The sequence below is a fragment of the Carcharodon carcharias genome, chromosome 3, assembly GCF_017639515.1.
Source record: "Carcharodon carcharias isolate sCarCar2 chromosome 3, sCarCar2.pri, whole genome shotgun sequence".
NCBI classification, from domain to species: domain Eukaryota; kingdom Metazoa; phylum Chordata; class Chondrichthyes; order Lamniformes; family Lamnidae; genus Carcharodon; species Carcharodon carcharias.
The window spans coordinates 8,694,489-8,766,577 of record NC_054469.1 but is presented as its reverse complement, the minus strand read 5'-3'; the positions used below and the strand labels follow the sequence as shown (position 1 = coordinate 8,766,577).

Sequence of the window (72,089 nt, the reverse complement as noted above, 5' to 3'; positions counted from 1 at the left end):
ACTCCCTGTCCTGTCACCCACTCCCTTTCATGTCACCCACTCCCTGTCCTGTCACCCACTCCCTGTCCTGTCACCCACTCCCTTTCATGTCACCCACTCCCTGTCCTGTCACCCACTCCCTCGTCACTCACACCCTGTCCTGTCACCCGCTCCCTGTCCTGTCACCCATCCTCGTCCTGTCACCCACTCCCTGTCCTGTCACCCACTCCCTGTCCCGTCACCCACTTCCTGTCCTGTCACCCACTCCCTGTCCTGTCACCCACTCCCTGTCCTGACACCCACTCCCTCGTCACTCACTCCCTGTCCTGTCACCCACTCCCTGTCCTGTCACCCGCTCCCTGTCCTGTCACCCACTCCCTGTCCTGTCACCCACTTCCTGTCCTGTCACCCAATCCCCGTCCTGTTACCCACTCCCTCGTCACCCACTCCCTGTCCCACCACCCACTCCCTGTCCTGTCACCCACTCCATGTCCTGTCACCCATTCCCTGTCCTGTCACCCACCCCCTGTGCTGTCACCCACTCCCTCGTCACACACTCCCTGTCCTGTCACCCACTCCCTTGTCATCCACCCCCTGTCCTGTCACCCACTCCCTGTCACGTCACCCACTCCCTGTCGCATCACCCACTCCCTGTCCTGTCACCCACTCCCTCTCCTGTCACCCACTCCCTGTCCTGCCACCCACTCCCTCGTCACCCACTCCCTGTCCTGTCACCCAATCGCTCTCCTGTCACCCACTCCCTCTCCTGTCACCCACTCCCCTTCCTGTCACCCACTCCCTCTCCCATCACACACTCCCTGTCCTGTCGCCCACTCCCTGTCCTGTCACCCACTCCCTGTCCTGTCAACCACTCCCTTTCCTGTCACCCACTCCCTCTCCCATCACCCACTCCCTGTCCTGTCACCCGCTCCCTGTCCTGTCACCCACTCCCTTTCCTGTCACCCACTCCCTGTCCTGTCACCCACTCCCTGTACTGTCACCCACTTCCTGTCCTGTCACCCACTCCCTGTCCTGTCACCCACTCCCTGTCCTGTCACCCACTCCCTCTCCTGTCACCCACCCCCTGTCCTGTCACCCACTCCCCTCTCCTGTCACCCACTCCCTCTCCTGTCACCCACTTCCTGTCCTGTCACCCACTCCCTCTCCTGTCACCCACTCCCTGTCCTGTCACCCACTCCCTCGTCACCCACTCCCTGTCCTGTCACCCACTCCCTCCTCACCCGCTCCCTGTCCTGTCACCCACTCCCTGTCCTGTCACCCACTCCCTGTCCTGTCACCCACTCCCTCTCCTGTCACCCACTTCCTGTCCTGTCACCCACTCCCTCGTCACCCGCTCCCTGTCCTGTCACCCACTCCCTGTCCTGTCACCCACTCCCTGTGCTGTCACCCACTCCCTCTCCTGTCACCCACTCCCTGTCCTGTCACCCACTCCCTGTCCTGTCACCCATCCTCGTCCTGTCACCCACTCCCTGTCCTGTCACCCACTCCCTGTCCTGTCACCCACTCCCTCGTCACTCACTCCCTGTCCTGTCACCCGCTCCCTGTCCTGTCACCCACTCCCTGTCCTGTCAACCACTCCCTGTCGCATCACCCACTCCCTGTCCTGTCACCCACTCCCTGTCCTGTCACCCACTCCCTGTCCTGTCACCCACTCCCCATCTCGTCACCCACTCCCTGTTCTGTCACCCACTCCCTGTCATGTCACCCACTCCTCGTCCTGTCACCCACTCCCTGTTCTGTCACCCACTCCCTGTCCTGTCACCCACTCCCTCGTCACCCACTCCCTCTCCTGTCACCCACTCCCTCGTCACCCACTCCCTCTCCTGTCACCCACTCCCTCGTCACCCACTCCCTGTCCTGTCACCCACTCCCTCGTCACCCACTCCCTCTCCTGTCACCCACTCCCTCGTCACCCACTCCCTGTCCTGTCACCCACTCCCTGTCCCTTCACCCACTCCCCTCTCCTGTCACCCACCCCCTGTCCTGTCACCCACTCCCTTGTCACCCACCCCCTGTCCTTTCACCCACTCCCTTGTCACCCACTCCCTGTCCCTTCAACCAATCCCCTCTCTTTTCACCCACACCCTCGACACCCACTCCCTGTCCTGTCACCCACTCCCTTGTCACCCACCCCCTGTCACGTCACCCACTCCCCTCTCCTGTCACCCAATCCCTGTCCTGTCACCCACTGCGTGTCGCATCACCCACTCCCTGTCCTGTCACCCACTCCCTCTCCTGTCACCCACTCCCTGTCCTGCCACCCACTCCCTCGTCACCCACTCCCTGTCCTGTCACCCACTTCCTCGTCACCCACTCCCTGTCCAGTCACCCAATCGCTCTCCTGTCACCCACTCCCTATCCCATCACCCACTCCCTGTCCTGTCGCCCACTCCCTGTCCTGTCACCCACTCCCTGTCCTGTCACCCACTCCCTTTCCTGTCACCCACTCCCTCTCCCATCACCCACCCGCTGACCCGTCACCCACTCCCTGTCCTGTCACCCACTCCCTGTCCTGTCACCCACTCACTCTCCTGTCACCCACTCCCTCTCCTGTCACCCACTCCCTGTCCTGTCACCCACTCCCTGTCCTGTCACCCACTTCCTGTCCTGTCACCCACTCCCTCTCCTGTCACCCACTCCCTCTCCTGTCACCCACCCCCTGTCCTGTCACCCACTCCCCTCTCCTGTCACCCACTCCTTGTCCTGTCACCCACTCCTCGTCCTGTCACCCACTCCCTGTTCTGTCACCCACTCCCTGTCCTGTCACCCACTCCCTCGTCACCCACTCCCTCTCCTGTCACCCACTCCCTCGTCACCCACCCCCTGTCCTGTCACCCACTCCCTCATCACCCACTCCCTCTCCTTCACCCACTCCCTCGTCACCCACTCCCTGTCCCGTCACGCACTCCCTTTCCTGTCGCCCACTCGCTGTCCCTTCACCCACTCCCTCTCCTGTCACCCAATCCCCGTCCTGTTACCCACTCCCAGTCCTGCCACCCACTCCCTCTCCTGTCACCCACTCCCCTTCCTGTCACCCACTCCCTCTCCCGTCACCCACTCCCTGTCCTGTCGCCCACTCCCTGTCCTGTCAGCCACTCCCTGTCCTGTCACCCACTCCCTTTCCTGTCACCCACTCCCTCTCCCATCACCCACTCCCTGTCCTGTCGCCCACTTCCTGTCCTGACACCCGCTCCCTGTCCTGTCACCCACTCCCTTTCCTGTCACCCACTCCCTGTCCTGTCACCCACTCCCTGTCCTGTCCCCCAACTCCCTGTACTGTCACCCACTTCCTGTCCTGTCACCCACTCCCTGTGCTGTCACCCACTCCCTGTCCTGTCACCCACTCCCTCTCCTGTCACCCACCCCCTGTCCTGTCACCCACTCCCCTCTCCTGTCACCCACTCCCTCTCCTGTCACCCACTTCCTGTCCTGTCACCCACGCCCTCTCCTGTCACCCACTCCCTGTCCTGTCACCCACTCCCTCGTCACCCACTCCCTGTCCTGTCACCATCTCCCTCGTCACCCGCTCCCTGTCCTGTCACCCACTCCCTGTCCTGTCACCCACTCCCTCGTCAATCACTCCCTGTCCTGTCACCCACTCCCTCTCCTGTCACCCATCCTCGTCCTGTCACCCGCTCCCTGTCCTGTCACCCACTCCCTGTCCCGTCACCCACTCCCTGTCCTGTCACCCACTCCCTGTCCTGTCACCCACTCCCTGTCCTGTCACCCACTCCCTCGTCACTCGCTCCCTGTCCTGTCACCCACTCCCTGTCCTGTCACCCGCTCCCTGTCCTGTCACCCACTCCCTGTCCTGTCACCCACTTCCTGTCCTGTCACCCACTGCCTGTCCTGTCACCCACTCCCTCTCCTGTCACCCACTCCCTGTCCCGTCACCCACTCCCTGTCCTGTCACCCACTCCCTGTCCTGTCACCCACTCCCTCATCACTCACTCCCTGTCCTGTCACCCACTCCCTGTCCTGTCACCCACTCCCTCGTCACCCGCTCCCTGTCCTGTCACCCACTCCCTGTCCTGTCACCCACTCCCTGTCCTGTCACCCATCCTCGTCCTGTCACCCACTCCCTGTCCTGTCACCCACTCCCTGTCCTGTCACCCACTCCCTCGTCACTCACTCCCTGTCCTGTCACCCGCTCCCTGTCCTGTCACCCACTCCCTCTCCTGTCACCCACTCCCTGTCCCGTCACCCACTCCCTGTCCTGTCACCCACTCCCCATCTCGTCACCCACTCCCTGTTCTGTCACCCACTCCCTGTCATGTCACCCACTCCTCGTCCTGTCACCCACTCCCTGTTCTGTCACCCACTCCCTGTCCTGTCACCCACTCCCTCGTCACCCACTCCCTCTCCTGTCACCCACTCCCTCGTCACCCACTCCCTGTCCTGTCACCCACTCCCTCGCCACCCACTCCCTCTCCTGTCACCCACTCCCTCGTCACCCACTCCCTGTCCTGTCACCCACTCCCTGTCCCTTCACCCACTCCCTCTCCTGTCACCCAATCCCCGTCCTGTTACCCACTCCCTCGTCACCCACTCCCTGTCCCACCATCCACTCCCTGTCCTGTCACCCACCCCCTGTCCTGTCACCCACTCCCTTGTCACCCACCCCCTGTCCTGTCACCCACTCCCTTGTCACCCACTCCCTGTCCCTTCAACCAATCCCCTCTCTTTTCACCCACACCCTCGACACCCACTCCCTGTCCTGTCACCCACTCCCTTGTCACCCACCCCCTGTCCTGTCACCCACTCCCCTCTCCTGTCACCCACCCCCTGTCCTGTCACCCACTCCCTTGTCACCCACCCCCTGTCCTTTCACCCACTCCCTTGTCACCCACTCCCTGTCCCTTCAACCAATCCCCTCTCTTTTCACCCACACCCTCGACACCCACTCCCTGTCCTGTCACCCACTCCCTTGTCACCCACCCCCTGTCACGTCACCCACTCCCCTCTCCTGTCACCCACTCCCTGTCCTGTCACCCACTGCGTGTCGCATCACCCACTCCCTGTCCTGTCACCCACTCCCTCTCCTGTCACCCACTCCCTGTCCTGCCACCCACTCCCTCGTCACCCACTCCCTGTCCTGTCACCCACTTCCTCGTCACCCACTCCCTGTCCAGTCACCCAATCGCTCTCCTGTCACCCACTCCCTCTCCCATCACCCACTCCCTGTCCTGTTGCCCACTCCCTGTCCTGTCACCCACTCCCTGTCCTGTCACCCACTCCCTTTCCTGTCACCCACTCCCTCTCCCATCACCCACCCGCTGTCCCGTTACCCACTCCCTGTCCTGTCACCCACTCCCTGTCCTGTCACCCACTCACTCTCCTGTCACCCACTCCCTCTCCTGTCACCCACTCCCTCTCCTGTCACCCACTCCCTGTCCTGTCACCCACTTCCTGTCCTGTCACCCACTCCCTCTCCTGTCACCCACTCCCTCTCCTGTCACCCACTCCCTCGTCACCCACTCCCTGTCCCGTCACGCACTCCCTTTCCTGTCACCCACTCGCTGTCCCTTCACCCACTCCCTCTCCTGTCATCCAATCCCCGTCCTGTTACCCACTCCCTCGTCACCCACTCCCTGTCCCACCATCCACTCCCTGTCCTGTCACCCACCCCCTGTCCTGTCACCCACTCCCTTGTCACCCACCCCCTGTCCTGTCACCCACTCCCTTGTCACCCACTCCCTGTCCCTTCAACCAATCCCCTCTCTTTTCACCCACACCCTCGACACCCACTCCCTGTCCTGTCACCCACTCCCTTGTCACCCACCCCCTGTCCTGTCACCCACTCCCCTCTCCTGTCACCCACCCCCTGTCCTGTCACCCACTCCCTTGTCACCCACCCCCTGTCCTTTCACCCACTCCCTTGTCACCCACTCCCTGTCCCTTCAACCAATCCCCTCTCTTTTCACCCACACCCTCGACACCCACTCCCTGTCCTGTCACCCACTCCCTTGTCACCCACCCCCTGTCACGTCACCCACTCCCCTCTCCTGTCACCCACTCCCTGTCCTGTCACCCACTGCGTGTCGCATCACCCACTCCCTGTCCTGTCACCCACTCCCTCTCCTGTCACCCACTCCCTGTCCTGCCACCCACTCCCTCGTCACCCACTCCCTGTCCTGTCACCCACTTCCTCGTCACCCACTCCCTGTCCAGTCACCCAATCGCTCTCCTGTCACCCACTCCCTCTCCCATCACCCACTCCCTGTCCTGTTGCCCACTCCCTGTCCTGTCACCCACTCCCTGTCCTGTCACCCACTCCCTTTCCTGTCACCCACTCCCTCTCCCATCACCCACCCGCTGTCCCGTTACCCACTCCCTGTCCTGTCACCCACTCCCTGTCCTGTCACCCACTCACTCTCCTGTCACCCACTCCCTCTCCTGTCACCCACTCCCTCTCCTGTCACCCACTCCCTGTCCTGTCACCCACTTCCTGTCCTGTCACCCACTCCCTCTCCTGTCACCCACTCCCTCTCCTGTCACCCACTCCCTCGTCACCCACTCCCTGTCCCGTCACGCACTCCCTTTCCTGTCACCCACTCGCTGTCCCTTCACCCACTCCCTCTCCTGTCATCCAATCCCCGTCCTGTTACCCACTCTCTCGTCACCCACTCCCTGTCCCACCACCCACTCCCTGTCCTGTCACCCACTCCCTGTCCTGTCACCCATTCCCTGTCCTGTCACCCACCCCCTGTCCTGTCACCCACACCCTCGTCACCCACTCCCTGTCCTGTCACCCACTCCCTTGTCACCCACCCCCTGTCCTGTCACCCACTCCCTCTCCTGTCACCCAATCCCCGTCCTGTTACCCACTCCCTGTCCTGCCACCCACTCCCTCTCCTGTCACCCACTCCCTGTCCTGCCACCCACTCCCTCGTCACCCACTCCCTGTCCTGTCACCCAATCGCTCTCCTGTCACCCACTCCCTCTCCTGTCACCCACTCCCCTTCCTGTCACCCACTCCCTCTCCCGTCACCCACTCCCTGTCCTGTCGCCCACTCCCTGTCCTGTCACCCACTCCCTGTCCTGTCACCCACTCCCTTTCCTGTCACCCACTCCCTCTCCCATCACCCACTCCCTGTACTGTCACCCACTTCCTGTCCTGTCACCCACTCCCTGTCCTGTCACCCACTCCCTGTCCTGTCACCCACTCCCTCTCCTGTCACCCACCCCCTGTCCTGTCACCCACTCCCCTCTCCTGTCACCCACTCCCTCTCCTGTCCCCCACTTCCTGTCCTGTCACCCACGCCCTCTCCTGTCACCCACTCCCTGTCCTGTCACCCACTCCCTCGTCAACCACTCCCTGTCCTGTCACCATCTCCGTCGTCACCCACTCCCTGTCCTGTCACCCACTCCCTGTCCTGTCACCCACTCCCTCGTCAATCACTCCCTGTCCTGTCACCCACTCCCTCTCCTGTCACCCATCCTCGTCCTGTCACCCGCTCCCTGTCCTGTCACCCACTCCCTGTCCCGTCACCCACTCCCTGTCCTGTCACCCACTCCCTGTCCTGTCACCCACTCCCTGTCCTGTCACCCACTCCCTCGTCACTCTCTCCCTGTCCTGTCACCCACTCCCTGTCCTGTCACCCGCTCCCTGTCCTGTCACCCACTCCCTGTCCTGTCACCCACTTCCTGTCCTGTCACCCACTGCCTGTCCTGTCACCCACTCCCTCTCCTGTCACCCACTCCCTGTCCCGTCACCCACTCCCTGTCCTGTCACCCACTCCCTGTCCTGTCACCCACTCCCTCGTCACTCACTCCCTGTCCTGTCACCCACTCCCTGTCCTGTCACCCACTCCCTCGTCACCCGCTCCCTGTCCTGTCACCCACTCCCTGTCCTGTCACCCACTCCCTGTCCTGTCACCCACTTCCTGTCCTGTCACCCAATCCCCGTCCTGTTACCCACGCCCTCGTCACCCACTCCCTGTCCCACCACCCACTCCCTGTCCTGTCACCCACTCCCTGTCCTGTCACCCATTCCCTGTCCTGTCACCCACCCCCTGTCCCGTCACCCACTCCCCATCTCGTCACCCACTCCCTGTCATGTCACCCACTCCTCGTCCTGTCACCCACTCCCTGTTCTGTCACCCACTCCCTGTCCTGTCACCCACTCCCTCGTCACCCACTCCCTCTCCTGTCACTCACTCCCTCGTCACCCACTCCCTGTCCTGTCACCCACTCCCTCGTCACCCACTCCCTCTCCTGTCACCCACTCCCTCGTCACCCACTCCCTGTCCCGTCACCCACTCCCTTTCCTGTCACCCACTCGCTGTCCCTTCACCATCTCCCTCTCCTGTCACCCAATCCCCGTCCTGTTACCCATTCCCTCGTCACCCACTCACTGTCCCACTACCCAATCCCTGTCCTGTCACCCACTCCATGTCCTGTCACACATTCCCTGTCCTGTCACCCACCCCCTGTCCTGTCACCCACTCCCTCGTCACCCACTCCCTGTCCTGTCAGCCACTCCCTTGTCACCCACCCCCTGTCCTGTCACCCACTCCCTGTCACGTCACCCACTCCCTGTCGCATCACCCAGTCCCTGTCCTGTCACCCACTCCCTCTCCTGTCACCCACTCCCTGTCCTGCCACCCACTCCCTCGTCACCCACTCCCTGTCCTGTCACCCAATCGCTCTCCTGTCACCCACTCCCTCTCCTGTCACCCACTCCCCTTCCTGTCACCCACTCCCTCTCCCATCACCTACTCCCTGTCCTGTCGCCCACTCCCTGTCCTGTCACCCACTCCCTGTCCTGTCACCCACTCCCTTTCCTGTCACCCACTCCCTGTCCTGTCGCCCACTCCCTGTCCTGTCACCCGCTCTCTGTCCTGTCACCCACTCCCTTTCCTGTCACCCACTCCCTGTCCTGTCACCCACTCCCTGTTCTGTCACCCACTCCCTGTACTGTCACCCACTTCCTGTCCTGTCACCCACTCCCTGTCCTGTCACCCACTCCCTGTCCTGTCACCCACTCCCTCTCCTGTCACCCACCCCCTGTCCTGTCACCCACTCCCCTCTCCTGTCACCCACTCCCTCTCCTGTCACCCACTTCCTGTCCTGTCACCCACTCCCTGTCCTGTCACCCACTCCCTGTCCTGTCACCCACTCCCTCGTCACCCACTCCGTGTCCTGTCACCATCTCCCTCGTCACCCACTCCCTGTCCTGTCACCCACTCCCTGTCCTGTCACCCACTCCCTCGTCATTCACTCCCTGTCCTGTCACCCACTCCCTGTCCTGTCACCCATCCTCGTCCTGTCACCCACTCCCTCTCCTGTCACCCACTCCCTGTCCCGTCACCCACTCCCTGTCCTGTCACCCACTCCCTGTCCTGTCACCCGCTCCCTGTCCTGTCACCCACTCCCTGTCCTGTCACCCACTTCCTGTCCTGTCACCCAATCCCCGTCCTGTTACCCACTCCCTAGTCACCCACTCCCTGTCCCACCACCCAATCCCTGTCCTGTCACCCACTCCCTGACCTGTCACCCATTCCCTGTCCTGTCACCCACCCACTGTCCTGTCACCCACTCCCTCGTTACCCACTCCCTGTCCTGTCACCCACTCCCTCGTCACTCGCTCCCTGTCCTGTCACCCACTCCCTGTCCTGTCACCCGCTCCCTGTCCTGTCACCCACTCCCTGTCCTGTCACCCACTTCCTGTCCTGTCACCCAATCCCCGTCCTGTTACCCACTCCCTAGTCACCCACTCCCTGTCCCACCACCCAATCCCTGTCCTGTCACCCACTCCCTGTCCTGTCACCCATTCCCTGTCCTGTCACCCACCCACTGTCCTGTCACCCACTCCCTCGTTACCCACTCCCTGTCCTGTCACCCACTCCCTTGTCACCCACCCCCTCTCCTGTCACCCACTCCCTTTAACGTCACCCACTCCCTGTCGCATCACCCACTCCCTGTCCTGTCACCCACTCCCTGTCCTGTCACCCACTCCCTGTCCTGTCACCCACTCCCTCGTCACCCACTCCCTGTCCTGTCACCATCTCCCTCGTCACCCACTCCCTGTCCTGTCACCCACTCCCTGTCCTGTCACCCACTCCCTGTCCTGTCACCCACTCCCTGTCCTGTCACCCACTCCCTTTCCTGTCACCCACTCCCTGTCCTGTCGCCCACTCCCTGTCCTGTCACCCGCTCTCTGTCCTGTCACCCACTCCCTTTCCTGTCACCCACTCCCTGTCCTGTCACCCACTCCCTGTACTGTCACCCACTCCCTGTCCTGTCACCCACTCCCTGTCCTGTCACCCACTCCCTCTCCTGTCACCCACCCCCTGTCCTGTCACCCACTCCCCTCTCCTGTCACCCACTCCCTCTCCTGTCACCCACTCCCTGTCCTGTCACCCACTCCCTGTCCTGTCACCCACTCCCTCGTCACCCACTCCCTGTCCTGTCACCCACTCCCTCTCCTGTCACCCACCCCCTGTCCTGTCACCCACTCCCCTCTCCTGTCACCCACTCCCTCTCCTGTCACCCACTCCCTGTCCTGTCACCCACTCCCTGTCCTGTCACCCACTCCCTCGTCACCCACTCCCTGTCCTGTCACCATCTCCCTCGTCACCCACTCCCTGTCCTGTCACCCACTCCCTGTCCTGTCACCCACTCCCTCGTCATTCACTCCCTGTCCTGTCACCCACTCCCTGTCCTGTCACCCATCCTCGTCCTGTCACCCACTCCCTCTCCTGTCACCCACTCCCTGTCCCGTCACCCACTCCCTGTCCTGTCACCCACTCCCTGTCCTGTCACCCACTCCCTCTCCTGTCACCCACTCCCTCGTCACCCACTCCCTCTCCTGTCACTCACTCCCTCGTCACCCACTCCCTGTCCTGTCACCCACTCCCTCGTCACCCACTCCCTCTCCTGTCACCCACTCCCTCGTCACCCACTCCCTGTCCCGTCACCCACTCCCTTTCCTGTCACCCACTCGCTGTCCCTTCACCATCTCCCTCTCCTGTCACCCAATCCCCGTCCTGTTACCCATTCCCTCGTCACCCACTCACTGTCCCACTACCCAATCCCTGTCCTGTCACCCACTCCATGTCCTGTCACACATTCCCTGTCCTGTCACCCACCCCCTGTCCTGTCACCCACTCCCTCGTCACCCACTCCCTGTCCTGTCAGCCACTCCCTTGTCACCCACCCCCTGTCCTGTCACCCACTCCCTGTCACGTCACCCACTCCCTGTCGCATCACCCAGTCCCTGTCCTGTCACCCACTCCCTCTCCTGTCACCCACTCCCTGTCCTGCCACCCACTCCCTCGTCACCCACTCCCTGTCCTGTCACCCAATCGCTCTCCTGTCACCCACTCCCTCTCCTGTCACCCACTCCCCTTCCTGTCACCCACTCCCTCTCCCATCACCTACTCCCTGTCCTGTCGCCCACTCCCTGTCCTGTCACCCACTCCCTGTCCTGTCACCCACTCCCTTTCCTGTCACCCACTCCCTGTCCTGTCGCCCACTCCCTGTCCTGTCACCCGCTCTCTGTCCTGTCACCCACTCCCTTTCCTGTCACCCACTCCCTGTCCTGTCACCCACTCCCTGTTCTGTCACCCACTCCCTGTACTGTCACCCACTTCCTGTCCTGTCACCCACTCCCTGTCCTGTCACCCACTCCCTGTCCTGTCACCCACTCCCTCTCCTGTCACCCACCCCCTGTCCTGTCACCCACTCCCCTCTCCTGTCACCCACTCCCTCTCCTGTCACCCACTTCCTGTCCTGTCACCCACTCCCTGTCCTGTCACCCACTCCCTGTCCTGTCACCCACTCCCTCGTCACCCACTCCGTGTCCTGTCACCATCTCCCTCGTCACCCACTCCCTGTCCTGTCACCCACTCCCTGTCCTGTCACCCACTCCCTCGTCATTCACTCCCTGTCCTGTCACCCACTCCCTGTCCTGTCACCCATCCTCGTCCTGTCACCCACTCCCTCTCCTGTCACCCACTCCCTGTCCCGTCACCCACTCCCTGTCCTGTCACCCACTCCCTGTCCTGTCACCCGCTCCCTGTCCTGTCACCCACTCCCTGTCCTGTCACCCACTTCCTGTCCTGTCACCCAATCCCCGTCCTGTTACCCACTCCCTAGTCACCCACTCCCTGTCCCACCACCCAATCCCTGTCCTGTCACCCACTCCCTGACCTGTCACCCATTCCCTGTCCTGTCACCCACCCACTGTCCTGTCACCCACTCCCTCGTTACCCACTCCCTGTCCTGTCACCCACTCCCTCGTCACTCGCTCCCTGTCCTGTCACCCACTCCCTGTCCTGTCACCCGCTCCCTGTCCTGTCACCCACTCCCTGTCCTGTCACCCACTTCCTGTCCTGTCACCCAATCCACGTCCTGTTACCCACTCCCTAGTCACCCACTCCCTGTCCCACCACCCAATCCCTGTCCTGTCACCCACTCCCTGTCCTGTCACCCATTCCCTGTCCTGTCACCCACCCACTGTCCTGTCACCCACTCCCTCGTTACCCACTCCCTGTCCTGTCACCCACTCCCTTGTCACCCACCCCCTCTCCTGTCACCCACTCCCTTTAACGTCACCCACTCCCTGTCGCATCACCCACTCCCTGTCCTGTCACCCACTCCCTGTCCTGTCACCCACTCCCTGTCCTGTCACCCACTCCCTCGTCACCCACTCCCTGTCCTGTCACCATCTCCCTCGTCACCCACTCCCTGTCCTGTCACCCACTCCCTGTCCTGTCACCCACTCCCTGTCCTGTCACCCACTCCCTGTCCTGTCACCCACTCCCTTTCCTGTCACCCACTCCCTGTCCTGTCGCCCACTCCCTGTCCTGTCACCCGCTCTCTGTCCTGTCACCCACTCCCTTTCCTGTCACCCACTCCCTGTCCTGTCACCCACTCCCTGTACTGTCACCCACTTCCTGTCCTGTCACCCACTCCCTGTCCTGTCACCCACTCCCTGTCCTGTCACCCACTCCCTCTCCTGTCACCCACCCCCTGTCCTGTCACCCACTCCCCTCTCCTGTCACCCACTCCCTCTCCTGTCACCCACTCCCTGTCCTGTCACCCACTCCCTGTCCTGTCACCCACTCCCTCGTCACCCACTCCCTGTCCTGTCACCCACTCCCTCTCCTGTCACCCACCCCCTGTCCTGTCACCCACTCCCCTCTCCTGTCACCCACTCCCTCTCCTGTCACCCACTCCCTGTCCTGTCACCCACTCCCTGTCCTGTCACCCACTCCCTCGTCACCCACTCCCTGTCCTGTCACCATCTCCCTCGTCACCCACTCCCTGTCCTGTCACCCACTCCCTGTCCTGTCACCCACTCCCTCGTCATTCACTCCCTGTCCTGTCACCCACTCCCTGTCCTGTCACCCATCCTCGTCCTGTCACCCACTCCCTCTCCTGTCACCCACTCCCTGTCCCGTCACCCACTCCCTGTCCTGTCACCCACTCCCTGTCCTGTCACCCACTCCCTCTCCTGTCACCCACTTCCTGTCCTGTCACCCACTCCCTGTCCTGTCACCCACTCCCTGTCCTGTCACCCACTCCCTCGTCATCCACTCCCTGTCCTGTCACCATCTCCCTCGTCACCCGCTCCCTGTCCTGTCACCCACTCCCTGTCCTGTCACCCACTCCCTGTCCTGTCACCCATCCTCGTCCTGTCACCCACTCCCTGTCCTGTCACCCACTCCCTGTCCTGTCACCCACTCCCTGTCCTGTCACCCATCCTCGTCCTGTCACCCACTCCCTGTCCTGTCACCCACTCCCTGTCCCGTCACCCACTTCCTGTCCTGTCACCCACTCCCTGTCCTGTCACCCACTCCCTCGTCACTCGCTCCCTGTCCTGTCACCCACTCCCTGTCCTGTCACCCGCTCCCTGTCCTGTCACCCATTCCCTGTCCTGTCACCCACCCCCTGTCCTGTCACCCACTCCCTCGTCACCCACTCCCTGTCCTGTCACCCACTCCCTTGTCATCCACCCCCTGTCCTGTCACCCACTCCCTGTCACGTCACCCACTCCCTGTCGCATCACCCACTCCCTGTCCTGTCACCCACTCCCTCTCCTGTCACCCACTCCCTGTCCTGCCACCCACTCCCTCGGCACCCACTCCCTGTCCTGTCACCCAATCGCTCTCCTGTCACCCAATCCCTCTCCTGTCACCCACTCCCCTTCCTGTCATCCACTCCCTCTCCCATCACACACTCCCTGTCCTGTCGCCCACTCCCTGTCCTGTCACCCACTCCCTGTCCTGTCACCCACTCCCTTTCCTGTCACCCACTCCCTTTCCTGTCACCCACTCCCTCTCCCATCACCCACTCCCTGTCCTGTCGACCAATCCCTGTCCTGTCACCCGCTCCCTGTCCTGTCACCCACTCCCTTTCCTGTCACCCACTCCCTGTCCTGTCACCCACTCCCTGTCCTGTTACCCACTCCCTGTCCTGCCACCCACTCCCTGTCCTGTCACCCACTCCCTGTCCTGTCACCCACACCCTCTCCTGTCACCCACCCCCTGTCCTGTCACCCACTCCCCTCTCCTGTCACCCACTCCCTCTCCTGTCACCCACTTCCTGTCCTGTCACCCACTCCCTGTCCTGTCACCCACTCCCTGTCCTGTCACCCACTCCCTCGTCACCCACTCCCTGTCCTGTCACCATCTCCCTCGTCAGCCGCTCCCTGTCCTGTCACCCACTCCCTGTCCTGTCACCCACTCCCTGTCCTGTCACCCACTCCCTCGTCACTCACTCCCTGTCCTGTCACCCACTCCCTGTCCTGTCACCCATCCTCATCCTGTCACCCGCTCCCTGTACTGTCACCCTCTCCCTGTCCCGTCACCCACTCCCTGTCCTGTCACCCACTCCCTTTCATGTCACCCACTCCCTGTCCTGTCACCCACTCCCTCGTCACTCACACCCTGTCCTGTCACCCGCTCCCTGTCCTGTCACCCATCCTCGTCCTGTCACCCACTCCCTGTCCTGTCACCCACTCCCTGTCCCGTCACCCACTTCCTGTCCTGTCACCCACTCCCTGTCCTGTCACCCACTCCCTGTCCTGACACCCACTCCCTCGTCACTCGCTCCCTGTCCTGTCACCCACTCCCTGTCCTGTCACCCGCTCCCTGTCCTGTCACCCACTCCCTGTCCTGTCACCCACTTCCTGTCCTGTCACCCAATCCCCGTCCTGTTACCCACTCCCTCGTCACCCACTCCCTGTCCCACCACCCACTCCCTGTCCTGTCACCCACTCCATGTCCTGTCACCCATTCCCTGTCCTGTCACCCACCCCCTGTGCTGTCACCCACTCCCTCGTCACACACTCCCTGTCCTGTCACCCACTCCCTTGTCATCCACCCCCTGTCCTGTCACCCACTCCCTGTCACGTCACCCACTCCCTGTCGCATCACCCACTCCCTGTCCTGTCACCCACTCCCTCTCCTGTCACCCACTCCCTGTCCTGCCACCCACTCCCTCGTCACCCACTCCCTGTCCTGTCACCCAATCGCTCTCCTGTCACCCACTCCCTCTCCTGTCACCCACTCCCCTTCCTGTCACCCACTCCCTCTCCCATCACACACTCCCTGTCCTGTCGCCCACTCCCTGTCCTGTCACCCACTCCCTGTCCTGTCAACCACTCCCTTTCCTGTCACCCACTCCCTCTCCCATCACCCACTCCCTGTCCTGTCACCCGCTCCCTGTCCTGTCACCCACTCCCTTTCCTGTCACCCACTCCCTGTCCTGTCACCCACTCCCTGTACTGTCACCCACTTCCTGTCCTGTCACCCACTCCCTGTCCTGTCACCCACTCCCTCTCCTGTCACCCACTCCCTCTCCTGTCACCCACACCCTGTCCTGTCACCCACTCCCTGTACTGTCACCCACTTCCTGTCCTGTCACCCACTCCCTGTCCTGTCACCCACTCCCTGTCCTGTCACCCACTCCCTCTCCTGTCACCCACCCCCTGTCCTGTCACCCACTCCCTCTCCTGTCACCCACTCCCTCTCCTGTCACCCACTTCCTGTCCTGTCACCCACTCCCTCTCCTGTCACCCACTCCCTGTCCTGTCACCCACTCCCTCGTCACCCACTCCCTGTCCTGTCACCCACTCCCTCGTCACCCGCTCCCTGTCCTGTCACCCACTCCCTGTCCTGTCACCCACTCCCTGTCCTGTCACCCACTCCCTGTCCTGTCACCCACTCCCTCTCCTGTCACCCACCCCCTGTCCTGTCACCCACTCCTCTCTCCTGTCACCCACTCCCTCTCCTGTCACCCACTTCCTGTCCTGTCACCCACTCCCTGTCCTGTCACCCACTCCCTGTCCTGTCACCCACTCCCTGTCCTGTCACCATCTCCCTCGTCACCCACTCCCTGTCCTGTCACCATCTCCCTCGTCAGCCGCTCCCTGTCCTCTCACCCACTCCCTGTCCTGTCACCCACTCCCTGTCCTGTCACCCATCCTCGTCCTGTCACCCACTCCCTGTCCTGTCACCCACTCCCTGTCCTGTCACCCACTCCCTCTCCTGTCACCCACTCCCTGTCCTGTCACCCACTCCCTCGTCACCCGCTCCCTGTCCTGTCACCCACTCCCTGTCCTGTCACCCACTCCCTGTCCTGTCACCCACTCCCTCTCCTGTCACCCACTCCCTGTCCTGTCACCCACTCCCTGTCCTGTCACCCATCCTCGTCCTGTCACCCACTCCCTGTCCTGTCACCCACTCCCTGTCCTGTCACCCACTCCCTGTCCTGTCACCCACTCCCTGTCGCATCACCCACTCCCTGTCCTGTCACCCACTCCCTGTCCTGTCACCCACTCCCTGTCCTGTCACCCACTCCCCATCTCGTCACCCACTCCCTGTTCTGTCACCCACTCCCTGTCATGTCACCCACTCCTCGTCCTGTCACCCACTCCCTGTTCTGTCACCCACTCCCTGTCCTGTCACCCACTCCCTCGTCACCCACTCCCTCTCCTGTCACCCACTCCCTCGTCACCCACTCCCTCTCCTGTCACCCACTCCCTCGTCACCCACTCCCTGTCCTGTCACCCACTCCCTGTCCCTTCACCCACTCCCTCTCCTGTCACCCACTCCCTATCCCATCACCCACTCCCTGTCCTGTCGCCCACTCCCTGTCCTGTCACCCACTCCCTGTCCTGTCACCCACTCCCTTTCCTGTCACCCACTCCCTCTCCCATCACCCACCCGCTGACCCGTCACCCACTCCCTGTCCTGTCACCCACTCCCTGTCCTGTCACCCACTCACTCTCCTGTCACCCACTCCCTCTCCTGTCACCCACTCCCTGTCCTGTCACCCACTCCCTGTCGTGTCACCCACTTCCTGTCCTGTCACCCACTCCCTCTCCTGTCACCCACTCCCTCTCCTGTCACCCACCCCCTGTCCTGTCACCCACTCCCCTCTCCTGTCACCCACTCCTTGTCCTGTCACCCACTCCTCGTCCTGTCACCCACTCCCTGTTCTGTCACGCACTCCCTGTCCTGTCACCCACTCCCTCGTCACCCACTCCCTCTCCTGTCACCCACTCCCTCGTCACCCACCCCCTGTCCTGTCACCCACTCCCTCGTCACCCACTCCCTCTCCTTCACCCACTCCCTCGTCACCCACTCCCTGACCCGTCACGCACTTCCTTTCCTGTCGCCCACTCGCTGTCCCTTCACCCACTCCCTCTCCTGTCACCCAATCCCCGTCCTGTTACCCACTCCCTGTCCTGCCACCCACTCCCTCTCCTGTCACCCACTCCCCTTCCTGTCACCCACTCCCTCTCCCGTCACCCACTCCCTGTCCTGTCGCCCACTCCCTGTCCTGTCAGCCACTCCCTGTCCTGTCACCCACTCCCTTTCCTGTCACCCACTCCCTCTCCCATCACCCACTCCCTGTCCTGTCGCCCACTTCCTGTCCTGTCACCCGCTCCCTGTCCTGTCACCCACTCCCTTTCCTGTCACCCACTCCCTGTCCTGTCACCCACTCCCTGTCCTGTCACCCACTCCCTGTACTGTCACCCACTTCCTGTCCTGTCACCCACTCCCTGTCCTGTCACCCACTCCCTGTCCTGTCACCCACTCCCTCTCCTGTCACCCACCCCCTGTCCTGTCACCCACTCCCCTCTCCTGTCACCCACTCCCTCTCCTGTCACCCACTTCCTGTCCTGTCACCCACGCCCTCTCCTGTCACCCACTCCCTGTCCTGTCACCCACTCCCTCGTCACCCACTCCCTGTCCTGTCACCATCTCCCTCGTCCCCCGCTCCCTGTCCTGTCACCCACTCCCTGTCCTGTCACCCACTCCCTGTCCTGTCACCCACTCCCTCGTCAATCACTCCCTGTCCTGTCACCCACTCCCTCTCCTGTCACCCATCCTCGTCCTGTCACCCGCTCCCTGTCCTGTCACCCACTCCCTGTCCCGTCACCCACTCCCTGTCCTGTCACCCACTCCCTGTCCTGTCACCCACTCCCTGTCCTGTCACCCACTCCCTCGTCACTCGCTCCCTGTCCTGTCACCCACTCCCTGTCCTGTCACCCGCTCCCTGTCCTGTCACCCACTCCCTGTCCTGTCACCCACTTCCTGTCCTGTCACCCACTGCCTGTCCTGTCACCCACTCCCTCTCCTGTCACCCACTCCCTGTCCCGTCACCCACTCCCTGTCCTGTCACCCACTCCCTGTCCTGTCACCCACTCCCTCATCACTCACTCCCTGTCCTGTCACCCACTCCCTGTCCTGTCACCCACTCCCTCGTCACCCGCTCCCTGTCCTGTCACCCACTCCCTGTCCTGTCACCCACTCCCTGTCCTGTCACCCATCCTCGTCCTGTCACCCACTCCCTGTCCTGTCACCCACTCCCTGTCCTGTCACCCACTCCCTCGTCACTCACTCCCTGTCCTGTCACCCGCTCCCTGTCCTGTCACCCACTCCCTGTCCTGTCAACCACTCCCTGTCGCATCACCCACTCCCTGTCCTGTCACCCACTCCCTGTCCTGTCACCCACTCCCTCTCCTGTCACCCACTCCCTGTTTTGTCACCCACTCCCTGTCCTGTCGCCCACTTCCTGTCCTGTCACCCACTCCCTGTCCTGTCACCCACTCCCTCTCCTGTCACCCACTCCCTGTCCCGTCACCCACTCCCTGTCCTGTCACCCACTCCCCATCTCGTCACCCACTCCCTGTTCTGTCACCCACTCCCTGTCATGTCACCCACTCCTCGTCCTGTCACCCACTCCCTGTTCTGTCACCACTCCCTGTCCTGTCACCCACTCCCTCGTCACCCACTCCCTCTCCTGTCACCCACTCCCTCGTCACCCACTCCCTGTCCTGTCACCCACTCCCTCGCCACCCACTCCCTCTCCTGTCACCCACTCCCTCGTCACCCACTCCCTGTCCTGTCACCCACTCCCTGTCCCTTCACCCACTCCCTCTCCTGTCACCCAATCCCCGTCCTGTTACCCACTCCCTCGTCACCCACTCCCTGTCCCACCATCCACTCCCTGTCCTGTCACCCACCCCCTGTCCTGTCACCCACTCCCTTGTCACCCACCCCCTGTCCTGTCACCCACTCCCTTGTCACCCACTCCCTGTCCCTTCAACCAATCCCCTCTCTTTTCACCCACACCCTCGACACCCACTCCCTGTCCTGTCACCCACTCCCTTGTCACCCACCCCTTGTCCTGTCACCCACTCCCCTCTCCTGTCACCCACCCCCTGTCCTGTCACCCACTCCCTTGTCACCCACCCCCTGTCCTTTCACCCACTCCCTTGTCACCCACTCCCTGTCCCTTCAACCAATCCCCTCTCTTTTCACCCACACCCTCGACACCCACTCCCTGTCCTGTCACCCACTCCCTTGTCACCCACCCCCTGTCACGTCACCCACTCCCCTCTCCTGTCACCCACTCCCTGTCCTGTCACCCACTGCGTGTCGCATCACCCACTCCCTGTCCTGTCACCCACTCCCTCTCCTGTCACCCACTCCCTGTCCTGCCACCCACTCCCTCGTCACCCACTCCCTGTCCTGTCACCCACTTCCTCGTCACCCACTCCCTGTCCAGTCACCCAATCGCTCTCCTGTCACCCACTCCCTCTCCCATCACCCACTCCCTGTCCTGTTGCCCACTCCCTGTCCTGTCACCCACTCCCTGTCCTGTCACCCACTCCCTTTCCTGTCACCCACTCCCTCTCCCATCACCCACCCGCTGTCCCGTTACCCACTCCCTGTCCTGTCACCCACTCCCTGTCCTGTCACCCACTCACTCTCCTGTCACCCACTCCCTCTCCTGTCACCCACTCCCTCTCCTGTCACCCACTCCCTGTCCTGTCACCCACTTCCTGTCCTGTCACCCACTCCCTCTCCTGTCACCCACTCCCTCTCCTGTCACCCACTCCCTCGTCACCCACTCCCTGTCCCGTCACGCACTCCCTTTCCTGTCACCCACTCGCTGTCCCTTCACCCACTCCCTCTCCTGTCATCCAATCCCCGTCCTGTTACCCACTCTCTCGTCACCCACTCCCTGTCCCACCACCCACTCCCTGTCCTGTCACCCACTCCCTGTCCTGTCACCCATTCCCTGTCCTGTCACCCACCCCCTGTCCTGTCACCCACACCCTCGTCACCCACTCCCTGTCCTGTCACCCACTCCCTTGTCACCCACCCCCTGTCCTGTCACCCACTCCCTCTCCTGTCACCCAATCCCCGTCCTGTTACCCACTCCCTGTCCTGCCACCCACTCCCTCTCCTGTCACCCACTCCCTGTCCTGCCACCCACTCCCTCGTCACCCACTCCCTGTCCTGTCACCCAATCGCTCTCCTGTCACCCACTCCCTCTCCTGTCACCCACTCCCCTTCCTGTCACCCACTCCCTCTCCCGTCACCCACTCCCTGTCCTGTCGCCCACTCCCTGTCCTGTCACCCACTCCCTGTCCTGTCACCCACTCCCTTTCCTGTCACCCACTCCCTCTCCCATCACCCACTCCCTGTACTGTCACCCACTTCCTGTCCTGTCACCCACTCCCTGTCCTGTCACCCACTCCCTGTCCTGTCACCCACTCCCTCTCCTGTCACCCACCCACTGTCCTGTCACCCACTCCCCTCTCCTGTCACCCACTCCCTCTCCTGTCCCCCACTTCCTGTCCTGTCACCCACGCCCTCTCCTGTCACCCACTCCCTGTCCTGTCACCCACTCCCTCGTCACCCACTCCCTGTCCTGTCACCCACGCCCTCTCCTGTCACCCACTCCCTGTCCTGTCACCCACTCCCTCGTCAACCACTCCCTGTCCTGTCACCATCTCCCTCGTCACCCACTCCCTGTCCTGTCACCCACTCCCTGTCCTGTCACCCACTCCCTCGTCAATCACTCCCTGTCCTGTCACCCACTCCCTCTCCTGTCACCCATCCTCGTCCTGTCACCCGCTCCCTGTCCTGTCACCCACTCCCTGTCCCGTCACCCACTCCCTGTCCTGTCACCCACTCCCTGTCCTGTCACCCACTCCCTGTCCTGTCACCCACTCCCTCGTCACTCTCTCCCTGTCCTGTCACCCACTCCCTGTCCTGTCACCCGCTCCCTGTCCTGTCACCCACTCCCTGTCCTGTCACCCACTTCCTGTCCTGTCACCCACTGCCTGTCCTGTCACCCACTCCCTCTCCTGTCACCCACTCCCTGTCCCGTCACCCACTCCCTGTCCTGTCACCCACTCCCTGTCCTGTCACCCACTCCCTCGTCACTCACTCCCTGTCCTGTCACCCACTCCCTGTCCTGTCACCCACTCCCTCGTCACCCGCTCCCTGTCCTGTCACCCACTCCCTGTCCTGTCACCCACTCCCTGTCCTGTCACCCATCCTCGTCCTGTCACCCACTCCCTGTTCTGTCACCCACTCCCTGTCCTGTCACCCACTCCCTCGTCACTCACTCCCTGTCCTCTCACCCGCTCCCTGTCCTGTCACCCACTCCCTGTCCTGTCACCCACTCCCTGTCCTGCCACCCACTCCCTCGTCACCCACTCCCTGTCCTGTCACCCACTTCCTCGTCACCCACTCCCTGTCCAGTCACCCAATCGCTCTCCTGTCACCCACTCCCTCTCCCATCACCCACTCCCTGTCCTGTTGCCCACTCCCTGTCCTGTCACCCACTCCCTGTCCTGTCACCCACTCCCTTTCCTGTCACCCACTCCCTCTCCTATCACCCACCCGCTGTCCCGTTACCCACTCCCTGTCCTGTCACCCACTCCCTGTCCTGTCACCCTCTCCCTGTCCTGTCACCCACTCCCTGTCCTGTCACCCACTCCCTCTCCTGTCACCCACTCCCTGTCCCGTCACCCACTCCCTGTTCTGTCACCCACTCCCTGTCCTGTCACCCACTCCCTCGTCACCCACTCCCTCTCCTGTCACCCACTCCCTCGTCACCCACTCCCTGTCCTGTCACCCACTCCCTGTCCCTTCACCCACTCCCTCTCCTGTCACCCAATCCCCGTCCTGTTACCCACTCCCTCGTCACCCACTCCCTGTCCCACCATCCACTCCCTGTCCTGTCACCCACCCCCTGTCCTGTCACCCACTCCCTTGTCACCCACCCCCTGTCCTTTCACCCACTCCCTTGTCACCCACTCCCTGTCCCTTCAACCAATCCCCTCTCTTTTCACCCACACCCTCGACACCCACTCCCTGTCCTGTCACCCACTCCCTTGTCACCCACCCCCTGTCACGTCACCCACTCCCCTCTCCTGTCACCCACTCCCTGTCCTGTCACCCACTGCGTGTCGCATCACCCACTCCCTGTCCTGTCACCCACTCCCTCTCCTGTCACCCACTCCCTGTCCTGCCACCCACTCCCTCGTCACCCACTCCCTGTCCTGTCACCCACTTCCTCGTCACCCACTCCCTGTCCAGTCACCCAATCGCTCTCCTGTCACCCACTCCCTCTCCCATCACCCACTCCCTGTCCTGTTGCCCACTCCCTGTCCTGTCACCCACTCCCTGTCCTGTCACCCACTCCCTTTCCTGTCACCCACTCCCTCTCCCATCACCCACCCGCTGTCCCGTTACCCACTCCCTGTCCTGTCACCCACTCCCTGTCCTGTCACCCACTCACTCTCCTGTCACCCACTCCCTCTCCTGTCACCCACTCCCTGTCCTGTCACCCACTTCCTGTCCTGTCACCCACTCCCTCTCCTGTCACCCACCCCCTGTCCTGTCACCCACTCCCCTCTCCTGTCACCCACTCCTTGTCCTGTCACCCACGCCTCGTCCTGTCACCCACTCCCTGTTCTGTCACCCACTCCCTGTCCTGTCACCCACTCCCTCGTCACCCACTCCCTCTCCTGTCACCCACTCCCTCGTCACCCACCCCCTGTCCTGTCACCCACTCCCTCATCACCCACTCCCTCTCCTGTCACCCACTCCCTCGTCACCCACTCCCTGTCCCGTCACGCACTCCCTTTCCTGTCACCCACTCGCTGTCCCTTCACCCACTCCCTCTCCTGTCACCCAATCCCCGTCCTGTTACCCACTCTCTCGTCACCCACTCCCTGTCCCACCACCTACTCCCTGTCCTGTCACCCACACACTCGTCACCCACTCCCTGTCCTGTCACCCACTCCCTTGTCACCCACCCCCTGTCCTGTCACCCACTCCCTGTCACGTCACCCACTCCCTGTCGCATCACCCACTCCCTGTCCTGTCACCCACTCCCTCTCCTGTCACCCACTCCCTGTCCTGTCACCCACTGCGTGTCGCATCACCCACTCCCTGTCCTGTCACCCACTCCCTCTCCTGTCACCCACTCCATGTCCTGTCACCCACTCCCTTTCCTGTCACCCACTCCCTCTCCCATCACCCACTCCCTGTCCTGTCGCCCACTCCCTGTCCTGTCACCCTCTCCCTGTCCTGTCACCCACTCCCTTTTCTGTCACCCACTCCCTGTCCTGTCACCCACTCCCGCTCCTGTCACCCAATTCCTGTCCTGTCACCCACTCCCTGTCCTGTCACCCACTCCCTCTCCTGTCACCCACTCCCCTTCCTGTCACCCACTCCCTCTCCCATCACACACTCCCTGTCCTGTCGCCCACTCCCTGTCCTGTCACCCACTCCCTGTCCTGTCAACCACTCCCTTTCCTGTCACCCACTCCCTCTCCCATCACCCACTCCCTGTCCTGTCACCCGCTCCCTGTCCTGTCACCCACTCCCTTTCCTGTCACCCACTCCCTGTCCTGTCACCCACTCCCTGTACTGTCACCCACTTCCTGTCCTGTCACCCACTCCCTGTCCTGACACCCACTCCCTGTCCTGTCACCCACTCCCTCTCCTGTCACCCACTCCCTCGTCACCCACCCCCTGTCCTGTCACCCACTCCCTCATCACCCACTCCCTCTCCTGTCACCCACTCCCTCGTCACCCACTCCCTGTCCCGTCACGCACTCCCTTTCCTGTCACCCACTCCCTGTCCCACCACCTACTCCCTGTCCTGTCACCCACACACTCGTCACCCACTCCCTGTCCTGTCACCCACTCCCTTGTCACCCACCCCCTGTCCTGTCACCCACTCCCTGTCACGTCACCCACTCCCTGTCGCATCACCCACTCCCTGTCCTGTCACCCACTCCCTCTCCTGTCACCCACTCCCTGTCCTGTCACCCACTGCGTGTCGCATCACCCACTCCCTGTCCTGTCACCCACTCCCTCTCCTGTCACCCACTCCATGTCCTGTCACCCACTCCCTTTCCTGTCACCCACTCCCTCTCCCATCACCCACTCCCTGTCCTGTCGCCCACTCCCTGTCCTGTCACCCGCTCCCTGTCCTGTCACCCACTCCCTTTTCTGTCACCCACTCCCTGTCCTGTCACCCACTCCCGCTCCTGTCACCCAATTCCTGTCCTGTCACCCACTCCCTGTCCTGTCACCCACTCCCTCTCCTGTCACCCACTCCCCTTCCTGTCACCCACTCCCTCTCCCATCACACACTCCCTGTCCTGTCGCCCACTCCCTGTCCTGTCACCCACTCCCTGTCCTGTCAACCACTCCCTTTCCTGTCACCCACTCCCTCTCCCATCACCCACTCCCTGTCCTGTCACCCGCTCCCTGTCCTGTCACCCACTCCCTTTCCTGTCACCCACTCCCTGTCCTGTCACCCACTCCCTGTACTGTCACCCACTTCCTGTCCTGTCACCCACTCCCTGTCCTGTCACCCACTCCCTGTCCTGTCACCCACTCCCTCTCCTGTCACCCACCCCCTGTCCTGTCACCCACTCCCCTCTCCTGTCACCCACTCCCTCTCCTGTCACCCACTTCCTGTCCTGTCACCCACTCCCTCTCCTGTCACCCACTCCCTGTCCTGTCACCCACTCCCTCGTCACCCACTCCCTGTCCTGTCACCCACTCCCTCGTCACCCGCTCCCTGTCCTGTCACCCACTCCCTGTCCTGTCACAAACTCCCTGTCCTGTCACCCACTCCCTCTCCTGTCACCCACTCCCTGTCCTGTCACCCACTCCCTCGTCACCCGCTCCCTGTCCTGTCACCCACTCCCTGTCCTGTCACCCACTCCCTGTCCTGTCACCCACTCCCTCTCCTGTCACCCACTCCCTGTCCTGTCACCCACTCCCTGTCCTGTCACCCATCCTCGTCCTGTCACCCACTCCCTGTCCTGTCACCCACTCCCTGTCCTGTCACCCACTCCCTCGTCACTCACTCCCTGTCCTGTCACCCGCTCCCTGTCCTGTCACCCACTCCCTGTCCTGTCAACCACTCCCTGTCGCATCACCCACTCCCTGTCCTGTCACCCTCTCCCTGTCCTGTCACCCACTCCCTGTCCTGTCACCCACTCCCCATCTCGTCACCCACTCCCTGTTCTGTCACCCACTCCCTGTCATGTCACCCACTCCTCGTCCTGTCACCCACTCCCTGTTCTGTCACCCACTCCCTGTCCTGTCACCCACTCCCTCGTCACCCACTCCCTCTCCTGTCACCCACTCCCTCGTCACCCACTCCCTCTCCTGTCACCCACTCCCTCGTCACCCACTCCCTGTCCTGTCACCCACTCCCTCGTCACCCACTCCCTCTCCTGTCACCCACTCCCTCGTCACCCACTCCCTGTCCTGTCACCCACTCCCTGTCCCTTCACCCACTCCCTCTCCTGTCACCCACTCCCTGTCCTGTCACCCACTCCCTTGTCACCCACCCCCTGTCCTGTCACCCACTCCCCTCTCCTGTCACCCACCTCCTGTCCTGTCACCCACTCCCTTGTCACCCACCCCCTGTCCTTTCACCCACTCCCTTGTCACCCACTCCCTGTCCCTTCAACCAATCCCCTCTCTTTTCACCCACACCCTCGACACCCACTCCCTGTCCTGTCACCCACTCCCTTGTCACCCACCCCCTGTCACGTCACCCACTCCCCTCTCCTGTCACCCACTCCCTGTCCTGTCACCCACTGCCTGTCGCATCACCCACTCAATGTCCTGTCACCCACTCCCTGTCCTGCCACCCACTCCCTCGTCACCCACTCCCTGTCCTGTCACCCACTTCCTCGTCACCCACTCCCTGTCCAGTCACCCAATCGCTCTCCTGTCACCCACTCCCTATCCCATCACCCACTCCCTGTCCTGTCGCCCACTCCCTGTCCTGTCACCCACTCCCTGTCCTGTCACCCACTCCCTTTCCTGTCACCCACTCCCTCTCCCATCACCCACCCGCTGACCCGTCACCCACTCCCTGTCCTGTCACCCACTCCCTGTCCTGTCACCCACTCACTCTCCTGTCACCCACTCCCTCTCCTGTCACCCACTCCCTGTCCTGTCACCCACTCCCTGTCCTGTCACCCACTTCCTGTCCTGTCACCCACTCCCTCTCCTGTCACCCACTCCCTCTCCTGTCACCCACCCCCTGTCCTGTCACCCACTCCCATCTCCTGTCACCCACTCCTTGTCCTGTCACCCACTCCTCGTCCTGTCGCCCACTCCCTGTTCTGTCACCCACTCCCTGTCCTGTCACCCACTCCCTCGTCACCCACTCCCTCTCCTGTCACCCACTCCCTCGTCACCCACCCCCTGTCCTGTCACCCACTCCCTCGTCACCCACTCCCTCTCCTTCACCCACTCCCTCGTCACCCACTCCCTGTCCCGTCACGCACTCCCTTTCCTGTCGCCCACTCGCTGTCCCTTCACCAACTCCCTCTCCTGTCACCCAATCCCCGTCCTGTTACCCACTCCCTGTCCTGCCACCCACTCCCTCTCCTGTCACCCACTCCCCTTCCTGTCACCCACTCCCTCTCCCGTCACCCACTCCCTGTCCTGTCGCCCACTTCCTGTCCTGTCACCCGCTCCCTGTCCTGTCACCCACTCCCTTTCCTGTCACCCACTCCCTGTCCTGTCACCCACTCCCTGTCCTGTCACCCACTCCCTGTACTGTCACCCACTTCCTGTCCTTTCACCCACTCCCTGTCCTGTCACCCACTCCCTGTCCTGTCACCCACTCCCTCTCCTGTCACCCACCCCCTGTCCTGTCACCCACTCCCCTCTCCTGTCACCCACACCCTCTCCTGTCACCCACTTCCTGTCCTGTCACCCACGCCCTCTCCTGTCACCCACTCCCTGTCCTGTCACCCACTCCCTCGTCACCCACTCCCTGTCCTGTCACCATCTCCCTCGTCACCCGCACCCTGTCCTGTCACCCACTCCCTGTCCTGTCACCCACTCCCTCGTCAATCACTCCCTGTCCTGTCACCCACTCCCTCTCCTGTCACCCATCCTCGTCCTGTCACCCGCTCCCTGTCCTGTCACCCACTCCCTGTCCCGTCACCCACTCCCTGTCCTGTCACCCACTCCCTGTCCTGTCACCCACTCCCTGTCCTGTCACCCACTCCCTCGTCACTCGCTCCCTGTCCTGTCACCACTCCCTGTCCTGTCACCCGCTCCCTGTCCTGTCACCCACTCCCTGTCCTGTCACCCACTTCCTGTCCTGTCACCCACTGCCTGTCCTGTCACCCACTCCCTCTCCTGTCACCCACTCCCTGCCCCGTCACCCACTCCCTGTCCTGTCACCCACTCCCTGTCCTGTCACCCACTCCCTCATCACTCACTCCCTGTCCTGTCACCCACTCCCTGTCCTGTCACCCACTCCCTCGTCACCCGCTCCCTGTCCTGTCACCCACTCCCTGTCCTGTCACCCACTCCCTGTCCTGTCACCCACTCCCTCGTCACTCACTCCCTGTCCTGTCACCCGCTCCCTGTCCTGTCACCCACTCCCTGTCCTGTCAACCACTCCCTGTCGCATCACCCACTCCCTGTCCTGTCACCCACTCCCTGTCCTGTCACCCACTCCCTCTCCTGTCACCCACTCCCTGTCCCGTCACCCACTCCCTGTCCTGTCACCCACTCCCCATCTCGTCACCCACTCCCTGTTCTGTCACCCACTCCCTGTCATGTCACCCACTCCTCGTCCTGTCACCCACTCCCTGTTCTGTCACCCACTCCCTGTCCTGTCACCCACTCCCTCGTCACCCACTCCCTCTCCTGTCACCCACTCCCTCGTCACCCACTCCCTGTCCTGTCACCCACTCCCTCGCCACCCACTCCCTCTCCTGTCACCCACTCCCTCGTCACCCACTCCCTGTCCTGTCACCCACTCCCTGTCCCTTCACCCACTCCCTCTCCTGTCACCCAATCCCCGTCCTGTTACCCACTCCCTCGTCACCCACTCCCTGTCCCACCATCCACTCCCTGTCCTGTCACCCACCCCCTGTCCTGTCACCCACTCCCTTGTCACCCACCCCCTGTCCTGTCACCCACTCCCTTGTCACCCACTCCCTGTCCCTTCAACCAATCCCCTCTCTTTTCACCCACACCCTCGACACCCACTCCCTGTCCTGTCACCCACTCCCTTGTCACCCACCCCCTGTCCTGTCACCCACTCCCCTCTCCTGTCACCCACCCCCTGTCCTGTCACCCACTCCCTTGTCACCCACCTCCTGTCCTTTCACCCACACCCTTGTCACCCACTCCCTGTCCCTTCAACCAATCCCCTCTCTTTTCACCCACACCCTCGACACCCACTCCCTGTCCTGTCACCCACTCCCTTGTCACCCACCCCCTGTCACGTCACCCACTCCCCTCTCCTGTCACCCACTCCCTGTCCTGTCACCCACTGCGTGTCGCATCACCCACTCCCTGTCCTGTCACCCACTCCCTCTCCTGTCACCCACTCCCTGTCCTGCCACCCACTCCCTCGTCACCCACTCCCTGTCCTGTCACCCACTTCCTCGTCACCCACTCCCTGTCCAGTCACCCAATCGCTCTCCTGTCACCCACTCCCTCTCCCATCACCCACTCCCTGTCCTGTTGCCCACTCCCTGTCCTGTCACCCACTCCCTGTCCTGTCACTCACTCCCTTTCCTGTCACCCACTCCCTCTCCCATCACCCACCCGCTGTCCCGTTACCCACTCCCTGTCCTGTCACCCACTCCCTGTCCTGTCACCCACTCACTCTCCTGTCACCCACTCCCTCTCCTGTCACCCACTCCCTCTCCTGTCACCCACTCCCTGTCCTGTCACCCACTTCCTGTCCTGTCACCCACTCCCTCTCCTGTCACCCACTCCCTCTCCTGTCACCCACTCCCTCGTCACCCACTCCCTGTCCCGTCACGCACTCCCTTTCCTGTCACCCACTCGCTGTCCCTTCACCCACTCCCTCTCCTGTCATCCAATCCCCGTCCTGTTACCCACTCTCTCGTCACCCACTCCCTGTCCCACCACCCACTCCCTGTCCTGTCACCCACTCCCTGTCCTGTCACCCATTCCCTGTCCTGTCACCCACCCCCTGTCCTGTCACCCACACCCTCGTCACCCACTCCCTGTCCTGTCACCCACTCCCTTGTCACCCACCCCCTGTCCTGTCACCCACTCCCTCTCCTGTCACCCAATCCCCGTCCTGTTACCCACTCCCTGTCCTGCCACCCACTCCCTCTCCTGTCACCCACTCCCTGTCCTGCCACCCACTCCCTCGTCACCCACTCCCTGTCCTGTCACCCAATCGCTCTCCTGTCACCCACTCCCTCTCCTGTCACCCACTCCCCTTCCTGTCACCCACTCCCTCTCCCGTCACCCACTCCCTGTCCTGTCGCCCACTCCCTGTCCTGTCACCCACTCCCTGTCCTGTCACCCACTCCCTTTCCTGTCACCCACTCCCTCTCCCATCACCCACTCCCTGTCCTGTCGCCCACTTCCTGTCCTGTCACCCGCTCCCTGTCCTGTCACCCACTCCCTTTCCTGTCACCCACTCCCTGTCCTGTCACCCACTCCCTGTCCTGTCACCCACTCCCTGTACTGTCACCCACTTCCTGTCCTGTCACCCACTCCCTGTCCTGTCACCCACTCCCTGTCCTGTCACCCACTCCCTTCCTGTCACCCACCCCCTGTCCTGTCACCCACTCCCCTCTCCTGTCACCCACTCCCTCTCCTGTCCCCCACTTCCTGTCCTGTCACCCACGCCCTCTCCTGTCACCCACTCCCTGTCCTGTCACCCACTCCCTCGTCAACCACTCCCTGTCCTGTCACCATCTCCCTCGTCACCCGCTCCCTGTCCTGTCACCCACTCCCTGTCCTGTCACCCACTCCCTGTCCTGTCACCCACTCCCTCGTCAATCACTCCCTGTCCTGTCACCCACTCCCTCTCCTGTCACCCATCCTCGTCCTGTCACCCGCTCCCTGTCCTGTCACCCACTCCCTGTCCCATCACCCACTCCCTGTCCTGTCACCCACTCCCTGTCCTGTCACCCACTCCCTGTCCTGTCACCCACTCCCTCGTCACTCTCTCCCTGTCCTGTCACCCACTCCCTGTCCTGTCACCCGCTCCCTGTCCTGTCACCCACTCCCTGTCCTGTCACCCACTTCCTGTCCTGTCACCCACTGCCTGTCCTGTCACTCACTCCCTGTCCTGTCACCCACTCCCTGTCCTGTCACCCACTCCCTCGTCACCCGCTCCCTGTCCTGTCACCCACTCCCTGTCCTGTCACCCACTCCCTGTCCTGTCACCCATCCTCGTCCTGTCACCCACTCCCTGTCCTGTCACCCACTCCCTGTCCTGTCACCCACTCCCTCGTCACTCACTCCCTGTCCTGTCACCCGCTCCCTGTCCTGTCACCCACTCCCTGTCCTGTCAACCACTCCCTGTCGCATCACCCACTCCCTGTTCTGTCACCCACTCCCTGTCCTGTCACCCACTCCCTCTCCTGTCACCCACTCCCTGTCCCGTCACCCACTCCCTGTTCTGTCACCCACTCCCTGTCCTGTCACCCACTCCTCGTCCTGTCACTCACTCCCTGTTCTGTCACCCACTCCCTGTCCTGTCACCCACTCCCTCGTCACCCACTCCCTCTCCTGTCACCCACTCCCTCGTCACCCACTCCCTGTCCTGTCACCCACTCCCTGTCCCTTCACCCACTCCCTCTCCTGTCACCCAATCCCCGTCCTGTTACCCACTCCCTCGTCACCCACTCCCTGTCCCACCATCCACTCCCTGTCCTGTCACCCACCCCCTGTCCTGTCACCCACTCCCTTGTCACCAGCCCCTGTCCTGTCACCCACTCCCTTGTCACCCACTCCCTGTCCCTTCAACCAATCCCCTCTCTTTTCACCCACACCCTCGACACCCACTCCCTGTCCTGTCACCCACCCCCTTGTCACCCACCCCCTGTCCTGTCACCCACTCCCCTCTCCTGTCACCCACCCCCTGTCCTGTCACCCACTCCCTTGTCACCCACCCCCTGTCCTTTCACCCACTCCCTTGTCACCCACTCCCTGTCCCTTCAACCAATCCCCTCTCTTTTCACCCACACCCTCGACACCCACTCCCTGTCCTGTCACCCACTCCCTTGTCACCCACCCCCTGTCACGTCACCCACTCCCCTCTCCTGTCACCCACTCCCTGTCCTGTCACCCACTGCGTGTCGCATCACCCACTCCCTGTCCTGTCACCCACTCCCTCTCCTGTCACCCACTCCCTGTCCTGCCACCCACTCCCTCGTCACCCACTCCCTGTCCTGTCACCCACTTCCTCGTCACCCACTCCCTGTCCAGTCACCCAATCGCTCTCCTGTCACCCACTCCCTCTCCCATCACCCACTCCCTGTCCTGTTGCCCACTCCCTGTCCTGTCACCCACACCCTGTCCTGTCACCCACTCCCTTTCCTGTCATCCACTCCCTCTCCCATCACCCACCCGCTGTCCCGTTACCCACTCCCTGTCCTGTCACCCACTCCCTGTCCTGTCACCCACTCCCTGTCCTGTCACCCACTCCCTCTCCTGTCACCCACTCCCTGTCCCGTCACCCACACCCTGTTCTGTCACCCACTCCCTGTCATGTCACCCACTCCTCGTCCTGTCACCCACTCCCTGTTCTGTCACCCACTCCCTGTCCTGTCACCCACTCCCTCGTCACCCACTCCCTCTCCTGTCACCCACTCCCTCGTCACCCACTCCCTGTCCTGTCACCCACTCCCTGTCCCTTCACCCACTCCCTCTCCTGTCACCCAATCCCCGTCCTGTTACCCACTCCCTCGTCACCCACTCCCTGTCCCACCATCCACTCCCTGTCCTGTCACCCACCCCCTGTCCTGTCACCCACTCCCTTGTCACCCACCCCCTGTCCTTTCACCCACTCCCTTGTCACCCACTCCCTGTCCCTTCAACCAATCCCCTCTCTTTTCACCCACACCCTCGACACCCACTCCCTGTCCTGTCACCCACTCCCTTGTCACCCACCCCCTGTCACGTCACCCACTCCCCTCTCCTGTCACCCACTCCCTGTCCTGTCACTCACTGCGTGTCGCATCACCCACTCCCTGTCCTGTCACCCACTCCCTCTCCTGTCACCCACTCCCTGTCCTGCCACCCACTCCCTCGTCACCCACTCCCTGTCCTGTCACCCACTTCCTCGTCACCCACTCCCTGTCCAGTCACCCAATCGCTCTCCTGTCACCCACTCCCTCTCCCATCACCCACTCCCTGTCCTGTTGCCCACTCCCTGTCCTGTCACCCACTCCCTGTCCTGTCACCCACTCCCTTTCCTGTCACCCACTCCCTCTCCCATCACCCACCCGCTGTCCCGTTACCCACTCCCTGTCCTGTCACCCACTCCCTGTCCTGTCACCCACTCACTCTCCTGTCACCCACTCCCTGTCCTGTCACCCACTCCCTGTCCTGTCACCCACTCACTCTCCTGTCACCCACTCCCTCTCCTGTCACCCACTCCCTCTCCTGTCACCCAATTCCTGTCCTGTCACCCACTCCCTCTCCTGTCACCCACCCCCTGTCCTGTCACCCACTCCCCTCTCCTGTCACCCACTCCTTGTCCTGTCACCCACGCCTCGTCCTGTCACCCACTTCCTGTTCTGTCACCCACTCCCTGTCCTGTCACCCACTCCCTCGTCACCCACTCCCTCTCCTGTCACCCACTCCCTCGTCACCCACCCCCTGTCCTGTCACCCACTCCCTCGTCACCCACTCCCTCTCCTGTCACCCACTCCCTCGTCACCCACTCCCTGTCCCGTCACGCACTCCCTTTCCTGTCACCCACTCGCTGTCCCTTCACCCACTCCCTCTCCTGTCACCCAATCCCCGTCCTGTTACCCACTCTCTCGTCACCCACTCCCTGTCCCACCACCCACTCCCTGTCCTGTCACCCACTCCCTGTCCTGTCACCCATTCCCTGTCCTGTCACCCACCCCCTGTCCTGTCACCCACACACTCGTCACCCACTCCCTGTCCTGTCACCCACTCCCTTGTCACCCACCCCCTGTCCTGTCACCCACTCCCTGTCACGTCACCCACTCCCTGTCGCATCACCCACTCCCTGTCCTGTCACCCACTCCCTCTCCTGTCACCCACTCCCTGTCCTGTCACCCAATCGCTCTCCTGTCACCCACTCCCTCTCCTGTCACCCACTACCCTTCCTGTCACCCACTCCCTCTCCCATCACCTACTCCCTGTCCTGTCGCCCACTCCCTGTCCTGTCAGCCACTCCCCTCTCCTGTCACCCACTCCCTCTCCTGTCACCCACTTCCTGTCCTGTCACCCACTCCCTGTCCTGTCACCCACTCCCTGTCCTGTCACCCACTCCCTCGTCACCCACTCCCTGTCCTGTCACCATCTCCCTCGTCACCCGCTCCCTGTCCTGTCACCCACTCCCTGTCCTGTCACCCACTCCCTGTCCTGTCACCCACTCCCTCGTCACTCACTCCCTGTCCTGTCACCCTCTCCCTGTCCTGTCACCCACTCCCTCGTCACTCACTCCCTGTCCTGTCACCCACTCCCTGTCCTGTCACCCATCCTCGTACTGTCACCCACTCCCTGTCCCGTCACCCCCTCCCTGTCCTGTCACCCACTCCCTGTCCTGTCACCCACTCCCTGTCCTGTCACCCACTCCCTCGTCACTCGCTCCCTGTCCTGTCACCCACTCCCTGTCCTGTCACCCGCTCCCTGTCCTGTCACCCACTCCCTGTCCTGTCACCCACTTCCTGTCCTGTCACCCAATCCCCGTCCTGTTACCCACTCCCTCATCACCCACTCCCTGTCCCACCACCCACTCCCTGTCCTGTCACCCACTCCCTGTCCTGTCACCCATACCCTGTCCTGTCACCCACCCCCTGTCCTGTCACCCACTCCCTCGTCACACACTCCCTGTCCTGTCACCCACTCCCTTGTCATCCACCCCCTGTCCTGTCACGCACTCCCTGTCGCATCACCCACTCCCTGTCCTGTCACCCACTCCCTCTCCTGTCACCCACTCCCTGTCCTGCCACCCACGCCCTCGTCACCCACTCCCTGTCCTGTCACCCAATCGCTCTCCTGTCACCCACTCCCTCTTCTGTCACCCACTCCCCTACCTGTCACCCACTCCCTCTCCCGTCACCCACTCCCTGTCCTGTCGCCCACTCCCTGTCCTGTCACCCACTCCCTGTCCTGTCACCCACTCCCTTTCCTGTCACCCACTCCTTCTCCCATCACCCACTCCCTGTCCTGTCGCCCACTCCCTGTCCTGTCACCCGCTCCCTGTCCTGTCACCCACTCCCTTTCCTGTCACCCACTCCCTGTCCTGTCACCCACTCCCTTTCCTGTCACCCACTCCCTGTCCTGTCACCCACTCCCTTTCCTGTCACCCACTCCCTGTCCTGTCACCCACTCCCTTTCCTGTCACCCACTCCCTGTACTGTCACCCACTTCCTGTCCTGTCACCCACTCCCTGTCCTGTCACCCACTCCCTGTCCTGTCACCCACTCCCTCTCCTGTCACCCACCCCCTGTCCTGTCACCCACTCCCCTCTCCTGTCACCCACTCCCTCTCCTGTCACCCACTTCCTGTCCTGTCACCCACTCCCTGTCCTGTCACCCACTCCCTGTCCTGTCACCCACTCCCTCGTCACCCACTCCCTGTCCTGTCACCATCTCCCTCGTCAGCCGCTCCCTGTCCTGTCACCCACTCCCTGTCCTGTCACCCACTCCCTGTCCTGTCACCCACTCCCTCTCCTGTCACCCATCCTCGTCCTGTCACCCGCTCCCTGTCCTGTCACCCATTCCCTGTCCCGTCACCCACTCCCTGTCCTGTCACCCAATCCCTGTCCTGTCACCCACTCCCTGTCCTATCACCCACTCCCTCGTCACTCGCTCCCTGTCCCGTCACCCACTCCCTGTCCTGTCACCCGCTCCCTGTCCTGTCACCCACTCCCTGTCCTGTCACCCACTTCCTCTCCTGTCACCCACTCCCTGTCCTGTCACCCACTCCCTCTCCTGTCACCCACTCCCTGTCCCGTCACCCACTCCCTGTCCTGTCACCCACTCCCTGTCCTGTCACCCACTCCCTGTCCTGTCACCCACTCCCTCGTCACTCACTCCCTGTCCTGTCACCCACTCCCTGTCCTGTCACCTACTCCCTCGTCACCCGCTCCCTGTCCTGTCACCCACTCCCTGTCCTGTCACCCACTCCCTGTCCTGTCACCCATCCTCGTCCTGTCACCCACTCCCTGTCCTGTCACCCACTCCCTGTCCTGTCACCCACTCCCTCGTCACTCACTCCCTGTCCTGTCACCCACTCCCTGTCCTGTCACCCACTCCCTGTCCTGTCACCCACTCCCTGTCGCATCACCCACTCCCTGTCCTGTCACCCACTCCCTGTCCTGTCACCCACTCCCTCTCCTGTCACCCACTCCCTGTCCCTTCACCCACTCCCTGTCCTGTCACCCACTCCCCATCTCGTCACCCACTCCCTGTTCTGTCACCCACTCCCTGTCATGTCACCCACTCCTCGTCCTGTCACCCACTCCCTGTCCTGTCACCCTCTCCCTGTCCTGTCACCCACTCCCTCGTCACCCACTCCCTCTCCTGTCACCCACTCCCTCGTCACCCACTCCCTGTCCTGTCACCCACTCCCTCGTCACCCACTCCCTCTCCTGTCACCCACTCCCTCGTCACCCAATCCCTTTCCTGTCACCCACTCGCTGTCCCATCACCCACTCCCTGTCCTGTCACCCACTCCCTGTCCTGTCACCCACTCCCTCGTCACCCACTCGCTCTCCTGTTACCCACTCCCTCGTCACCCACTCCCTGTCCCACCACCCACTCCCTGTCCTGTCACCCACTCCCTGTCCTGTCACCCATTCCCTGTCCTGTCACCCACCCCCTGTCCTGTCACCAACTCCCTGTCCTGTCACCCACCCCCTGTCCTTTCACCCACTCCCTTGTCACCCACTCCCTGTGCCTTCAACCACTCCCCTCTCTTTTCACCCACACCCTCGACACCCACTCCCTGTCCTGTCACCCACTCCCTTGTCACCCACCCCCTGTCCTGTCACCCACTCTCTGTCACGTCAACCACTCCCCTCTCCTTCAACCACTCCCTGTCCTGCCACCCACTCCCTCGTCACCCACTCCCTGTCCAGTCACCCAATCGCTCTCCTGTCACCCACTCCCTGTCCTGTCACCCACTTCCTGTCCTGTCACCCACTCCCTGTCCTGCCACCCACTCCCTCGTCACCCACTCCCTGTCCTGTCACCCACTTCCTCGTCACCCACTCCCTGTCCAGTCACCCAATCGCTCTCCTGTCACCCACTCCCTTTCCTGTCACCCACTCCCTCTCCCATCACCCACTCCCTGTCCTGTCGCCCACTCCCTGTCCTGTCACCCACTCCCTGTCCTGTCACCCACTCCCTTTCCTGTCACCCACTTGCTGTCCCGTCACCCACTCCCTGTCCTTTCACCCACTCCCTTTCCTCTCACCCACTTCCTGTCCTGTCACCCACTCCCTGTCCTGTCACCCACTTACTGTCCTGTCACCCACTCCCTGTCCTGTCACCCACTCCCTCTCCTGTCACCCACCCCCTGTCCTGTCACCCACTCCCTCGTCACTCACTCCCTGTCCTGTCACCCATCCTCGTCCTGTCACCCACTCCCTCTCCTGTCACCCACTCCCTGTCCCGTCACCCACTCCCTGTCCTGTCAGCCACTCCCCATCTCGTCACCCACTCCCTGTTCTGTCACCCACTCCCTGTCATGTCACCCACTCCCTCTCCTGTCACCCACTCCCTGTCCTGTCACCCACTCCCTGTCCTGTCACCCACTCCCTCTCCTGTCACCCACTCCCTGTCCCGTCACCCACTCCCTGTCCTGTCACCCACTCCCCATCTCGTCACCCACTCCCTGTTCTGTCACCCACTCCCTGTCATGTCACCCACTCCTCGTCCTGTCACCCACTCCCTTTCCTGTCACCCACTCCCTGTTCTGTCACCCGCTCCCTCGTCACCCACTCCCTCTCCTGTCACCCACTCCCTCGTCACCCACTCCCTGTCCTGTCACCCACTCCCTCGTCACCCACTCCCTCTCCTGTTACCCACTCCCTCGTCACCCACTCCCTGTCCCACCATCCACTCCCTGTCCTGTCACCCACCCCCTGTCCTGTCACCCACTCCCTTGTCACCCACTCCCTGTCCCTTCAACCAATCCCCTCTCTTTTCACCCACACCCTCGACACCCACTCCCTGTCCTGTCACCCACTCCCTTGTCACCCACCCCCTGTCCTGTCACCCACTCCCTGTCACGTCACCCACTCCCCTCTCCTGTCACCCACTCCCTGTCCTGTCACCCACTGCCTGTCGCATCACCCACTCCCTGTCCTGTCACCCACTCCCTCTCCTGTCACCCACTCCCTGTCCTGCCACCCACTCCCTCGTCACCCACTCCCTGTCCTGTCACCCACTTCCTCGTCACCCACTCCCTGTCCAGTCACCCAATCGCTCTCCTGTCACCCACTCCCTCTCCCATCACCCACTCCTTGTCCTGTCGCCCACTCCCTGTCCTGTCACCCACTCCCTGTCCTGTCACCCACTCCCTGTCCTGTCACCTACTCCCTCGTCACCCACTCCCTGTCCTGTCACCCACTCCCTGTCCTGTCACCCACTCCCTGTCCTGTCACCCACTCCCTCGTCACCCACTCCCTGTCCTGTCACCCACTCCCTCGTCACCCACTCCCTGTCCCGTCACCCACTCCCTGTCCTGTCACCCGCTCCCTGTCCTGTCACCCACTCCCTCGTCACCCACTCCCTCTCCTGTTACCCACTCCCTCGTCACCCACTCCCTGTCCTGTTACCCACTCCCTCTCCAGTCACCCACTCCCTCTCCTGTCACCCACTCCCTCTCCTGTCACCCACTCCCTGTCCTGTCACCCACTCCCTCGTCACCCACTCCCTGTCCTGTCACCCACTCCCTGTCCTGTCACCCACTCCCTGTCCCTTCACCCACCCCCTGTCCTGTCACCCAATCCCCGTCCTGTTACCCTCTCCCCTCTCTTGTCACCCACTCCCTGTCCCGTCACCCACTCCCTGTCCTGTCACCCATTCCCTGTTCTGTCACCCACTCCCTGTCCTGTCACCCACTCCCTCTCCTCTCACCCACTCCCTGTCCTGTCACCCACTCCCTGTCCCTTCACCCACCCCCTGTCCTGTCACCCAATCCCCGTCCTGTTACCCTCTCCCCTCTCTTGTCACCCACTCCCTGTCCCGTCACCCACTCCCTGTCCTGTCACCCATTCCCTGTTCTGTCACCCACTCCCTGTCCTGTCACCCACTCCCTCTCCTCTCACCCACTCCCTGTCCTGTCACCCACTCCCTGTCCTGTCACCCACTCTCTCTCCTGTCACCCACTCCCTGTTTTGTCACCCACTCCCTGTTTTGTCACCCACTCCCTGTCCTGTCACCCACTCCCTCTCCTGTCACCCACTCCCTGTTTTGTCACCCACTCCCTGTCCTGTCACCCACTCCCTGTCCTGTCACCCACTCCCTCTCCTGTCACCCACTCCCTGTTTTGTCACCCACTCCCTGTCCTGTCACCCACTCCCTTGTCCTGTCAGCCACTCCCTGTCCCATCACCCACTCCCTCGTCACCCACTCCCTGTCCTGTCGCCCAGTCTCTTGTCCTGTCACCCACTCCCTTTCCTGTCACCCACTCCCCAAACCTTTCATCCACTACCCCCATCACTGCACAGAATTCCCCACTTCACACACACAGAACCAAGAACTATGAGTCTGCAGTGTCCCATTCCCTCTCCGGGGAGCTAGGCTTTGCAAGAGCAGCTCAGACACCCAACGTTTGTAACCCCGATTCCTCAGTCCATTCCTGTACTGGGTTTGTCGAGTTATTGATTTTCAATACACTGCTGGGTTATCCTTCAAGGACCAGATACAAGTCACAACTGACACTTGCAGAGTGTGACACAGAGCCAGGAGTGATGACAAATCTTGCAGCCCTTTCTCTGCCCAGACTTTTGTGTGCCTAGGCAGAGGAGGGCAGAGCTGGGCAGTTCAAAGCTCGTGTTTCATTTTAATGTTGAGAGAAAGCGGAGAGGTTAGAAGTTCTTCAAAACTGTAAAACCTTCAAACTGACTGTCAACGTCGGATAATATAACCCACGCATGAGTGAAATATACAGAGCATGAGAGGCAGATTAAACAGCAACAAAAGCAACAACTTACATTTATATAGTGCCTTCAACATAATGAACCATCCCAAGGTCACAGGAGAGTTATAAAATATGACGCTGAGACACATAAGGAGATCTGATGATACCTCTTGGTCAAAGAGGTGTGTTTAAAGGAGGAAGGTGGGGTAAAGAGGCAGAGAGGAGCAGGGAGGAAATTCCAGAGCTTGGGGTCTAGACAGCTGAAGACACAGCCTCCAATGGTGGAGCGATTATAATTGGAACTACACATGAAAGCAGAATTACAGGAGCACAGATAACACAGAGGGTTGTGGGGTCGGAGGGATTGTAAAACAAGGATGACCAGGTGTCAATGTAGGTCAGTGAGCACGGGGGGACAGGGGAATGGAGCCGGGTGCGAGTTAAGACATGGACAGCAGAGTTTTGGATGACCTCAAGTTCACAGAGGGTAGTATGTGGGAGAGCAGTCAAGAGCGTGTTGGAATAGTTGAATATAGAGGCAACAAAGGCATGAATGAGGGTATCATTAGCAGCTGAGCTGAGACAGGGGTACAGAGAAAAGCTCCCTCCATGCTGGCCAACACTCCCAGGTGGATACGGCGTGAGTTATGTACAAAGTAATGCCACCCATTCTCGTTCCTGGGCAAACCTTAACCCAAAATTGAAGATATCCCCCTATTCTATTAATGTGACATTCCATTTGTCACTCTAACCAGCAACAACTTAGAATCACAGAATCACAAAATGGTTATAGCACAGAAAGAGGCCATTCAACCCATCACGTCCACACTGGCTCTTTTTTTTAATTCATTCACAGGATGTGGGCTTCACTGACTGGGCCAGCATTTATTGCCCATCCTTAGTTGCCCTTGAGAAGGTGATGGTGAGCTGCCTTCTTGAACCACTGCAGTCCATGTGGTGTAGGTACACCCACAGTGCTGTTAGGGAGGGAGTTCCAGGATTTTGACCCAGTGACAGTGAAGGAACAGTGATATATTTCCAAGTCAGGATGGTGAGTGACTTGGAGGGGAACTTCCAGGTGGTGGTATTGCCATCTATCTGCTCCCTTGTCCTTCTAGGTGATAGTGGTCATGGGTTTGGAAGGTGCTGTCTAAGGAGCCTTGGTGAGTTTCTGCAGTGCATCTTGTAGATGGTACACACTGCTGCTACTGTGTGTTGGTGGTGGAGGGACTGTATGTTTGTGCATGTGGTGCCAGTCAAGTGGGCTGCTTTGTCCTGGATGGTGTCAAGCTTCTTGAGTGTTGTGGAAGCTTCACTCTTCCAGGCAAGTGGGGAGTATTCCATCACACTCTTGACTTGTGCCTTGTAGATGGTGGACAGGCTTTGGGGGAGTCAGGAGGTGGGTTACTCATCACAAGATTCCCATCCTCTGACCTGTTCTTGTAGCCACAGTATTTATGTGGCTAGTCCAGTTCAGTTTCTCTGTGACAGCAACTCACCCAGTCCCACTCCCCTGCTCATTGCACATTTTTCACTTCAGGTACTTACCCAGTTCCCTTTTGAAAGCTATGATTGACGTGCCTCCCCCAAACTGTATGTATTTCAGATCACTGCATAAAAATGAGTTGCCTCATCTCAACGTTAGTTCTGTTGCCGTTCACCTCAAATCAGTGTCCTCTGGTTCTTAACACTTCTGTCAATAGGAACAGTTTTTTCTTACCTACTCTGTCTAGACTCCTCATGATTTTGAATACCTCTGTCAAATATCCTGTCAGCCTTTTCTTCTCGAAGTAGAACAATCCCAGTTTCTCTGACCTATCCACGTGACTAAAGTCCCTTATGCTGGAATCATTCTCATAAATCCTATCTGCACCCTCACAAATGCCTTCACATCCTTCCTAAATTGCAGAGCCCAGAACTGGACACAATAGTCTGCTGTGGTGGAACATTATTTAAAAGGTTCACCATAACTTCCTTGCTTTTGTACCCTATGCCTCTATTGATAAAGTCCTGGGTTCTGTCTGATTTATTAACTACTTTCTTCACCTTCGATGATTTGTGCACACATACCTCCCAACTCCCTGTTCCAGGATCCCTTTCGGAACTGCATCCTTTATATTAACTTTCCTCATTCTTCTGATCGAAATGGAAATGATTGGCGGTATGTGTGCACATACCTCTATACCTCTTTGCAGCCTCTCTGTGTCCTCCCCACAGTTTATCTTTCCATCTTGTTTGGTATCATCAGCAAACTTAGATACATGACTCTCTGTCTCTTCATCTAAGTCATTAATATAGATTGTAAATAGCTGAGGTCCCAGCATTGATCCTTGCAACTCTCCCTCATTCACAGCCTGCCAATTTGAAAAAGCTCCATTTATGCCCACTCTGTTTTCTATCTGTTAACCAATCCGCTATCCATGCTAACATATTACCTCCAACTCCATGAGCCCTCATTTTGCCTGTTAACCTTTTGTGCAGTGACTTATCAAATGCCTTTTGAAAATCCAGCTATACTACATCTACTGGTTCCCCTTTATCCATTCTACTAGTTATAAACATATTTGGCAAATGGGACTTCCCTTCCATAAAATCATGTTGAGTTGGTCTAATCATACTATGCTTTTCTCTGTGCACTGTTAAGACTTCCTCAATAATATATTGCAGCATTTTCCCAGCGAGGATATATCCTTGGGGAACACAAAGATAATGCTGCAAGAGTGAGGAGACAAACCATTGCAGCTGATACTCCGGCTTTGATTAGATAACTAGGATCGTGAGTGCACTCCACCCAGCTGGAGGAGGGAGGAGAGGCCTTGGTGGAAGATGGTGTGGTCAATCTTGTCAAATGCTGCAAAAAGGTTGAGAAGGATAAAAAGGGATGGTTTACTTTTGTCATAGTCACAGAGGATATCAGTTATGACGTTGATAAGAACCACTCCAATATTTTGGTGGACATGCTATCCATATGGCTTCTGTGGGTGAGATTCCAATTTTCTGAAAATTGCATCTGAATTATTCTTCCTTCATACCAAGCAAGAATTGATTTATTGACCATCACTTGTTGCTCTGAAGGTAAGTGCCTCACTGAGTAACCTCAGTGAGAGCGTAAGTCAATCACTTATTGTGGGACTGGAGTTATACATTGAGGCAGGTTCTCTTTCCTGAAGGATAAATGGTGAATGAGCTGGTTTTCTACAGCAGTCCAGCAGTTACCATAGCTATCATTTTCTGCTACCAGCTCAGAAAATACCAGTTTTCTTGAATTCATTTTGGCTTGATGAGATGTGAGCCATTCAAATCATAACCATTACACATAACTATGTGTAATAGGTCAATGGCCACTGAGTCCAGGACTGAGGCTGCCACAAACTCATTTTGCTTAGGTCCCTTATGGTTTTCAATCCACTGTAACAATTATTCTATATATGAACCACCCAACCCCCTCAATTAGACTCCAACCTGCAACTCAATCCCAGCTATCCATTATTCTATATTTAAAATACCCAAACTTCTTGACTAGACTCCAGACTATAACTTACTTACAGAAGTCAGTCTCTATTCAGTTCCTGGGCATCAAACAGTTCACATCTGCTCGCATTATTTCCTGGGGAGGAGATAACCATGAATATTTTGCAATAAACTTGCATTGACCTACATTTGCCTCATTTCACATACAGCTCTGGGTCTTCACCTCCAGTCATGTGAGAAAGGCACTAACTGGAGCCCAAACCCCTAAACATTATATATTATCCAAGTAATCACATTGTGCACTCTTATAATGGATGTGCCTCATAACCAATGACCAAGAACCTATATTTATATAGTGCCTTTAGAGTAATACATCCAAACATGTTTCACAGAAGTGTTATAAAATAAAATTTGACACTGAACCACGTAAGAAGTTATAAGGGTAGGTGTTCAGAAGTTTGGTCAAAGAGTTGGTTTTTAAGGAGCATCTTAAAGGAGGAAAGAAAGGCAGAGACAAGTAGATGTTTAGGAAGTGCATTCCAGAGCTTTGGGCCCAGGCAGCTGAAGGCACCTTTTTTTTAATTCATTCACAGGATTTGGGCTTCACTGTCTCAGCCAATATTTATTGCTCAGCTCTAGATGCCCTTGAGACCAGTGCCACCAATGGTAGAATGATTAAGATCAGGGATGCTTGAGAAGCCAAAATTAGAGGGTTGTGGGGCTGAAAGACATTAAAGAAATAGGGAGGGGTAAGGCCATGGACAGGCTTGACAACAAGGATGAGAATTTTTAAATTGCCTAACAAGAAATCGATGTACGTCAGTGAGCACCAGGGTGATGTGTGAATAATACTTGGTGTGAGACAGGACACAGGCAGCAGAGTTTTAGATGACCTTATATTTATGAAGGGTAGAAGATAGGAGAGCAACCAGGAGTACATTGGAACAATCAAGTCTAAAGGCAGCAAAGGCATGGTTTCAGTATCAGAGGTGCTGAGACATAAAAAGTTAAGGAGAGGCACATCACAAGTGACAATATAGTGATCACTATTGAAAGGTGTGGAAATCACATGAAAGAAAATCAGGATAAGCAAAATGACATTTCCTTAATTTAGACATTACCCTTCAGGGCTTTGAGTCATAGTGTCACAATGGCACAGAAGGAGAGCATTCAGCCCATCGAGAGAATGCTGACTCTCCGTAGAGGAATCCAGTCAAGCCCATTCCCCCATCCTATCCTCATAACCATCCCCATTCCTTCAAGTGCCCATCCAATTTCCTTTTGAAATCATAGATTGTCTCCTCTTCAAGAATTCCAGGTCATTACCACTCACCGTGTAGACAAGCTCCTCCTTATATCCACCCTCTCTTGCCCAAATCTTGAATCTCTGTCCCCAAGCCCTTGTGCCATCAGCTAGCAGGAACAGTTTACCTTTGTCAACCTTATCTTAACCAATGACTCAATACCTCTGTTTATGAAGCCCAAAATCCCATATGCTTTCCTAATTACTCTGATAGTATATCCTTCCATCTCCAAAGATGATCTTATGCTGCCTCTCCCTATCTCTTCTACTAAAGTGCATCACCTCACACTTCTCTGTTTTGAATTTCACCTGCAACTTGTCTGCCTATTCCACTAACCTACCTATACCCTGTTACAGTTGATTGGTATTATCCTCACGGTTTGCCATACCTCCAAGTTTGGCATCATCAGAACATTTTGAAATGTTACTTAGTATTACAGTGTACAAGTCATTTATATATGTCAAAAAACAGTAGCCCTAGCACTGGCCCGTGTGGAACATTACTATCCATCACCTACCAGTTTTAAAACCAACTATTTACCATAACTTGTTTTTTGTTCTTAAGCCTTTTTTTATCCAAGCTGACACTGACCCTCCTATTTCATGAGCCTCAATTTTGTTAAACAGCCCCATTTTGGAGTGAGATGTTATGTTGAGAGGAAAGGAGAGAAGAAAATGAGTGAGTTTATTAAAGAAAACTGAAACCTAAACTTTAAACTGCAATGCTCAGTATCATTGCTGTTGGTTGTGGAAAGGGGAAATGACAATCTTGAGAGTCAACAGCTTTGATTCCTGTTATTATTTCATTCCATTCTTATGAATATACATTGTGCATGGAACAATTCTAAATTTACTTTTGTACTCTTGTTGAGTAAAGCTGATCACCTGGCATCGAAGACAAATGGCCATTCATCATGTGTAAGCCTAAAGGGTGAGAGTCAGTCTATTCAACATTGGATGCATCACACTATCGTAGTCTACTTGGACTTCAGCGAGGCTTTTGATAAGGTCCCGCATGAGAGACTAATAATGAAGGTAAGAGCTCATGGGATCCAAGGCAATTTGGCAAATTGGATCCAGAATTCGCAGAGTGGCAGAGGACAATGGTCAAGGGGTGTTTTTGTGACTGGATGCCTGTGTCCAGTGGGGATCCACAGGGATCAGTGTTGCTGTTTGTGGTATTTATAAACAATTTAGTCTTGAATGTAGGAGGGTTGATCAATAAGATGACACAAAAATTGGTGGGGTGGTAAATAGTGAGGAGGATAGCCTTAGATTACAGGAGGATATAGATGGGCTAGTCAGATGGGCTGATCAGTGGCAAATGGAATTTAATCTGGATAAGTGTGAGGTGATGCACTTGGGAAGGGCAAAAAAGGCACAGGGATACATGATGAATGGTAGGATGCTGGGAAGTACTGAGGATCAGAGGGACCTTGGTGTGAATTTCTACCAGTCCCTTAAGGTAGCGGGGCAGGTAAATAATGTGGTTAAGAAGGCATATGGGATACTTGCCTTTATTAGCCGGGTACAGGGAGGTTATGCTGGAACTATATAAAACACTGGTTAGGCCACAGCTAGAGTATTACATGTAGTTCTGGAATCCGCAGTATAGGAAGGATGTGATTGCACTAGAGAGAGTGCAGAGGAGATTTACCAGGATGCTGCCTGGGCTGGAGAGTTTTAGTTATGAAGAGAGATTGGATAGACTGGGGTTATTTTTCCTGGAGCAGAGGAGATTGAGGGAGGACATGATTGAGGTGTATAAAATTATAAGGGGCATAGATAGAGTAGCCAGGAAGGAACTTTTCCCTCAGTGAAGGGATCAATAACCAGGGGGCATAGATTTAAGATAAGGGGCAGGAGGTTTAGAGGGAGTGTGAGGAATAATTTTTTAACCCAGAGGGTGGTGGGAATCTGGAACTCACTGCCTGAAAGGGTGGTAGAAACCCTCATAACATTTAAGAAGTATCTGGATGTGCACTTGCGATGCCATGGCACACAAAGCTATGGGCCTAGTGCTGGAAAATGGGATTAGAATAGTTAGGTACTTATATAAAAACAAAAAAACTGCGGATGCTGGAAATCCAAAACAAAAACAGAATTACCTGGAAAAACTCAGCAGGTCTGGCAGCATCGGCGGAGAAGAAAAGAGTTGACGTTTCGAGTCCTCATGACCCTTCGACAGAACTTGAGTTCGAGTCCAAGAAAGAGTTGAAATATAAGCTGGTTTAAGGTGTGTGTGTGGGGGGGCGGAGAGATAGAGAGACAGAGAGGTGGAGGGGGGGCGGTGTGGTTGTAGGGACAAACAAGAAGTGATAGAAGCAGATCATCAAAAGATGTCAACGACAATAGTACAATAGAACACATAGGTGTTAAAGTTAAAGTTGGTGATATTATCTAAACGAATGTGCTAATTAAGAATGGATGGTAGGGCACTCAAGGTATAGCTCTAGTGGGTTTTTTTTTTATTTTTTTTTATTTTTTTTAAATTTTTTTTATATAATGGAAATAGGTGGGAAAAGGAAAATCTTTATAGTTTATTGGAAAAAAAAAGGAAGGGGGAAACAGAAAGGGGGTGGGGATGGGGGAGGGAGCTCACGACCTAAAGTTGTTGAATTCAATATTCAGTCTGGAAGGCTGTAAAGTCCCTACTAGGGACCTGCTGAGTTTTTCCAGGTAATTCTGTTTTTGTTATAGTTAGGTACTTGTTTGACCGGTGCAGATTTGATGGGCTGAAGGGCTTTTTTCTGTGCTATAGACCCCTATGATTCTATGACAGTCAAGTCTGAGTTTGCCTCATACCAAAGTCCAACAGACTTCACTAGACAACAAGCAGGAGGTAGGAATCCTAGATGACTTGGCTGGGAATTTTGACTCTATAACAGTTAATGCACTTCCAAAGCAATCCAGTATGATAAAAGTAGAACTTAAATTTGTCTATATCACAATTTCAAACCATCTTAAAACACTGTACATCAAACAGACTAATTTGTGATATGTAGTCACTGCTGTATTACTGCCAAACTCAATATGCATGTGACACTTGTTATGTGCGCTCACTCAGAAACTGAGCTCCAGGTCATTGCCAACTCCTTCCCTGAAGCATATGAGAAAATGGGTCTTTCCCTAGACACTAAGAAAATGAAGATCCTCTTCCAATCAGATCCCACAGCAAAACACCCCCCACCCCCATCATCAACACCCCCCCCCCCACCTCCCCCCCCCCCCCCCCCCCCCCCTCCGCCCCCCACATCATTTAAGATCAATGGCAAGATCCTGGAAAATGTGGACAATTTGATGACCTACAGCTTGGTGTACAGGGCACTATTTCAATATTTGTGGATGATGCGAAACTTGAAAGCATTGTGAATTGTGTAGATCATCACAAGAGCATCGGCAGGTTGGGGAATAGGTGGACAATTGGCAGATGAAGTTCATTACGCAGAATTGTGTAGTGATTCATTTTGGTAGGAAGAACATGGAGAGACAATATAAAATAAATGAACAACTCTAAAGGGTGTGCAGGAGCAGAAGGACCTGAGTGTATATGAGCAAAAATCACTGAAGGTGGCAGGGCAGGTTGAGAGAGTGGTTAATGAAGCAAACAGTTTCCTAGGCTTTATTAATAGGGGCATAGAGTACAAGAGCAATGAGGTTATGATGAACTTGTGTAAGGCACTAGTTTGGCCACAGCTGTAGTATTGTGTCCAGATCTGGTGCTACATTTTAGGAAGGATATGATGCATTGGAGAGATTGCAGGAGATATTCATGAAAATGGTTCCAGTGATGAGAAAATACAGTTGTAAAGATATATTGGAGAAGTTCAGGACTCTTTTCCTGGAGAAGAAAAGTCTAAGAGGAGATTTCACAGAGATATTCAAAATCATGAGGGGTCTAGACTGAGTAGATAGAGAGAAACTGTTCCCTCTTGTGAAAGGATCAAGAACAGGGTGCACAGATTTAAAGTAATTAGTGAAAGGAACAAAAGCTGCCAAGAGGACAACCTACAGCAGCCTCAAAGCACTGGAGAAGTACCACCAGCAGGGCCTTCACCAGATTCTGCAAATCTGGTGACAAGAAAGGTGGTACAACAGCAGCATCCTGCCCAGCATCGAGGCATTAATCATGCAAAACCTGCTCTGGTGGCTGGGACATTCATTCACATGCCTGACACCAGACTCCCGAAGTAATTGTTCTGCTTGGAACTCGGTTGCAGCAGGAGGCTCCCAGGAAGACAGAGAGAACATTTTAGGGAAGAGGTCAAGCATACTCATGGGAGACCCTGGCTTGTGACTGCCAAAATGGAGAAGGGTCAGGAGGGCACATTGAGAGACCCCCCTACCCAACCCTTCAACACCATCTGACCCAAGTGCAGCAGAATCTGCAGATCACACATTGCACTTATCAGCCATCTCAGAACCCATTGAAGTAGAGCGGAGACAAGTCACCCTCATTTCCAGGGGACTGTCTAAGAGGAAGACTGTCAAATTCAACAGCCAGAACCTCAAGCGCACAAATTATCGCTTTTAGTTAAGATGGGATTATTAACCAAGACACCAAGAGAGCTTCCTGCTCTCCACCAGTGCCATAGGATCTTTAATATTCAACTGGGCAGGAAAGGGGAAGTTTCAATTTAGCATCTGGTCTGACAGACGGCATCCCTGGCAGTGCAGCACTCCCTCATTCCTTCACTGAGTTGTTAGCCTGGGCTATTAGCTCAATTGATGGCTTGAACCCACAAACTCCGGGCTGAAAAGACAGCAGCAATAACTGACATTGAAATCCTATCAGACATTAAGGTCCTATCCAGAATTCGATCAGCACAGTCCAGAGAATTAAACCTTTTTGATCTGTGATTCAACCACCAATGTGAATTCGAGGCATTCTTGAAAAAAATGGAGGGAGGGAGAAAAGGGGAGTGCGGCGACAGCAAACGAAAAATTGAATTCGTCTGGCGTAATGTGGATCCCCAGAGAATTTTTGATGGACTGAATTAAGCATTTCCATTTACCACCTGATCGCGACTGTATAAAACCTACAGCTGCTGACCTCACAGCCTGTAGAATTCATTCTCATCCTTCAGCCAGCCTCAGGAAGGAGCGGAGCAGAGAGCCGCGGAGAGCTGTCCACAGTGCTGAAACTGCAACCCGGGACTGCCCCAGCAAAAGGAGCCGCTGGGAGCTGTCCACAGTGCTGAAATCAAACCCGAGGCTCTCCCACCCCCAGCACAGGAGCTGTTGGGAGCACGACAGTTCTGAAACTACAACCCGGGACTCTTCCCCTGCTAAGCAAGCATACGGAATCGCTGAAAGTATATCCTGCTCTCTGCCCCACACGGATCTGCAGAAGGAAAACATGCCGCGCTCCTTCCTGGTTAAGAAAGTCAAGCTTGATGATTTCCCATCTCCTACAACCAGCATCCCATCGCCGACCTCAGACTACGATAACGCTTATGGCAGACGCGCCACCAATAACGTTGGAAGCCTAACTGCCCGATTGCACGAAAAAGGTAAATGCTTCCCGTCCTTTGATCTGTTGCTGTGGCGTGCACCATCGTTTCTCAATCTCTCTATTCTCCACGCCGCATTTGCAAAGATTAACACCAAACATAAGCGGAAAAAAATCTCCTCGTTGGAATAACTGCATCAGGGATGTGTGCAAAAATAAGCCTCTGTAAGCATTTTACGCATTGCGTGTAATATTTTGAGGTATTTATCCAAGAATGATGTTTTCATTGATTGCATTGTTTCTTGATGCGGCTCCCTCCCGCTTTTAATAAAAAAAAATAGGTTTCTCTAATTTGAATGTATACTTTTGTCAAACCTTTGGATGCCAGTCGCTTTCCTGTTTTTTTTTTAAACAGGGGAGTTTTAGAGAGAGGATTCTGTGTTCATCTTCTAAATGTAAAGAGGTGACAACCTCGCGTGTAGCAACTGGCTGCACCTAGAGGCAGAGGAGAGAAAGTTGGAAAAGACCGCAGTACATCTATGAGCGCAGGCAATGGTCTACCGGCACCTCGGTGGGCCGTTCCTTGCTCCAACTGCCAGGAACCAACCTTTGTGTAATATATTATTAATAACAATACAATCACGCTTGTTGCATCTTCAGACAAATGAAATTTAAACAAAAATCGATTCGAAAACCCTGACTTACACTTGTCCCTCAGCTTTGACTCCGGTTCTAGCGGTTTGATGTTAACAAAGGATCTCTGTGCGCGTGTGTTGGTGTGTATGTTTTGATTTTATTTCACAGTATATTTCTCATTTCTGTGATTGTCACGATAGCTTTATTTAGTGCTGCATACGCCACACGCAGAACCATGGACCATGCTGTCCCTTGGCGTTGCAATGTTTGTTTAAGGACACAATGGGACTTCATTGGCAGGGCTTGTAATCGCAGGCACCGTGCATTCTATCTCGCTGACCCGATGTTGCGTCTAAATTGGATTTTACATCTGACGGTGTTACAAAGGCAGTGAGACTGAACAGCTTGTTGATCGCTCTGAAATCGAGTTTCATTCACTGGAATGCGGCCCTGCTCACATCAACTGCCCACTCTCCTGCGATAGGCGCTGTGATGATTGTTATTGTGTGCGTGAGCGTGTACTTGAAACGAATTAAATGCAATTATTTTATTCATATATATATATATATATAGATATAGATATACACACACAGAAACGGCAACTCGGAGCTAAATGCAATGTTCATGTTATTGGCTCGTTTCCTGTGAAGTCATTTGGTGAGGCGGGTTACATTTCTAGCGCATGGGCCCTAGCTTTTGTCCCCAGTTGTAATGTTACTAAAAATAAATTGCAAACTGCAGTTTGCTTGTTGCGGTATATAAATAGCAGAAACTGCAAAAAAAAAGGAGGCTGTATTTAAGGACATGATGATTCCTGCCGTGACCTCTAAGTGAACAAAGATTTCCATCTCTCTCTCTCTCTCTCTTTTAATCGTCAGGGTACATCAGTGACTATATCACGCCTTCCGTTTACGATGGAGACCCACAGAACGCGATTAAACTGTCTTCGTCCGAGCCTATCTATGCAGCGGTTCACGGTGAGTACGGAGTCCCAGACTCGGAGCCACCAGACAGCCCACAATCGGGGATTACAACCGGCTATATCAACGGGGATGCTGCGGTGAGCGAAGGCTACACGGTGGATGCCTTCTTCATCACTGACGGCAGATCGAGGAGGAAGGCCATTGCCGGCCCCAGGAGCACAATTCAGCGTCACACATGCAACGAGTGCGGGAAGACCTATGCCACCTCGTCCAACTTGAGTCGGCACAAGCAGACCCACCGAAGCTTGGACAGTAAGATGGCCAAGAAGTGTCCGACCTGTGCCAAGGTCTATGTATCCATGCCGGCCATGGCCATGCACCTCCTGACCCACGACCTCAAGCACAAGTGTGAAATCTGCGGCAAAGCCTTCAGCAGACCCTGGCTCCTCCAAGGTCACATGCGGTCTCACACCGGGGAGAAACCTTTCGGGTGCGCTCATTGTGGTAAAGCCTTTGCTGACCGCTCCAACCTCAGAGCCCACATGCAAACTCATTCAGCTTTCAAACACTTCAAGTGCAAACGGTGCAACAAGACCTTTGCTTTGAAGTCCTATCTGAACAAGCATTATGAATCCGCCTGTTTTAAAGGCGCTGTCCCTGTACTGAACGCAGTCGAAGCCTGATCTTCACCCTCTCTTGTTCCTCCTACCCACCCCGCCCCTGTCACGCCCCCCCACCCTTCCCCCACCGATTACCCCAAACCCCTCAAACGTAAAGGAACCCTGAAAGGAACACGAAATACAAGAGGGGGAGAAAATTGCTACGCGTTATAGCACATCTAAAAATATTTTCTATAAGAAAGAACTGAAGACAAAAATGAAACCTGTTTGCCATCTTCGAATAGACTATACAGAGCAACTTCCTAACTCAAGCTGTAGAGTTTCGACCCTTGCCAAATCACTCGCTGAAATTCAGCGAGGGCAGTAAAGGTGTTTGTAACTATTAAGAGGTCAAACCTTTTTTTTAAAAAAAAAGAATCGGAGGACAATGATGTACTTTTGCCAACGACCAGAAATAGGCCCCTCCCCCCTCGTCTTTGAGGTAACATTACCGGTAACAAAATGGTTTGTTTATTTATGAATTATTTAATTTATTTATTCAGTGACAGTTTGTTTGATCTTCCTATCAATGACCCTCTCCTTGCACTCTTTCTCGCTTGAAACGCAGTTTGAAGATTTTTTTTGTTTTGACTGATTGAGTTGCACTTTATTTATTTATTTGCCGAATTATTTCATTATTGAATCAGAATCGGTTCAGTATTTAACAGGTTGCCAATCTGTTACTGACATGCCAAAGCGCTTGCCACTTTCAGAGGGAGAGACGGAAACAAACTTCGGTTCGATCATTTTCGTCGAACCATTTGCATTTTATGCATGTAACAGTATTCAATCTATGCCAATTGTAAGATAACTATATTTTGAATTTTTTGCAAGAAGATGATAAAAATCATAAGAATTAAATAATGTAGTCAGTTTTGAGGGCAATATTTCACGTAGGAGCCTGAACTATGCTATAGAGCAATAATTATTTGATGCATGATATTTTTAAGAGAAAAGATAGTATTTGGATAAGCAGCAAAATCAGGTACATTTTAATCCAGTATTCTGAATAGTAAGACAGTTATTTAGGATAATAATAATAAATGATTAATATCAGGGAACTTTCCAATGTAGTCTTATAGGATTTAAGACAAATGAATCTTCCATTTTAACGTTGGCTGCCTTTGTTCCATTGTGGTATTAGGGGATGGTCTTTATGGTGCTGATTGAACAGCTCCCAGCCATTCAATGACTTTTGATATATGAACAAGACGCAGTAAAATCACTTTCAACGCACTCCCATTACCGTCTTACTCTGTCTTATTCCATTTTAGGTTTACACCCGGTAGCACTAAATGTTGGATTCCTAGATTCAGGTAGTAGGAATTGTAATTATTAATAATAACCATTTAAGCAACACACGAACACACGCACACAGGAGAACTGTATGTCGTAGGAAGTCTTGTAAATAACATTTGCAACTTAAAAACAAAAAAAAACAGGATTTTTACAAATTGTAAAAAGTGTTTAACCCTCCCAGTTTCTGGGGGAAATTTTCACGGGAATTTTTAAGCCAGTATCTGAAATGACGGTTGTAAGCACAATGACACCAGACATTATGGCGCACTTCATAATTAAAATGAATAATAATAATTAATAAAGACAATTCTTAATATATGATGTATGCCTTGTCATTTTTCCAATTTTTTATACATATTAAATATCCGTCGCAATGATTGGAAGCTAAAGTTCCTGCTCCGAGCCCCACTTGTGCTAACCTGGGTAGTAACAGGTTGATATTGTAACAGGTAGTGGGTTTTTTTAAAAAAATCTATTTGATGGCGATTGGCGAATAGGTAACCTGGTCACGTAGTCGGAATGTGTTAACAATTGCCAGACCCTGACACTTTTCGGGGCCTCACAATTATCCGCCGGTTCTTTCACCCCCCACCACCGCCCCCCCGCCCCCACCCTCACCCCCACCCCCACCCCGCCCCCCTCACCCCTTGGGCACTGAAGCTGCACAATAGCCATAGCCAGACATCTGTGTTGTTCACAGCACATCCCCTTCCTTCTCACCCACCCACCCCGGCACTCCTCTCCCCACACAAAATATCCAACAATCCAAATATCTGCGCCAATATCACCCCGCAGCTCCTGTGTTTTATACCCTTATAGTAGGTCACTGCGATTTAAGATGCCGGCGACCGATCCGATTGACCAGCAAAAGCACCAAGGGTAGGGTAAATCCAGGTTTAAAACGTGATTGTGAATCAATTAATGATATGCCCAGTTCAGACCTTTCACTTATTGTCACTGTGTTGCTTCCCCCCTTTAAAAGAAATGTCACTGGCCCTTTGCTGCAATCTGTATCCTGCTTTCTAGCTGTTTTTTTTAGGAACTGTTGTCTCTGTGTGTTAAAGGGCCGGCACAGCGTTAGGCTATCCCTCAAAATGTTGGCTGTAACGACCCTTCAGCTCACAGCCCTGTGGTCCCCGTGTGGAGTAGTGTAGCTGTGGTCTGCAACAGCATTTAATTCTTTCCCACTGTCAGAAGCGATTTGTCTTTCTTTTGTCTCATACAGAGAGAAGGGGGACGAAGGGGAAAGAGAGAGAGAGAGGAAGGGGAGAGACATGAAGAGGAAGAGAGAGAAAGATGAAGACAGTTGGGCAGGCAGAAATAGAAATAGATGGCGAGTGGGTGAGAGAGGCAAAAAGAGACACGGGGGAAAAAGAAAGACAGAGGGACATGGATGAGTAGACAGAGAGAGAGAGACAGAAACAGAGAGAGAGTCAGAGAGAGAAAAGAGAGAAAAAGAGAAAGTAGCAGAGGGAGACAGAGGAGAGAGAAAAAGAGGCAAAGGAAAAAGGGAGTATAGAGGGCGAGTGAGAAAGAGGGGAGAAAGCCAAAAAGAGGGAAGGGAGAGACAGAGAGGGAGAGTAGGAAAGAGACAGAGAGAGAGAGGGGGAGAATAGGAGAGAGAGGCAGAGAGAGAGGGAGAGTAGGAGAGACTCAGACAGAGAGAAAGGGAGAGTATGAGAGAGACGGAGAGAGGGAGGGAGAGTAGGAGACAGAGAGACAGAGAGAGGGAGGGAGAGTATGAGAGAGGCAGAGAGAGAAAGTGAGAGAGACAAAGTAAGCAGAGAGACAGAGAGCGAAAGAGAGGCAAAAAGGGAAAAACACGAGAGGCATCATGGTGATGATCAGTTATTTAAAAGCTTTTTCTTTAACCATTGCCCTGGTTGGATTGGTGTGAAATTGAAGAGAAACTGATCAGCAGATGGCTGCAAAGAGGCACATCACACCAGCTCGGGTGTTAGTTCAGTCATTGGAGGAACATAATCCCTACAGATCAATCATTGCCTTTATGCCTCAAGTCACCGCTCGGTACTGTTCTGTTTCGTTATTGTCGGAAGGCGCGAGGAGGCTGCCAAACTTGACCAAACTGTAAACATCCAGGATAAATGTACTTTAACAGCAGCATCGAATCCGGCCGAAGCCTGGTCAATGACTCTGCCACAATATCTTTTTCCTGGATTCATTGGTTTCCATTGGTGTTCATGAGAACTCATCTTTACTCCGTGATATTTTCCGTCAGGACTGTACAGTTTAAGACAGTGGGCCGGAATCGACCCTTCCGAGCGATCCCGCAGTGCCGCCAGAGCTAGTTCACTGGGTTCAGAGAGACCCAGGGGGGTGAGCAGATGGGCATTGGAGAACTAAGCAGGGTTGTATTATGACACAGTTAGACGTTGGAGTCAGAGATAGAGTTTTGGTGGGATTTCCATATAAAATGCTTATTAATTTTTAAAATCAAATATTTGAATCTCATCCCATTAAAGCGCTCGCATTGGAGCATAATGTGATTGCAATGGAGAAATGATTGAGAATAATTACAAGTTTACAGTTTAATGAGACTCTTGGATACTTCATATTAGTTTATATGGGATGCAAATCTATATCAAGTAATGAAGGCTTGGGAGCGAGTTACAGGCTGCAATCCAAATGGATGGGTTCATGGTGTGGGCGACCTGGGGTTTGTGGAGAGACTCGAGAATCTGGGATTGTTCCCCTAGAACAGAGGGCTAGTTTTGCAGAGGTGTTCAAAGTTGTGAAGGGTTTTAATGGAGTAAATGAGGAGAGGCTGTCTCCAGTGACAGGACGGTCGGGAAACAGAGGGACACCGATTGAAGAGAATTGGGAAAGGGGGAGATGAGGAGAGTTTATTTTTACACAGGGAGTTGTTGGGATCTGGAATGGACAGGCAAAAGAGTGGTGAAAGCAGATTCAATCATAACTTCTAATAAGGAATTGGATATACACTTGAAAAGGAAACATTATCAGGGTTATAGAGAAGGGCAGTTAAGTGGGACAAATTGCATAGCTCCTTTAAAGAGCCATCAACAATGGGCCGAAGGACCTACTGATCTGTAAGGCTCTATGAAAGGTAGAACATGACATATTGATGAATGTGTTTCTGGGAAATATTTAGAGAAAGGTTTTAGCGACACCATAAGCCATAAAGAATATTCCTAACTTATTCCTAACTACAATGTAAACCTTCATATTGCCTTATTCAAATCCCTAAAAAAGACTAGTAATATTATCAGACTTCATGATATGGTCCAGCTATATAGTCATGTGATTGGCATAAGGGTCATCAATAGCCCTGAAAGGGACATGAGTAAATCTAGTACATGGTTGTCCAACGTAGATAGAGGCAAGATGTTTCACATAGGTGCAGGAAATGCATACCAGGAATGTAGCTGGTTGATAAAGAAGAGATGAAAAGTCCATTACTTCAGGGGGTGTTGGTGTGTCATGGTAATGTCACTGGACTAGTAACCCAATTCTGAAGAAGGGCCATTTTGGACTCGAAACATTAACTCTGTTTTTCTCTCTCCACAGATGCTGCCAGACCTGCTGAGTTTTTCCAGCACTTTCTGTTTTTATTTCAGTCTTCCAGGCTAATGCTCTGGGGACACGGGTTCAAATCCCACCATGAAAGGTGGTGAAATCTGAATAACATTAATATACCTGGAAATATAAAGTTAGTCTCAGCGATGGTGACATTTGACAACTATCACTGATTGTTTTAAAAAAAAACCCATCTTGTTCACTAATACCCTTTAGGGAAGGAAATCTGCCGTCCTTACCTGGTCTGGCCTACATGTGACTCCAGACCCACAGCAATGTGGTTGTCTCTTAACTGCCTGAAATGGACTAGCAAACCACTCAGTTCAAGGGCAACGAGGGATGGACAACAAATGCTAGCTTTGCCAGCAACACCCACATCCCATGAGAGAATAAAGAATAAAAACAAAGTATCAAACCAGTGCAGGGCTTGTCAATAAAGTTGGTTAAGTACTGGGATGAATCTCAAAGAGTTTAGACTAAAAGCCAAACCAGGTAACCATAACCTGCATAAGGAAAATACGAGGTCAGATCCAGACCTTGGACTGTTTTACCTCACAAAGGTATTGACCTGTAAGGACAAGTTTGGATCTGGAGTAACAAGGTCAAGACCATGGGTTGACATCCAGCTAAAGAAGATAAGCTTAAAATATTAAACTCACCTACTTGAAGAAAAGGAGATTGAGAATTGACAAGAGGCCTGTTTTAAGTGCGCAGAGGCAGAGATAATGTAGAATAAGCAGGCTATTTAATATCAGCTGTGAGTATCATGTTGCCTAACCTTAAGAGCATCTAGAGATCAGAATATTTTCCAATGATATTGCAGATTTCTGGAGTGTAATCTATTTCAAATCAGTTTACACTGCTTCCATTCACTCCCTACATCATACTTTCCCCGGTTTTCTCTCCTTTTCTCCTCAATGTACTGACTCCAAGGTTCCTACAGAAACTGCAGCATTCCAGATCCTCACATGAATGGTTAAACTTCGATTAGCTATTGATTGTCAGCAGACTGATCATCCATGATGGGCTTCACATTGGACTCTACCATCACCCACAATCCACACATGTAGGGCAGTGATGTAAAGAGCAGGGATCCACATTGGTTCCCCCATCCAATAGCCCCACAGCTTTAGGGCACTGCTGCAGCTGAGACTTGCTAACTTGGCAGAGGCCAGGAATGAACAGCCCCCTATTCTCCCAATCAATACTGTTCAGCAACTACATTGTAGTAGCTAGGTCAAGGCACTTGGAAAAGTTCCAAGTAATCAGGCAGAGTCAACATGGTTTTGTGAAAGGGAAATCATGTCTAACCAATTTATTGGAGTTCTTTGAAGAATTAGCATATGCTGTGGATAAAGGGGAACCAGTGGATGTACTGCACTTAGATTTCCCGAAGGCACTGATAAGCTGCCACATCAAAGGTTATTGCAAAAAATAAAAGCTCGTGGCAAAGGTCACTTTTTGGCATGGATAGAAGATTGGCTAGCTACCAGAGAACAGAGAGTAGGCATGAATGGGTCTTTTTCTGATTGGCAAGATGTAACGAGTGGTGTGCCACAGGGATCATTGCTGGGATCTCAACTTTTTACAATTTATATAAGTTATTTGGATGAGGGAACCAAAGCTATGGTTGCTAAATTTGCTGATGATGCAAAGATAGGTAGGAAAGTAAGATGTGAAGAGGACTTAAGGAGGCTACAAAGAGATATAGATAGGTTAAGTGAGTGGGCAATGATCTGATGAATGGAGTATAATGTGGGAAAGTGTGAAATTGTTCATTTTGGCAGGAAAAATAAAAAAAGCATATTATCTAAATGGTGAGAGATTGCAGAGTTCTGAGATGTGGAGGGATCTGGGTGTCCTAGTGCATGAATCACAAATGCCAGTATGCAGGTGCAGCAGGTAATTAGGAAAGCTAATAGAATGTTGGCACTTATTGTGAGGAGAATTGAATATAAAGTAGGGAGGTTGTACTTCAGTTATACAGAATACAAATGAGACCACACCTGGAGTACTGTGTACAGTATTGGTCTCCCTATTTAAGAAGGATGTTAATATGTTGGAAGCAGTTCAGAGAAGGTTGGCTAAACTAATACCAGGAATGGGCAGGTTTTCTTATGAGGAAAGGTTGGACAGGTTAGGCTTGTATCCACTGGAGTTTAGAAAAGTAAAAGACGGCTTGATTGAAACATATAAGATACTGAAGGGTCTGAACAGGATGGATGTGAAGAGGATGCTTCCTCTTGTGGGAGAATCTAGAACTAGGGGTCACTGTTTAAAAATAAGGGGCTGTCCATTTAAGAACAGAGATGAGGAGAAATTTTTTCTCACAAAGGGTAGTGAGTCTTCAGAACTCCCTTCCTGAAAAGGTGATAGAAGCAGAATCTTTGAAAATGTTAAAGGCAGAGGTTGATAGATTCTTGATAAGCAAGGCAGTGAAAGGTTATCAGGGGTAGGCAGGAATGTGGAGTCAATCAGATCAGATCAGCCATGATCTTATTGAATGGCGGAGCAGGCTCGAGGGGCCGAGTGGCCTACTCCTGCTCCTAGTTTGTATGTCAGAGTATCAAGTGATTCAGAGAAAAGGAAGGAAATGGATTAGGTGTATATCGGCCACGATCTATTTAAGTGACTGAGCAGTTGCCTGGGCTGAATGGTTTACTTCTGTTGGTAAAATTTCTATTAACAAAAAGCCAGCGCACTGACTCTTGTCAAGAGGAGTAGAGTAACTATTTAGTTAAGGCCAGGATTTGAGGTGATTAATAGAGCAAAGTCAGCAGGTGCTACCTTGGACATCATTGGACTATGGAAATAGCAGGTGTGAGCCCTTTCAAATTTATTCATGTTTGTATTACATACTGTATTTCTCCGATTATTCATTCACCAGATGTGGGCACTGTTGGCAAATTCAGCATTTATTGTAAATTCCTAATTGTCCTTAAGATACAAATTGCTAGGACATTCCCGAGGACAGTTAGGAGTCACCAGCTTTGGGTCTGGAGCCAAACATGTAGGCCAGACCAAATAATGTCAGCAGATTTCCTTCCCTTCAGGCTGTGAATAAACTAGATGAGTTTTTACAACAATCTGGTAGTTTAATGGTCACCTTTACTAAGACTAGCTTTTAATTCTGCATTATTTAATTAACTGAATTCAAATTCCACAGTTGGGTTTGAATTCCCGCCTCCAGATCATTATGCCAGGCTTCTGGAGCAGTAGTCCAGTAACATTACACTACCATAGCCCAGGACAGGGGAGGTGGTGGCATAGTGGTATCATCACTGGATTAGTATTCTAGAAGAAGCAGGGACTGGGGTTGAAATCCCACCATAGCAGATGGAGACATTTGAATTCAATAAAAAAAAATCTGGAATTGAAAGTCTGATGATGACTACAAAAGCTAATGTCCTTCGGGAAGGAAATCTATGGTCTTTACCTGCTCTGGCCTACATGTTAACTCTTAAGTGCAAGGGCAGTTAGAGGTGCAGAATAAATGCCGGTCTTGCCAATGCCCACGTCCCACCCCATGAATAAAAGAAATACAGCATGAAAACAGACTATTAGGTTCAACACAGATCCATGTGTCCTCACTTACCCATCCTTCTATTCCTTTCTCTCTCACCTGATTATCCAGCTTCACTTTAACTGCATCTGTACTAATCACCTATACTAATGGTAGAGTTCCACATTCCAACTATTCACTAGGTAAAGACATTTTCCCTGAATGCCCTATTGGATCTATTAGTGACTATCATATATTTATGGCTCCTAGTTTTAATTTCTTCTGCAAGTGAAAACACCTTCTCTACATCCCTCCAATAAAATGCTTTAATAATCATAAAGACCTTTTCAGGTCCACATCCACCTTGTCAAGATCCTCAGGATCTTACATATTTCAATTAAGTCATCTCTTACTCTTCTCAACTCCAGCGGATACAAGCCTAGCCTGTCTAACTTTTCCACATAAGACAAACCGCCCCCCCCCAACCCCCCCGCCCCATTCCTGGTATTAGTTAATAACCCTTCTTTGAACTGCTTCCAACATATTAACAGAAGCTTTTCCCGTCTTTCCTGATAGGCTTAAACCTCTCAGTTCTGTTATTGTGTGAGTAAATCTTTTTTGCACCTGCTCTGGTGCCTCTATGACCTTTCAAAAATGTGGAGATCTGAACTGTTCACAATATTCTAAGCCTGGTCCAATCAAGGTTCTATGCAAGTATAACATATGGTCTTATTCTTGCTACCAAAATGTACCATCTCCTGTCGATCTATATTAAAGTTCATTTGGCAATTACATGGCGATTCCACAGTTATATGAATGTTGCCCAGTATTTGTTGTCTTCCCCTGGGTTAACTACACTTCCCAAGTCATCCACAAATTTTGAAATTGTACCCCCACTTCCCAATTCCAAATCATTTATGAAAATGATGAGCAGGGGTGTTTCTAGCACCTACCCTTGTGGCACACCAATTCCCACCATTTGCCAATCTAAGTAACTACCTTTAACCCAAACCTTGCTGAAAAGAGAGACACGTTGCTGAAGCCTTTTGTCTTGCACTCATCAGGACAAACACAAGAATGCCAAATTTCAAACAATCACAACAATTTATACTGCAAGGGAAAAGGGTTCTGATTGGTTGGCAAGTTGACTCTGATTGGACAAGGCATTGCCATGTGGGGAAATTCGTGCAAGACCAAAAGCTTCAGCAAGATGTCTCTTTTTCAGCACCTCCTTTAACCCCTTCTCTCTGATTTCTGTTTTGTAGCCAGCTTGCTATCCATTCAGCCAGTTGTCCTCAGACTCTGTACATTCGGACCTTAACCATGATTCTGCTGTGCATTCCTTTCTTGAAGATTTTGAGATTCCAGATATATTACATCTACTACATTACCTATATCTACATTTTCATTACTACTTCAAAAGATTCAAAAGCTTCATCAAGCGTGACCTTCCCTGAGAAATCTAAGCTATTTTTCATTGTATTTTCAGTTTCTCGATAATTTTCTATTACATTTTTAAACAAGGATTTCATTATCTTCCCTATGACGAACATTAAGCTAATTGGCCTATTGTTCCTTGGACTTGTCCGGTCTCCCTTTTAATGTATAGGAACCAGATTAGCTGTCTGCCAGGTCACTATTCCCTTTCCTAATGATTTTATTTTAATATATGTAATAATGTCTTTGTTATCTCTTCACCAACTTTTAATATGCATGAATAATGGGCTTGATAGATAGTTCATTGGTGGCTGATTGCAAAAATGTTCAGTTTTGTTTTCTTAATAGATCAAATCCAATAGAAAACATGCACAGCAGGGTAACTTGCAAACTGAATTAGGAGGATCCAACTTGATGATTTCTTCCTATTCCACATCATGTACTTAAATGTAGAAATATGTGTCACCCATGACTTACATTGACCTCTGAGGCAGAAGGTCATGAGTTCAAGACCCACTCTAGGGGTTTGAGCCAATAATCCAGACTAATAAGCCGATGGAATACTGATGGAGTTCCGCATTGTCGAAGCTGATGTCTTTGGGATGGGATTCAGGTCTCATCTTCCCTCTCAGGTGCACTTGAAAGATCATGTGACACTTCTTGAACATGAGCAGAGACATTCTCCCTTTATTCCCCTGATCAGTGGCACTGACAACAAATGATCTGATCAACTCTCTGCTGCTGGTGGGAACTTGCTGGGTGTAAATCAGCAGCTCTATTACCTACATTACAATAGTGACTACATTCAGGAGCTCTTTACTAATCATTTCTTTTTTATTTGTTCATGGGGTGTGGACATCACTAGCTAGGCCAGCATTTATTGCCCATCCCTAATTGCCCTTATTCAGAGGGCATTTAAAAGTCAGCCCCATTGCTGTGGGTCTGGAGTCACATGTAGGCCAGACCAGGTAAGGATGGCAGATTTCCTTCCCTAAAGTGAACCAGATGGGGTTTTATGACAATCAGCAATGGTTTCTTGGTCATCATTAGACTTTTAATTCCAGATTCTTATTGAAGTCAAATTTCACCATCTGCTGTGGTGGGATTTGAACCCAGGTCCCCAGAGCATTCGTCCTTAGGTTGTGAAGGGTGCTATAGAAATGGAAGCTTCTTGTTTCCGTGTACATTATAATTTTAATTTGAAGTTGTGGTTTTCTTCAGTTTTAGATCCACTGCAAGCAGGCATCAGGACTCTGTTGTGGCCAGATATCTTGTTCTATATCACTGGCGCATGGTAGTCTAAAGTTGGGTTAGTAACAGCGATGACATTTGATTTATCTGGACATTCTTTGCAGCTGCTCACTGGGGACCTCTGCGGGAAAGAAATACGTTAGTTAGTAACAGGAGCAGTGCAGCAAATTTATCCGGCCTCATCATTTCTGCTGAGCTGATGGGCAGGAATTTAGTAGCTAGTGGTTAAAAATGGATAGCTAGGAGGGGCTGAGATGGATGGCGTAGAAGTAAGCAGGGCAATTTCACCGGAATGTGAGTGTCGGATTAGAGGAAATTAATTTAAAGCAATCAAGAAAGACGAGAGATGAAAGGGATTTTCTTTGGCGGGGAGGGGTTGGAGATTAAATAAATTGGGAACAGCCCAGGACATTGGCAAATATAGGAAGCAGTGTTCTTAATAGTTAGAAACAGATTTGAAAAAGCTGGATAAATATTTGGTTTGATTGTAGTTGTGAAGGACACATTACAGGCAGTGATGATCAAACATTCCTCAAAACAGGATCGTTGAGCAGCTGCTGGCAAAGCAGAACTATCCGGTCAACAGAAAATAGCCACCCAAAGATGTACATTGTAGGAGATGAGCTTCTATGAGTGTCCTGATGCTTCATTCGATTTGGGGTATGAGTTTGGGAGCAACGAGGATTGAGTTCTTACAGTTATAGTTATTGTATACTCAGAGGGTCATTAATCTGTGGAATCCTCTTCCCCAGAGAGCAATGGAGGCTGGGTCATTGAATATAATCAAGGCTTGAGTTAGATGGATTATTGACAGACAAAGGAGTCAAGGGTTATAGGGGACAGACAGGAAAGTGGAGTTGAGACCACATCCAGAGCAGCCTTGACCTTATTGAATGGCACAGCAGGCTCGAAGGGCTGAATGGCCTACTCCTGCTCCTAATTCTATGTTCCTATGATTGAGAGAAGACTCATGGTAATTGGCTGAGTTGGATTTGTGTGCAGGACATACCTGGGCAATTTTCCGCATTGTCAGTTAGATGCCAGTGGTGTAGCTGTACTGGAACAGCTTGGCTAGGGGTGCACCAGTCCTGGAGCACAAGTCTGCAGTACTATTGCTGGGATATTGTCAGGGCCCATAGTCTTTGGTGTATCCAATGCCTTCAGCCATTCCTTAATGTCATGTGGAATGAATCATTCTGAAGGTTGCTGAAGACAACCTGTAATGCTGGGGACCTCAGGAGGAGGCCAAGAGGGATCATCCACTAGGCACCTCTGGCTGAATAGTTGCAAATTCATTGACCTTGTCTTTTGCATGATGTGCTAGGTTCCCCCATCATTGAGGATGGGGATATTTGTGGAGCCTCCTCCTCTAGTGAGTTGTTAAATTCTCCACCACAATCAGGACTGGATGTGGCAGGACTGAGGAGCTTAGATCTGATCAATTGATTGTGGAGTCACTTAGCTCTGTCTATTGCATGCTGCCTTCACTGTTTGGTATGCAAGTAGTCCTGTGTTATAGTTTCATCAGGTTAGCACCCCATTTTTAGGTATGCTGCTCCTGGCATGCCCTCCTACATTCTTCATTGAACCAGGGTTGATCCCCCAACTGGATGGTAATAGTGGAGTCGGGTATATGCCAGGCCATAAAGTTACAGATTGTGCTTGTATACAATCCTGCTGCTGTTGGCCCACAACACCTTATGCATGCCCAGGTTTGGCAGCAGTGTGTATCACCTACAATATGCACTGCAGGAACTAAGCAATACTCCTCAGACAGCACCTTCAAAACCCACGGCCACTACTATCTCGAAGGACAAGGGCAGCAGGCAGATGGGAACACCACCACATACAAGTTCTCCTCCAAGTCACTCACCAGACTGACTTGGAAATATATCACCGTTCCTTCACTGTTGCTAGATCAAAATCCTGGAACCCCCTCCCTAACAGCACAGTGGGGGTACCTACACCACATGGACTGCAGCAGTTCAAGAAGGCAGCTCACCACCACCTTCTCAAAGGCAATTAGGGATGGGAAATAAATTCTGGCCTAGCCAGTGATGCCCACATCCCATGAACAGATATAAAAAAAGCTAGATTTGATCTAAACCTATCCAATTTAACGCGGTGGTTGTGCCGCAACAATATGATGGATGGTATCCTTAATATTGACAATAGTTTTGTGGCCACCGTTAATGAGACTAGCTTAATTGAGTTTAAATTCTACTAGCTGCCATGGTGAGATTTGAACCCATGTCCCCAGAACATTAGACTAGGCCACCATATGGGTTACCAGTCTCATGACATTACCATTATGCCACCAGTAGGCTGGCACTTGCATGTAAGGTATGATTCAGTGAGTATGACTATGTCAAGCTGTTTTGTGACTAGTCCACGGGACCGATCTCCTGATTTTGGCTCAAATCTCCCGATGATAATGAGGAGGGCTTTGCAGCGTTAACTGGGCAGGGGGTGTGTTTGTGCTGTTTCTAGTGCCTAGCTCGATGCCAGATGATCTGTACAGTTTTATTCTGATTCAACTTTATCGCTGCAATTTGATACAACTGAGTGGCTGGCTCAGCCATTTCAGAGGGCAGTTCAGAGTCAACCACATTGATGTGGGTCTGGAGTCACAGGTAGGCCAGACCAGGTAAGGACAGCAGGTTTCTTTCCTTGATCTATGTTGAATGGTCACTTCTGTTTTAATATCCTTTCTATACTTTAATAATTTCTATAATTTCCCCCAAACAGCACATTGTCCTCCATCTGTGGCCTAACCAATGTTTAGTGCTAAATTATCATCATTCTTTCACTCTTATTTTCTAATTTTCTAAGTATAAACTGTTGTTGCTATTTTTATGGTTTGGCCATGTTATACTTTCAGAGAATTGTGTATTTAAATGTGTAATTCTCTCTGTTCAACCACACCCTTCAGTGTCTATCCATTCTGTGTCTATTCTTCTCTGGTAATGTAGTGCCTGATAATTATCCACATTAAATTGCATCTGCCACATGTCAGCCCATTACGCCACATCTTTATCGATTTTATTTACAGCTGTCTTCACCGTCTGCCAGACCTCCCTACTTTTGTGGAAATTGCAAAAAAACAATGATCAGATTAAGGCAAAGGCAAAATACTGCGGATGCTGGAAATCTGAAACAAAAACAAAAAATTCTGGAAAAACTCAGCAGGTCTGACAGCATCTGTGGAGAGAAAGACAGAGTTAACGTTTCGAGTTCTTCAGAGCTAAAAAAGTTGCTGGTAATGATCAGATTATGTTCCCTATACCACATCCTAATTATAAACTGGTATATAAGTAAATCATGATCCACAGTTTACATGACACTTATGCCTGGGGCTCACATCAATTACAACTTTCTCCAATCTGAGCAACACTCATTTACCTTAAAGACTGATTTCCTGTCTTCCAAACGACTTGCTATCCAGGTTGCTATATTTCTTCTTATATTACAGGTTTGAATTTTTTCCTAAAATTTCTATGAGATACATTGTCAGGCACTTTCTGAAAATCCATATACTTATACATATGTACGAGCTTACATAATTAGAGGCAGGAGTTGACTACCCGGCCCTTCGAGCCTGCTCCACCATTCAATAAGCTCATGGCTAATCTGATTGTAACTTCCCGCCTACTCCCAATAACCTTTCACCCCCTTTAAAGCAGAAATCAAGCTCTTCCTTAAAAATATTCAAAAACACTGCTTCCACTGTCTTTTGATGAAGAGATGTCCAAAGACTCACAACCCTCTGAGAGAAGAAAAATTCTCCTCATCTCTGTCATAAATGAGCGACCCTTTATTTTTAAACAGTGACCCCTAGTTCTAGATTCTCCCACAAGAGGAAACACCCTCTCCACATCCACCCTGTCCAGACCCCTCAGGATATTATATGTTTCAATCAAGTCACCTCTTACTCTTCTAAACTCCAGCGGATGCAAGTGTAACCTGTCCAACCTTTCCTCATAAGACAACCCACCCATTCCTGGTATTAGTTTAGCCAACTTTTTCTGAACTGTTTCCAATGCAATTACATTCTTCCTTAAGTAAGGAGACTAATACTGATGTTCACAGTTCTCTAATGTGGTCTCACCAGTGTCCTGTACAACTGAAACATAACATCCCTACTTTTCTACTCAATTCCCCTCATAATAAATGATAACATTCTATTAGCTTTCCTAATCACTTCCTGTACCTGCAAGCTAACCTTTTGTGATTCATGTGCTGGGCACCCAGGTTCCTCTGCATCTCAAGGTTCTGCAATCTCTCACCATTTAGATAATAAGCTTCCTTTTTTATTCTTCCTGCCAAAATGAACAATTTCACATTTTCCCACGTTATATTCCATTTGCCAGATCTTTGCCCGCTCACTTAACCTATATCTACGATCCTTTGTAGCCTCCTTATGTCCTCTTCACAACTTACTTTCTTACCTACCTTTGTATCATCAGCAAATTTAGCAACCATTCCCTTCATCCAAGTCATTTATATAAATTGTAAAAAGTTGGGGCCCCAGCACAGATCCATGTGGCACACAACTTGTTGCATCCTGCCAACCAGAAAAATACCTATTTATGCCTACTCTCTGTTTCCTGTTAGGTAGCCAATCTTCTATCCATGCCAATATGTTACCACCTACACCATGAGCTTTTATTTTCTGCAATGACCTTTGATGGGGCACCTTAACAAATCTAAGTACATGGCATCTACTTAGCAACCCGGGGTTAGTTATTCAATAAGTTATATTAATTAATGTCAAACTGTTCCCAGCTTTAATAATCAGTAATGGCTGTCCTTTTAATGGGATTAGACACTCCTGATTTCTTTTATCTCAGTGGGGTTGAAATCTAAACTGAGGAAGTAATTCTACAATTATTCAGAGCCTTGGTCAGAACCCACCTAGAGCAATGGTATTGCCAAAAAAAGAGACATGCTGTCAAAGCTTTTTGTCTTACTCTCATCAGGACAAATGCAAGATTACCAGCTATAAAGGGAATAATAAGATATACTGCATGAAAAAGAGTGCTGATTGGTTGGAAAGTGGACTCTGGGGACAGAATTCCCTGGTCCATTCCCCATGCCAATGCCTTGACCAATCAGAGTCAACCTGCCTGATCTGCATTTAAACAAAAGCTTGGCAGTTAATTGTTCCCTGGTGCATTCTCATGGCAATGCCCCTACTAATCAGAGACCACTTGCCAACCAATCAGCCCCCTCTTATTCAGTATTGTTCCCTTTAGAATTGATATTCTTGCATCTGTCCTGATGAGTGCAAGATGAAAAACTTCGACAGCATATTCTTCTTTCAGGAATACTCAAGTTCTGTACGACCAAATGAGTAAAGTAACTGTGTTTGGTTGTGCGCATCATACCTCGAGGTAGATACACTGACCTTGGTGGGTGATTGGTGCAGCTTCAGCACAATGATACCAGGGTTTAAAAGCTTTGATTATGAGGACCGGTTGCAGATACTTGAATAAAGGCAAAATACTGCGGATGCTGGAAATCCAAAACAAAAACAAAAAATGCTGGAAAAGCTCAGCAGGTCTCACAGCATCTGTGGAGAGAGAGAGACAGAGATAACGTTTCGACTCTGGACGGATCTTCTTCAGATCAGATGCTGTCAGACCTGCTGAGTTTTTCCAGCATTTTTTGTTTTCATTGCAGATACTTGAATTGTGTTTCCATCAATTTGGAGGGAGTGATCAAACTGAGGTCTTTAAACCAATAAAAAGATTTGATAGGGTAGATACAGGGAAATAGCCTCCCCGACACTAATAGCTTTCCAAAACTACCGAATAAGCAAGAGACAAATGGGGGTGGAGGGGGAGGAAATAAATACAATAACTATCACTAGACAAAAAGTACTAGGGAAACTAATGGGGCTAAAGGATGATAAGTCCCCTGGACCTGATGCGTTACATCCTAGGATATTAAAGGAAGCAGCTACAGAGATAGTGAAAGCATTGGTAGCAATCTTCCGAGAATCCTTAGATTCTGGAAAAGTCCCAGAGGATGGAAAACTGCCAATGTAACACCCTTATTCAAAAAGGGGGTAAGACAAAGAACTGTTTTTTAAAATTCATCCATGGGATGTGGGCTTCGCTGGCTGGGCCAGCATTTATTGCCCATCCCTAGTTGCCCTTGAGCAGGTGGTGGTGAGCTGCCTTCTTGAACCGCTGCAGTCCATGTGGTGTAGGTACACCCATGGTGCTGTTAGGAAGGGAGTTCCAGGATTTTGAGCCAGCGACAGCGAAGGAACGGTGATACATTTCCAAGTCAGGTTGATGAGTGACTTGGAGGGGAACTTGCAGCTGGTGGTGTTCCCATCCATCTGCTGCCCTTGTCCTTCTAGATGGTAGGGGTTGTGGGTTCGGGAGGTGCTGTTGAAGGAGCCTTGGTGAATTCCTGCAGAGTATTCCATCACATTCCTGACTTGTGCCTTGTTGATGGTGGTCAGGCTTTGGGGAGTCAGGAGGTGAGTTACCCATACAGGATTCCTAGCTTCTGACCTGCTCTTGTAGCCACGATATTTATGTGGCTAGTCCGGTTCAGTTTCTGGTCAATGGTAACCCTCAGGATGTTGATAGTAGGGGATTCAGCAATGGTAATGCCATTGAACATCAGGGGGTGATGGTTGAATTCTCTCTTGTTGGAGATGGTCATTGCCAGGCACTTGTGTGGCGTGAATGTTACTTGCCACTTGTCAGCCCAAGCCTGGATATTGTCCAGCTCTTGCTGCATTTGGGCATGGACTGCTTCAGTATCTGAGGAGTCGTGAATGGTGCTGAACATTGTGCAATCATCAGCGAACATCCCCACTTCTGACATTATGATGGAAGGAAGGTCATTGATGAAACAGCTGAAGATGGTTGGGCCGAGGACACTACCCTGAGGAACTCCTGCAGTGATGTCCTGGAGCTGAGATGACTGACCTCCAACAACCACAACCATCTTCCTTTGTGCTAGGTATGACTCCAACCAGTGGAGAGTTTTCCCCCTGATTCCCATTGACTCCAGTTTTGCTGGGGCTCCTTGATGCCACCATCGGTCAAATGCGACATGGTGTCAAGGGCAGTCACCCTCACCTCACCTCGGCAGTTCAGCTCTTTTGTCCATGTTTGAACCAAGGCTGTAATGAGGTCAGGAGCTGAGTGGCCCTGGCTGATCCCAAAGTGGGCGTCAGGTAACTATAGGCCAGCTAACTTAACATCCGTCATTGGGAAAATGTTAGAGTCTATTATATAGGATGGATAGCAGAGCATTTAGGGGAAAGCATGCCTGACAAACTCATTAGAATTCTTTGAGGAGGTAACAAGCAGGATAGATAAAGGGAGACTAGTAGATGTAATATTTTTGGATTTCCAAAAGATGCTCGATAAGGTACCGCACATAAGGCTACTTAATAAGATAAGATCCCATAGTGTTCGGGGTAATATATTAGCATGGATAGAGGATTGGCTAACTAATAGAAGACAGAGTTGGGATAATGGGGGCATTTTCATGATGGCAACCTGTAACTAGTGGAACACCACAGTGATCAGTGCTGGGGCCACAATTATTTACAATATATGTTAATGACTTGGATGAAGGAAATTAATGTACCATCATCAAGTTTGTGGATGACACAAAAATAGGTGGGAAGGCAAGTGGTGAGGATGACACAAGGGGTCTACAGAGGGATATAGACAGGTTCAGTGAGTGGGCAAAAACTTGGCAGATGAAATATAATGTGGGTAAATGTGAGGTTATGCACTTTGGCAGGAAGAATAGAGGAGCTGAATATTATTTAAATGGAGAAAGACTGCAGAAAGCTGAAGCACAGAGGAATTTGGGGTCCTTGTGTATGAATCACAAAAAGCTAACATACAAGTTCAACAGGTAATAGGGAAGCAAATGGAATTTTGACCTTTATTTCAAAGGGAATGAAGTATAAAAATAGGGAAGGCTTGCTAAAACTATACAAGGCACTATTTAGACCACAACCTAGAATACTGTGAACAGTTTTGGTCCACTTATCTAAGGAAAGATATACTGGCATTGGAGGCAGTGCAGAGAAGGTTCACTGGGTTGATCCCGGGTATGGAGGGATTTTCTTATGAGGAGAGGTTGGATAGGTTGGGCCTGTCCTCATTGGAGTTTAGAAGAATGAGAGCGACCTTATTGAAACATATAAGATTCTTAGAGGGCTTGACAGGGTAGATACTGAGAGGTTGTTTCCCCTTGTGGGAGAGTCTAGGACCAGAGGGCATAATCTCAGAGTAAGGGGTCACCCATTTAAAATAGAGATGAGGAGGAATTTCTACTGAGGGTAGTGAATCTGTGGCATTCTTTACCCCAGAGGGCTGTAGAGGCTGGGTTGTTAAGTATATTCAAGATTGAGACAGATTTTTAATCAGTATGGGAATCAAGGGTTATGGGGAAAAGGCAGGAAAGTGGAGTTGAGGATTATCAGATCAGTCATGATCTCATTGAATGATGGAGCAGACTCGATGGGCTGAATGGCCTACTTCTGCTCCTATGTCTTATGGTCTAATGGGAATCCATGGCAAGGATGAAAAGAGCTAGTCCCACTCCCCTACCTTCCTCTCTAGTCCTGCAAATTGTTTCTCTTCAGGTAATTATCCAATTCCTTTTCCAATTGACTCTGCCTCCACCACACTCTCGGGTAATGCATT

General features: G+C 53.8%; 1 protein-coding gene across 1 annotated transcript; it reads left to right on the top strand.

The window, feature by feature from the left end:
- The first annotated feature begins 50,038 nt into the window (after nucleotides 1-50,038).
- Nucleotides 50,039-52,373, top strand: LOC121276516 (transcriptional repressor scratch 1-like). Its single transcript, XM_041185016.1, has 2 exons — nucleotides 50,039-50,192; nucleotides 51,646-52,373. Exons 1-2 carry the CDS (start codon nucleotides 50,039-50,041, stop codon nucleotides 52,371-52,373), a joined length of 882 nt encoding a protein of 293 aa, XP_041040950.1.
- The last annotated feature ends 19,716 nt before the right edge of the window (nucleotides 52,374-72,089 follow it).

Coding starts and splice junctions, on each gene's coding strand:
- LOC121276516 (XM_041185016.1), top strand. CDS start 50,039: ATGCCGCGCTCCTTCCTGGTTAAGAAAGTCAAGCTTGATGATTTCCCA. Junction 50,193..51,645: donor TGCCCGATTGCACGAAAAAG/GTAAATGCTTCC, acceptor TTTAATCGTCAG/GGTACATCAGTGACTATATC.